The following is a 71,551-nucleotide window of genomic DNA, read 5'->3' as shown; positions in this document are numbered from 1 at the left end:
CTTTGCTTTACCATTTTATGCATGTTAGGTTGTTAGTTTAAGTTTATGTTCTGTTGTGTTCTATGTTTTCTAGATTAGGGTTTTAGGGTGTGTATGTGTATGCATGCTTCTAGCATGCACACGCATACTTGAAGTATGCATACACATACAATAGGGCTGCACACACAACCTTATGTATGCGCATGCATACTCATGCCTAGAAACTCTAATTCGACCATTTTCTACTTCTGTTTCTTTATTTCTCTTATGTAACATGCCTCTTTTTTTTTTCTGTCTTATGCTTATGAGTTTCTGCCTCCATGTTTTGTTTGGTGTTTGTTCTTTATATGTTAGATTAGGGTATCTTTCCAATTATTGCTTTGATATGCCATGAACATGCATATGATATGACCATGCATTGATGCATATGTGCTGTGTTGCAGTAAAGTAAGTGAGGTAAGTCATGCATTCATATGAACATGCATTTGTTTGAAATATGATCTGATCTTACTTTGATGAGCATGAATGATATTTGCAAATGCTTTGCCTTGGATATGATAACATTTTTGTTTGATTTTAACATGTCTATGTTTCTGCCTTGGATATGATAAATGTTTGTTTATTTGCTGCCATGGATATGATGTGATGAGATGCATGATAAATGTATGTTAGGGTTTGGGATGAAAATGCCATGTTGATTGCTAAATGTATGCTAGTGTGTGTGTGTGTGTGAGTCTAGAATGATGAATGTTGAATATGCCTTTAATGAGATTAAGACATAAGACACAATGGGTGGAAGCCGACTCACGAGTCGGGTGGGGTTGGGTGCCTAACATCTTCCCATCCCCATACCTAAACTCCAAAAACATGCTCTGGTAATAGATTAAACCTTCCACGAAGGGTGCTATATTTATGGTTCCTAGACCTAATCTAGGCGGTGACTCCATTTCTTTTCTCCATCTCAGTCCACTCGGTCAAGGCGTACTTTCCTCGAAACGACTTGATGCGCCCACAGTCCCGAGGATCTGGCCTTGAGGGTGCTAGGCTCCCCTAGCTTCTCCTATTAAACCGAGCTGATGTACTTCGACTACTTTTGACGGATGGGGTCCTATCTCTTACTTCTCTTCTAGGCTCTTGATTCACCCAGTCTAGCCTTTGCCTAGATCCCACCAACTCTATACCTTCACTTTGCTCCACCGTTTTGGATCTATCTCTAGAGGTCATCTTTCCATGATCTTGACTACATTTTTTTGGAATCCAAGGCAATCTTTCCCATATATGGCGCCAATTGTGTGGGCGTGAAATGATCCACTAAGGCCCAAAGGCTTGAAAATTGGGTCTTATGGACAAGTCCACAACAAATAATTGTTTAGAGATGGGAAAGGTAGACCAACTTATGGATTCCTAGCCATATAGTTTGAAATGGGATAAATGAATCTAACACATAAGGATTACGCAAAGGAATTCTGATATTAATGCCTCTTTAGTTGATTGAGGAAGGTGTTACAAAGCAAACAACCACACAAGTATAGGTAACTCTCTCTCTCTCTCTCTCTCTCTCTCTCTCTCTCTCTCCTGCTATTCTTTTGTTCTTTCCCATCTAATGGGATTCTCCCTTCTTTTATAGCAGTCTGTGCTCAATCTTGGCCCTCTAAATGTAGGGTGGTGGTTGTCCATCAGATACTTGTCCCATCCTTCCCCTAGTGGAAGTGCTGGGTAGGTTAGAGACTATCCAGGCACTATTCAGGCAACACTTCCTTCATTAATGCAACTATCTTGGTTGGTGTAGAACATTTAATGCAGAGGTGACAGACACTTCCCCAACACACTTAGGGCCCAAGGGCTTGAAGATTGGGCCTTATGGACAAGCCCACTACAAATAATTGTTTAGAGATTGGAAAGACAGGCTAGCTTGCGGATTCTTGGCCATATAGACTAAAATGGGGTAAGTAAATCCAACATAAAAGGATTACGCGAAGGAAGTCTGATATTAATGCCCCCTCGGTTGACCGAGGAAAGTGTTATAAAGCAAACAACCTCACAAGTATGGGTAATTCTCTCTCTCTCTCTCTCTCTCTCTCTCTCTCTCTCTCTCTCTCTCCTCCTATTCTTTTTTTCTCCCCTATCTAATGGGGTTATCCCATTCTTTTATAGCAGTCTGCACTCAATCCTGGCTCTCTAGCTGTAGGGTGGTAGTCATCTATCAGATACTTATCCCATCCTCCCCCTTAGTGGAAGTGTCGGGTAGGTTACAGGCTGTCCAAGCATTATACAGGCATCACTTCCATCATTAATGCAACTATCTTGATTGGTGCAGGGCATTTAATGTGGAGGTGATAGATGCTTCTCCAATACACCTCGCACTTTTTTCCATTATGGTCTTCTCGTGGCTGTCAACTTCGGCCTATGTCCCTTGGTATAGTGGTAGCTCATCTCACCTTCATCGGAATGCAAGGGTATCTCCCTTGTTTGGCCTAATACTTCGCCTATTAGGCCTATATGGTCCTTGGGCCTATCCTAATAGCGGTTTTGTTCTTGGCCCATCCCCTACAATTTATATATATATATATATATATATATAACCTATGTCGTCCGCTCCTGATGATAATTTTTTATTATCAGACCAAGACACTAATTGATTTTTTGTGTATGTGGGGATTGAACTCGAGATCTTTTATTTAACCATTAGAGATTTTACCAGTTGAGCGGGGATTGAACCCTAGATCTCTTATTCAACCATTAGAGATTTTACTAGTTGAACTAACTAAAACCTATAAAGAATAATATATATATATATATATATATCATTAATAAAAATGAAAGGATTCTGAACTCCAGAAGGGTTGTAAATGGGCTGGGTAGGGTTGACCCGACCCATTTTTACTTGGCCTATGGGCAAAATGGGCTGGGCATAGCGAACTGGTTAACAAGTTAATAGCCCGAGTTGGGCTGGGTCAAAAGAGAAAACCTCATCCTATGGGTAATGCCTATTTTATCTTTAGCAGGCTAGACTACTGGGTTGGGCCTAATGGGCTACCATGAGCTTATGTTACATCTTATTTTATTATTTTTTATAAGGAAAGAATCATTTTTTTTTTTTTTTAATAATGGAAGAATCAATCTTTTTTTAAGGTAAGAATTAAAGAATTTAAAACTTATTCCAAATTTTTTCATGGTGTTGACACCCCATTTTGCAATTCGCATTTAACCTCACATGGAGGATAAAAGGCTAATTTCACCTTGCAAATAGGCATCTTAACTGTGGCCACTATATCCTTCATTTCATTTCATCAAAATGATCTTGATGTTGTAACGATCAAATTGACTAGTTATAAGCCTTAATTGGACCATCAAATTGAAAGTTATCATCAAATCAAGTTTTAATGGCCGAGATGTACTATCACAAATTGAGTCCGACTATATCTGATTATGAATAATTAATTTCAATTGGTTATAATTACAATCAATTTGAGATTAATGATGTGTCATAATTTGATTGGCTAGGATTACATCTTATGGTAAGGTTGCCCGCACTTGATTAATTAAATAGTCAAACATTAATTATTCAATGAGTAATTTGTGTAATTATCTTTTTAATTAGGGTAAATTTAGAACTAATTAAGTCTAAAATGGAAGTGATTGGAGTCTTTTAATGTTAATTAGAAACAAATTTGGGGCCTATTAATGCTAATTGTGCTGAAATTATTTTTCAACAAATGACCTTTGCTCACCATTTCGTTGATATCTTTCAAAATATTTTGAATCTATGAGTGAGGTTAATTTTTCCAGAAACTAGACATATGTGGCTTCAATTTGAGCACAAGAACGAGACAATTTTGATTAGAATTGAGTAAGATATGATTTTTTGAATTTGTCTCTGCGGGCTGTTACAATAATTACGAGAAAACCGAATTTTACTTGCTCATCACTCTCACCAATCTCTACATTTAATGCACTAGCTTTCCCCAAAGTCTAAAATAAGGTCTAGGTTCATGATTCTTTTTAATCATTTGTCAACCCTCATTAAATGACTTTTCACTCATATTTTTTTACTACTACTATATAAACCCCTCTCTCCTCCATTCTAGAGCACACAAAGAAACACTTTCTCTTCTCCTCTCTTGAGTTCTAGTGAAGTTAAGTAGTCTTGTCATATCTTGGTTTTCCTGAGACTCAAGATATTGAGTGAGACTTACTTTCCCTCTCCTAGTTCTTCTTTTCTACTCCACCCTTAGGACTTCCACCAAGAGCCTCCTCCTCCACCGTGTGGATCTTGCATGCAAGTATAATCTCTATCCCTAACTCATTTTTCATGTTGCTATAATGTTAATTTATGATTAGAGCATGCTAGTGTTTATTTAAAATCCTTGAATATGTTTGAATGTTCTTAAATGTTCATATGTGTTCTTCATATGTTCTTAGTTGTTCATCACATGTTTATGCATAACACTAGATTTGATCTTAAATCCACATCAAAAATATGAAAAACACGTTTATTTTATAATTCTTTCAAATCCTTGAATCTAGGATATCACCATCCACACACATTCACTAGAATTTATTAATTTTAATCAAAATGCAATGCTTGATAAATTGAATTAGGGTTTATCAAATGCACACATTTTTTTTTGAGAGATAATTACAACATGCTGCTAACCCCGCAACTCAAACCCTTTCCCCCCTAGACCCCCAAGCACTTTGCACATGCACACATATTGAATTCAACATACAAATTAATTGATAATATATTAGATGATATGATATGAATTTTGGCCACCATAGTTTAGAAAACTGGTTTCACTAGGCAAGATGGGTGCCTAACACCTTCCCCATCTTGTAACATAGTCTCTGAGCTTAGATTAAGGGTTGATAGATCAATGCTTATCCATGTAATTTTCAATTTCTAGATTGTAACTAGGAAACAAAGCCATGTACTTTATCTTAGATTGTATCTAAGACCAAAGCCATGTAATTTCTTATGATTAATGTAAATTTATTTGCAAATCAATAAAATGATGAATTTTTCAATTTTAGTTTTTTTTTTTATTCTAATAATTAAATAAATGACGACTCCATTGTAAAACCCTTAATCTAAAGGGGAAAATATAATTAGTCGAATCTCCATTTTGAGAGGTAATAACATAACTCTACCAATTCATGTGGGTTTGGCCCAACAATAAAAAATAGGCCAGGGGCGCGGTCTCTCACACATGGTCAAATCTACTTAAGTTTTTTTTTTTAATTAAAGTTTTAAATGGTTTTTTTTTTTTAATTTTATCTTTTAATAAAAAAAATTTAAATAGTTAATTCAAAGTTGCTAGACTATTAGAAAAATATATATTTAGTAAAATAAGTTTAATACAATCACTTTAAATATCTTAGTAGTTAGGAGAGTTTTCTTAAGAAATTCTTCTATAATATCTCAAGATCAATTCCGCATTCTCTTTCAATATATTTTTGTTATGAATTCTGAGTTATAGGGCTGGGTAACGAGTTAGCCAGTGGGCTAGGCTATTGGACTAACCTATTAGGCGCTCATGGGAATAAAAACTAACCCATGGCCTAACTCACTGGGCTAGTGGGCTATCCATGGGCATTAATAACAAGGGTCCGATTAATGTGTGCCCTTAGGGCACACATTAAACTTTTTATTTTTGAAAACATTTTCTCGAGAATTGAAAAAGCTATCATTACTTTTTCAATTCTCGAGAAATTTTTTTTCAAAAATGGAAATTAATGTGTGCCCTAAGAGCACACATTAGTAAAATCCTAATAACAATGGGTTAAGCTGCCCATTAGCCCGGTGAGCCATTGGGCTATTGGGTTAGGGTGTGGGCAATGAATTATTTGGTGACCTTATGGTTTCTTATAAGGGGGAAAAAATCAGTATCTCTAATTTTATAAAAACATTTAAAAAATAAATAAAGAAGATTTTTATATAAAAATATTTACTTATATATTTCTAGAATGTCTTCTAAATATTATTTGGTTCAATGAGCTATTATTATGGTATAATAGTAATTAGAGGACAAATAAAGTGCATTAATAATTTATAAATTTTTCTATTTTTATGAAATACATTAAATACACTTTGAATTAATGAACTATCTAGGTTATAAAAGTAATTTTCGGAAACAAAGATGTATTATATCAGGCTTTATCCGTCACCTCATGAAATATACTTTTTCTAAAAAATTATTTATTTGTTTGAAATCATTGATGGTTAAAAAAAAAAAAGGTCTGAAGTGCATGAGTCATAATTTGTTTGAGGAGAGTAGTTAAGACTTACTTCTTCACATAAAACGACAAAAAATGTATGACAAACCTACCTAAGAATCACAGCTAATCTGCCTAAACTTTTACATTGTTTGGAGAGTAAATGATTAGTTTTATCTTTTGTGTATCTATTTTTTAAAATACATCTCTCAATTAACAAATTATCTATTTTCTTTATTCTATTTAAATATTTTTTTTAAATACTCTTAGTATGATGGTTATTTAATAAGTACAAGTGTTTGTAAGGTGTGGAAGACAAGAACTGAGTTTAAGTTTTTAAAAATAACATTCACACATATATACACTTAGATTAGAATAGAATTTCTACCTTGTATGTGTGTGTCTATATATATATATATATATATTATAGTCTCTCAATAGTTTTTTTTTTTTTTTTTGAAAATATATTCATTAATTTATAATAAATAAAAGATAATTACACGTTAACCCTTTTATTTATTTTATTATTTTAAAAAAAAAAAAAAAAAAAAAAAAAAAAAAAAAGAGGCCTCCGCAAGCACTAGTTTAGGAGGGGGAAGTGTTCGAGTCGTGGGAGAGAGAGAACGACAAAGTCCAAAGGCAGAGAGAGAAAGAACGAGAGAGAGATCGCCGCTCCACCGTCGCTCACAGTGCCAAGTGGATAAACGGCGTTCACAGTACCAAGCCGTGCCTTCCGCTCCACCGCCACTCTTCCTGATCCCCATGGGTCAGTGATCGGCTTCTGTCTTCTTCTTTTTTTTCCTTCCTTTTTGTTGTTCTGATATGATTAGTTTTAAAATCATGTTTTGAGTTTGTATTTTGATTGTAATTGAGTTTAGAGAGCAAAACGTTTTGTGGGTTTACGAGGATTTTGGGTTTGGAGAGGCTATTGGAAAGACAGAAACCCAAATGAACACTCCTCCACATAAACATAATCGAATGAATGAATCACCAATATCTCAGCCTAAATTCCCATCAGAGTCTCTCCCTGACCACATTATCCACGAAATCCTCACTTGGCTGCCTGTGAAATCCTTAATCCGATTTAGATGCGTTTCCAAATCTTGGTACTCTACCATCACCAGCCGCATTTTCATCAACATGCACCTCGACCGAGCAATATCACTATTCAATTATAACAGTAGCAATCATAATGGCTATCTTTTATACTCCCTAGTACCCATGGGTCCTCCCAATTGCAGAAAATTATTTACTGGTGTTCGCAATAGTGATGGCAAATTGACCCAAATTTCTAGCATTGAAATACCCTTTTGTCATTCTCGGATAGCGGGCTTCTGTAATGGCATGTTCTGCTTTGCTAGTTATCTGAGCAATTGTAAAGATTTAATATATTTGTGGAACCCGAGCATTAGGAAATTTAAGATGCTCGATGGTACTAGCATCTCTGACACACGTATTGCTCTTGGACTTGCATATCATTCTGAAAACAATGACTTCAAGATTTTGAGAATTGGAGAAAAATTGGAGCCGGCTGAGGCCGAAGTTTATACATTGAGTACAGATTCATGGAGAAGGGTTGTCATATCGGTGGAGGGACGTAATGGATCTATTGATGGTATTGATGATTCACCCTGTGTATTTTTTAATGGAGCTCTGCACTGTATAGCATATAATGCTCACAAATTCATTTTGTCATTTGATGTCAATGAGGAAAAATTTGGAGAGATAATGCTGCCACAGAATTACTTAGATGAACTTGATGGATATTTAGATGGATTTTCTCAAAATCTTACGGTGTTTAAGGGATCATTGGCATTGATTGTTTTCGGTAAGGCTCGTGTTCGAAATAGTAATAAGTGTCACATATGGGTGATGAAGGAGTATGGTGTCGTTAAGTCTTGGACTCAAAAGAGTTTAGCTGTGGGTTGGGTTGACAGCTTCTATGGCTGCACTGACGATGGTGAACTTCTCATTGAGAAGCGCAATGGGCTCCTTCTTTCATTTGATCCTGAGAGTCTGAAAAAGAATAGTCTTGGATTTCAATTTCCTACATGGGTAGGTTTCACAAGTAATTTTATGGAGAGTTTGGTTTTACTCGAATAGGAAGATTAGTAGGTTGGAGTTTCTAATGAGGTGCCTATCTCTATGAAATTCACATTGTCGTATCACAGTTGTTTGTATCATATGAAGCTGTTAGGAGGTGTGTTCGCTATGTAATTTGTGGTTAAATGAAGCTGTTATTGTGTTCAGTGACTTCAGTCTTCCTACCTTTTATTGTAGACATGAAAGTATTGCTTTGATGTGGGAGAGTAAATTATACTGAATAGAAAAAGCATGCCTTTTGAGTATTATGGTTATTATTTATCAACTACATTGTGGGGAGGGGGTTAGAAATGTTGTCCATATTCTAGAACATGGCAATATCATGATTCATGATGAAACATCAACTTAATTAATTACTGGGTTTGGAATCAATAACTATAAATTGTTGATACTTGGTTGGTATATTACGAAGTTGATACATGTATTCCTGCTTATTTCTAGTCATGCAAAATCGAAAAACCAAAATAATTTCCATTAAAAAAAAACCAAAATAATATTTACAGTTGTAACTTTATCGAAGGAAAACCATAATTCCCACAAACATCAGACTCAGCCATTACTTCCTTGGAGCAGATCCCAGTGTCTAATTTAAGCCAGCATTAAATAAATGCAAGTATTCTAGCTGAAGTTTAGCCAGAAGTTGGTTAGGACAAGAAATAGAATCACCAGGGCATCGTTGTAGCTGACTGTGCAAATATGAATACACAAAAAATAATCACAGGTAAAGAATACAATGTTCACTTCTCAGTTCTCAGTTCTCACCCTTCCTTTTTTTTTGAAACTGACCTCTCACCCTTCCAATTATATTAAAATTATACAAGTAGACCTCTATATTCCTGCTGTCAAATCCCATTTCGAATAATTCAAGCAGAAACTTTATTTGGATCAAGAACAGCACCAGATTCAGAAAAACTCAAGCACTGAGATATTATATTCCTTAACCCAATCTAGCATATATTCTGACTAGCCATTGCTACAACTCAATTTAAATCTAAAATACTATGGCAGAAGGTTTTAAAGTTACAGATAAATTGATACTCTTTGGGACAAGCCATATAACAATGATTGTGTAGTTAATTTAGTAATAGTTATGGAGAGCTATACCTTACAAATTAGCCTATTAAATAGTTTTGACTTCAATAGTTCAATATGAGCAAGACCCCAGGGATTGAATATGGTATTCCTGAAAGCTTTTGCCTAGCTTTTAGTTCCTTGTTATGGTCTGTCTACATGCATATACATGGAAATGGTTGTAATTTGTCAAGGGGAATAGAAAAGGAAAGGAACTGTGACTGTTAGATTTATTTATTTATTTTTTTGTCTACTATGTTCCTCTCTGGCTCACCAGCATTTTCATCATCTTTTTTTTTTTTTTCCCTCTCCAAATTAAGAACCTTAGGTGTACGGAAAAAAAATACGAAAAAATTCCTCTACTTTATTTCCAAATCCATATTACTTTTTCAATGGTTTCATGTGATACAATCCTTTATGGTTGCATCAAATAAACCCCATCCAACTTTAAAATCAAGTGGCTTCACCAGTATCTTCTGATTTTAGAGATGCAACAGGAAGTGCTCCTAAATTTCTGTTAGGACAGAAAATTGAAACTGCAAGGGCTAACGGTTCACATCAAGCTCTCTCTCTCACACACACACACAAACAACACACACATACATAAAGATTAATACAGGGACCTGAAATACTTTGATACCTGTCCTCCAGAAGTTCTTGGGCCAACAGAGATAGAAGCAATGTCTACATAACTTTGGGCAGTAATAAATACTATAGCACAGGCCTGATACACATCATTATAAGAACAATTAGCCCCGTTAAATTATGCTCACTAGCTACTATGGCCACTAATATGTATCAGTTGGTAAAATTTATTATCAAATCTCTATCACATTCCGGTAAGATGAAATTGGACTATACCTGATATTCAGAAAATTGAATGGTCATTGTCTTTAAAATTTTGTCTTCTGGTTAAAGTAACTTATGGGCTTCCTGAAATCCAGTGGGAAAAATATTCAATTCAAGAATCAAAATCACACCACTAAAGTCTTCTCTTGAACTGATAAATACCAGCACTTCACTATAGAAAATGGTGAAAGCGATCCAATGATGTGCTAAAAATCTGGGCAAAAACATTTGGAAAAAGTTCCCCTATCCTAGCTGAAGCCCACGCAATTCTCTGGGGTGTCCAGCTAGCTCGAGAGGAAGGTTGGAACCGTATTATCCTTGAGGGAGACGCCAAGAGCTGTTTTGATCCGCTAACCTCTGAAAACATCTCCCCAGCATGGACCATTAGCAATGTTATCAATGATGCGTTATGTCTTATAGCATTTATTTTCATTTTGTCGCTTTTGTTGGGTCAAAAGGGATTGCAATGCAGCTGCCCATGCAGCAGCAAAGCTTTCCCCTAGTTCTCTTGAGTTTTTCTATTTCAGTAAGGACAATTAGCCTCTATCTGTAAGGCAGAGTGCCCATCCTTTTCTGTTTTGAATGAAATTGCAGCTTATCAGAAAAAAAAAAAAAAAAATGCCAGTTGATGGCAAGATTGCATACAATATAGTACCATCCTCCGATGCAATATTTTTTGGGTACTTTTATATGGATTTCAAGGAAATTGAAAGTTCCTGTGAAAAGAAATGACCAAGCTAAACACAGAAATGGCTTTGAATATCAAATTAAAGGCATGTAGAAAAGTTCTAAAAAACAGTACCTCAGCCGATAAGTATAAATTTTCAACAGATTTCAATTCTTTCTTTATCTCATTCATTGGAATCTTCTCAATCTGCTTCCAGATAAATATGCACTGTTCACCCCGAGAAAACACTTTAATTTTATACCCAAAAAAAAAAAAATTTTGAATTGGGGTTTCTTCCAGCTACTTGCAAGATGGCATGGACTTGCACCTAAAAACTTACAAGATGAAATCCTAATTAAAGTGAAAATCCACTCAACTGATCCTGAAGCAAGTACTTGGTATATTACATGTAATGATTCAAATATTCTTCAGAAACTGAATTAGCACAGAGCATTAAGTGTGTGTGTGTATATATATATATATATATATATATATATTGAGAAAAAGAGCATTAAGTATTTAAATGCACATAAAGAATTTTATAAAGATCTCTTTTAGTTGATTGCACTTTATCATTATACCAAGAAATCAATTAGTTTTATTTAAAACTTCAAAAATTTAAATTAAAATAAACCAATTTCATTTCCCACAAATAAGAGGTTTTTAATAGAAACTAATTGGCTGTTATTAAAATTTTTTTTAAAAAAAATTTGGCCAAAAATAGACTTTTTCCCTTTATATAATAATGATAATAATACCATGATAAAACATAACAATATAAGAATTTTAATCCACTATAAACAATCAAAGGGAATTAGATTTGTCTCATTAAAAAAAAAAAGATTTATAAAAATGGGGAAATTAAATCAAAATAAAAAGATAAAAGTTTGTCCACTACATAGATCGCCAAGGATAATCTGACACTATGGTGTGGTTTGGATTCAGCGTTTACACGTTTTGTGCATTCACGTTAGCGCGTTTTCTCTCTCTCTCTCTCTTTTTTTTTTTTTTTTTTTTTTTTTTTTTAAGACTATAAATAGTAAAAAAGAGTGAACAGTAGCTGTAATATTTGACTTTTCAGCCACATTTCAACACACCAATGAGTCCCGTGCACTGTTTACAAGACCCACAAATTTCACTTTTCAGCAACTTTTTCATTAAAAATGGGACTCAATACTATTCACACATTTAAAAATTATTTTGTTATAGTGTTTTCAGTTTTTAGTTTTCAGCTGTATCCAAACGGACCCTATCAGATTCAAGTTCAAATCCAAAGTCGTCTAGGACTTTTTTCAACTCCAAACCGACTTGAAGCCAGTTTTCACATACCCTATCGAATACTTGTTTCCTTTCCTTTTTTTTTTTTTTTTTTTTTTTTTTTTTTTTAAGTCGACAACGAATATTATATATATATATATATATATATTTATATAAATATCATGTGGGGTTTTAGGGGCCAAAATGGGAAATTAATCCTGATTTTCAAATATTATAATTAGTAGGTCACGTTTTCAAATTATATTTTTTACTAGCATCTCGAGTCTAAGAGACTCAATTTAGGATCTATAAATCGAGTGTCAAAGACTCGATTTCCATGGTCTGATCATGTCTGATGTGGCCTTTCTTCCACGTGGCGACCATCTGAAAATCAAGTATTAGAGACTCAATTTATAAGTTCTGAAATTTTATAAAGCAATTTTTGGCTAGAGTAATTTACAAAGTCCTCTTGGCTTTGATCTTATGTGTTGCTTTTGCACTACTGCTTTCTACAAATGCTTGTTTATTGTTTAATCTCTTAAAATGGATGAATGGTGACTAAAGTACCACGCCACCACCGCACCACCGCGCGAGACCCAGGCCGCAGCGCGACCCAAGCAGCGCCAGACCCAGGTCGCAGTGCGACCTAGGCCGTAGCGCAACCCAAGCCTCTCTCACTGCAACCCATGTTTCTGTTTTTTTTTTCCTCTCTCTCTCTCATGAACACATATTTTCAGAGTAACTGAGGTTGCTGAAGTACTCGAAGAAGTCGATGGAATCATTGCTGTTGTGGTTGTGGCTGTTGTGGTTGTTGTGGTTGTGGTTGTTGTTGTTGTTGTCGAAAATAATATTTTCTTTGTTGTTAAGGTGAGAAGGTGTAAAAGCCAAAATCTTTTCTTTTTATTGTAAATGTAATATAGATGTAAATCAAGTCTTAGAGACTTGATTTACAGGTGGACGCCACGAATCGAGGTTCTTAACCTTGAGATGCTAGTAAAAAATATAGTTTGAAAACATGGTCTACTAATTATAATATTTGAAAATCAGGGTTAATTTCCCATTTTGGCCGGTTTTAGGTCCTCAACGATTACTTTGCAAGTTTCAGTCTCTCTCTAAAAAAAGAAGAAAAACAAAGAGGCATTTGGATCATGGCTGAAAGCAGTAAAAGAAGAAGAATTTCTACGACCAAAGGGAAACCAAAGTACTCATCATCTTCATGGTTAGACCTCCCTACCGAATTCTTGGAACTTATCCTCAAAAAGCTTTCCTTCGTTGACGTTATTCCCTTCAAAGCTGTTTGTTCTTCTTGGAGATCCGCAGCTGCACAATTACAATCACAATATCATTCCATTCAAATTACTCCATGGCTCATGCTTCCCAATGACCAAGAAGATGACTATACATCTCGCTGCTTCCTTAATCTCGCAGAAAACAAGGTTTACAAGTTCGAGAATGCATTTGAGTTTGAGAGACTTGGTAATGACCCTTGGTGTGTGGGCTCTTCCCACGGTTGGTTGGTGATTTTGGACGATGAAGCCAACCCACTTAGTCTTTAATCCCTTCTCTAGAGTTCAGATTGAACTCCCATAATCCCATTGTTTCCCAATGAATTCAATCCAATCATGATCCAATTTTTGCAGAAGAAACTCATCACCAAAGCTGTCTTGTTGGCAGACCCATCACGTTGCAAAAACTTTGTGGTGGTAGTGATCTATGGTTTTCTGTCAAGGCTTGCATTTGTTAAGCATGGAGACACAACATGGACCAACCTCAGCGATGCAGCTGATCAAGTCTACCGTGACATTATATGCTACAATAATCAGCTTTACGCATTGGATGACAATCTTTCAGTGAAAGTATGGGGTTTTCAAGGTCCCTCTCCCAATGAAATCATGACCATTCCACCTTTGACACTACTAAAAGATGTTGATAGTACTCGAAAGTCTTCTAGAGACATTTGTGTTTCAACGCAGATCTATCTGGTGAAGACCTCAAGTGAGCTCTTGTTCATCGAACGGTTCATTCGAAAATCTTTTAAGGAACTTAGTACCGAAGACGGCACACAGACTGTGGTTTGTTCATTTAGTACAAAGATGTTTTGTGTCTTCGAGTTAAATTTGAGAGAGCAAAGATGGGAAAAGGTGAAATCTTTGAACGATCAGGTTCTGTTCTTGGGTGGAAATCAGTCCATATCATTCTCCGGTCTTGATGTTTTCAATCGGTGCAAACCAAATTCCATTTATTTCACGGATGATAAATGGAATGATGAGTATGATACGGAGTTCTCGTATGGTGGCCACGATGTTGGATTGTTCAATTTAGATGATCAAATTATTACGCATTTTTATGATTCTGATTTGGAGAAGATCGATCCACCACCCTTTTGGATTACTCCAAATCCATGGTGAGAGACTAAGGGCAGCCTCGGTTTGATTTTTCTCTTTAGGCTTTGTGTATGGATGTATTTAGAGTTTCTGTCAGCGACGCAAGGTACAAATTGACCCAATGTGCAAAATCTGCTGTCAACAACCTGAGACCTCATGCCATGTGTTATGAGAATGCCCCTTCGCAATAGATGTCTGGTCAGTGGCGGGGAGGAGGATTCAAAAGCTCAAATGGTACATCAGACTTCTTTAGTTTGTTTAGGAGTATGGCATACAGGTTGAGCAAGCAAGATCATAAATCAGTAAAGTTCTTTTTTTGGATATAAGATCCAACAATATATAGTAGACAATAAAGAGTACTGGTTAACAATGGTGTGACTGAGAGGATGTAAAATTAGCAACTTGGCATGATTTGAATGTGTAGAAAGGAAGGGAGGGGAGTGGTGGGTATAACTTAGAGGATTAATGTATTAATTAAGGATGTGATTTTTCACAAGGTCATATGTCTCAATAATATATGCCCATGATCAATCAGTCATTCTTACTATTTTCCTGTGAATAAAATCTATGAGTAGAATTGCATCGAATATTGGGTGTGGTGTGGTGCAATGTACTTTAGTGATCTATATAATAATAATAATAACTAATAGCCGAAACGTTTGACTTTTTGTTGACCACTTCTCATTGCGCCATGTGGCTACATAAATTAATGTCACGTATACATTTAAAAACACGAACAGTTGTGACTTTTCATTTTTCAATAGGCGCCTTTTCGGTTCATAAGCACATTTTCATCCAATAGGCACCTTTTTGGCCAATAGGCACCTTTTCGTTAACCGTTTTAACTTTTTGTTAACCGCTCCTTATTACAACACATAGTTATATAAATCAATGTATATCTATATCTATATATAATATAAAAGCGAAACTTTTGACTTTTTGTTAACCACTCCTTAGTGCACCATGTGGTTACATAAATTTATGCCACATATACATTTAAAAACACTAAATAATTGTGCCTTTTCATTTTTTCCTGTTAAGGCTGCGTTTGGTTCAATATAAATCGAATTCCGAGTGTAAAATGAATGTAGGGGAAAATGAATTCCCGTAAGGAAATTAAAATCTGGGCGTTTGGGTGTACAATGGAAAATAGTTCGGAAAACGATTTCCAGTGTTTGGTAATATTCTGAAAATGCTATTTTCTTACAAATTTTTAACATTTTCTCAGTTTCTAAACAAATTTTATATCAGAAAATCCACCACCACTCACATACCAACACCCACAGAAAATCCACCACTATCCACACAAAACCCACCACCACACAACACAAAAACCACCAAAACACCACCCACACCACCACAATAACAACAAAAAAATAAGAGATCAAAGAGAGAAAGATTGAGAGATTGAGGGAAAGAGGGATCGGAGTTCAGTGGCGGCGACGACGATCTTCAACAGCAGCGACGAGATCAGTCTTGGGTGGGTTGAGAACGAGATCAGTCTTGAGTGGTGACAGCGAGAACGAGATGCAAGGCTCCGATCTAGATGGTGGTGACATTGGAGCATGGCTTGCTGTCGATTGTCAAGATCGGAGCTCAACCTGTACTCGTCAGTGCATGGCTGGCGATTGGAGAGGTGGGTCTTGGGTGTTTGTGGATCGGTGAAATCTATTTTACACTTCAGCCAGCCATATTTTACAATCAATGGAAATGATTTTCCATTTGACCAAATTTCATAAGCAACCAAACACACTGCAAGATGTAAAGTGATTTCCTGAAATGCTTTTCAGGCGAAACAAACACAGCGTAAGTTTCAAAAATTGCTAAATGTGCAGTTTCACTTACTATGAGAAGGTTTCTAGAGATTTCCACCAGCAGTGAGAACAAAGGAGGAGAGCAAGGGTTGATGTGTAAACATATGCAGAGGTTGGTCGGTGATGTCATGGCAATGAGAACAGAGGAGAAGACATTCAAGTTTTGTAAATTATGGGTTTTTTAGGTTTTAGATCTAAAAAATCGGTGGCCATTTGCGGAGGTACGAACGAAGTTGATTTGCTTTCAAATTGAACTACGGCAACACCAAATGCTAAGATTCATCCTACATTGCTATATCCCTTTGATTCCCTGAAGATTTAGTAAGCAAATCAATGTTGATCTCCACAGTAATAGAAGAAAAATAATGGACAATCCATTTATAAAATATTATGATGAGAATCTTTTAAAAAATTATAAGGACTCAATGTTTTAAATTTGGATATTTATCAAATATTAGTTATTAGATCTCTGAAAGAAAAAACAATTCTTTATTGCTTGATCCGACCCCTTGCCTGGCTTTTTAAATTTTTTTTTTTTTTTTAATTTGCAAATCTAGGCTTTCGATCAAAAAATTCAAGATTGGATCAAGAATTATGTACAAAAAAATATTCAAATACCCTCTGGTGTAGAGGGAATTGCATGCATAACTTTAAATCTGGGTTTTCTAAGTTTTAAAAATACTATAATGAATTAATAAAATCTTATGTGTCAATTCTATCCAAAAAAAAAAAAAATCTTATGTGTCAATGGCACCATTATTTTGATAATTTTGTTAGTGGAATAATAAAATGGCATAATCTGAACCATCTATTACAAAATAAAAGACCAAGATTTTAATAACTCTATGTAGTAGAGTACCCTAAAAACTTTATAAGATCTTAATCTAAATTTTTGTGTTTCTAAAAAAGATGAAAGATAAGAAATTACTAAATGAATATGAACCACTATTTATACCCAAATGATTATGACCCTTCAACAGGCATCTTTTCATTCAATAAACATTTTTTCAGTTAATAGGCACCTTTTTAATTCAATAGACACTTTTTTCGGTTAGACACATTTTCATTCAATAGGTACCTTTTTGGTTAATAGGCATCTTTTCGTTTAATATACATATTTTCAGTCAATAGGCACATTTTCATTTAATAAGCACATTTTCGGTCAACAGAAACATTTTCGTTCAATAGGCACATTTTCGGTCAATAGACATTTTTTCATTCAATACGCACATTTTCAGTTAATAGGCAACTTTTCGTTCAATAGGTACATTTCAGTTAATAGGCACCTTTAATATATAGCCAATATGAAGGGTTATAACATTTCAATAGACACTTTTTGGTATATCCAATTTGAATGGTGATAACCTTTCAATAGGCACCTTTTGATATATATATATTAAAACCTATCTTGTATATATACAACATATATATAAATATATATATATATATTTTAAACTTATCCAATAGTTATTCTCGTGCATCGCATGGGTTATCGACTGGTTATAAATAAAGACCACATAACTTCAAGTTTGTCTGAAACTAAGCTCTCTCTTGACAAACTTAACAAAAATATATAGTAGACAATAAAGAGTACTGGTTAGAGAGATTTGCAATTTTCTAAGCATTAGCATTAGGAAATGCTAATGCTATATCTAAGAGAAATTTAGCATTTTACACCTAAAAAACTATTGCATCAGGAAATTGTAAACAGCAGTATTGCAAATTTTTTTGCAATACTGCTACAGTACAATTCTAAACATAGAATTGTACTGTTCACAGAATTGTAAAAAATTAATAATATTATACTCCTCCTATTTCAACCGAAATTTCTCTCTTATCCCTCTCATTTTTTCTCTTCTCTTCTCACTCTTCCTTCTCTTTCTCCATCTGCTCTCTCCTCTCCGAAGCTTCATTGCCAAAATTTCTCACCCATCTCTGAAATTTCTCACCCATCTCACGCGGCCACTCCCTCATCTCTCATCGCACGGCCTGCCTCTCTCTCGTTGCACCAGTGTTGGGTTTTGGATTTTTGAGGTTGGAGGTTGGATTAGCGTGGATTGGTGAGCTGGGTTTGGATCATTGGGTTGGGATCGGTTGATCGGTGGGTTTGAAATGGTGGATCCGTTGATTGGTGGGTGGATCGTTTGGGTGGATCATCGGTAGCTCCGATGGTGGCTCTGATGACGATTTTTGGGTATTTCAACGGCCTGGGTGTGGGTTTGTTGATCGGTGGCTTGGGTGGTGGCTGTTGATGGTTTGATGGTTTGATCAATGGCTTGGGTGGTGGGTTTGTTGATCGGCAGCCTGGTTTGTGTGACTCTATTGATGGTTTGTGTTTGTGTGTGTGTGGCTTTGTTGTGGTTGGGTTGTGGCTGAAGTGGCTGGTTATTCTGGGTTTCCGATGGGTTTTTTTTTTTTTTTTTCCTTTTGTTGTGACGCTGGGTTTTTTTTTTTTTTTTTTTTTTTTTTTTTTTTTTTTTTTTTTTTTAGTATGGGTTTTTGTTCCGGTGGGATTTTGGTGAGCAGTGGGTAGTGGGCAGTGGTGGCTTGGGTTCGATGGGTCTGTGTGTGGCTTTGTGTGTTGAGCTGGTGCTAAAGGTTGAAGGAGAAAGAGAGGAAAAAAAAAACTGTTGGAAAGCCTAGGAAAACAAAAGTTTCAGTTAGAAAAAAATAGTAAAGAAAGATTAAAAAATAATATTTTAATAAAAATAGAAGTTTGGGATGTGGAAGTATTGTAAAATAGGATGGTATAAATGATAAAGTGGTTTTTAGAATTGTAAAATAGAATAGCATTGCAATTTCCCAATGCTAATGCTCAAATTTAGAGAGATATATCTTGTTCTTCTCTTTATTTCCTGCATAACAATTTGCAAAACAAGATAAATCCTAGACAATAGAAGCCTAGGATTTATCTTGTTCTTTTTTATTTCCTGATTATTTTTATTTTTCTACCTTGTCCTGCATCAAACCCCTGTGCAAGGCTATTCTCAGTTCATGTAATTTTTGCTCATAGTCCAACATATGGAAAAAGTATTTTAAGCCACTACTTAGGGTAGAAGCTAATTTCAGCCACCTGTGTAGGAGGGGCAGTAATGATGGTGTTAGAATGGGACATTGGAGTGTCATGTCAAGCATATCTATAATCATTTTTACTTGTTTGTTCAAACTTGAAATTCTTACAAGACATTATGATGGCATGCATAATATTGCATAACATAATTATTGAAGATGAACGTCATCTCAATGGAGCTGAAGGCTTGATTATGAGCAATTTGATGGAACTACCCATGACCTAGTGTCACATGATCATATGCCTGAATTTATGGAGTTCATTGATCTCATTAATTAGAAACAGAGGAACTCATTCTCAACTCCTATCAAACCTTGTAGAGCACTTGTGGCAACTACATAGCAAATCATAGGTCCTTGTAATAATGAATTCCTTATTTGCATGATATTATTTATGTTAAACTTCATTATTTATGTTAAATTTCATTTATTATTTATTGTTTGCACAATTTTGTGGGTTGAGGCAGTAGCAGCGTTGTGGTGGTTGGGATGGAGGGGGTTGTGGTGGTTGGGATGAAGAGAGGAGAGAAAAAATAAATATTTAAATGAAGACATTATGATGGCATGCATAATATTGCATAACATGATTATTGAAGATGAACGTCATCTCAATGGAGCTGAAGGCTTGATTATGAGCAATTTGATGGAACTACCCATGACCTAGTGTCGCATGATCATACGCCTGAATTTATGGAGTTATTGATCTCATTAATTAGAAACAGAGGAACTCATTCTCAACTTCTATCAAACCTTGTAGAGCACTTGTGACAACTACATAGCGAATCATAGGCCCTTGTAATAATGAATTCCTTATTTGCATGATATAATTTATGTTAAACTTCATTATTTATGTTAAATTTCATTTATTATTTATTATTTGCACAATTTTGTGGGTTGAGGCAATAGCAGCGTTGTGGTGGTTGGGATGAAGAGAGGAGAGAAAAAATAAATATTTAAATGAAGTAAGAAATAGAGTACTGAGTCTTTTTTTATTTTTTGGAGAAATAAATAGAGTACTGAGTCTAATGTGTATGCATACAAAACATGGATAGCTAAACTAGTAAAAGTAGAGTTTTTTGGGTTAGTTTAGCTTAAGAGTGTGCAAAAAACCGGTAAACTAAAAAATGGGTTGAAACCACTGAAACCGAGTCCAATTTTTTGGTTCGGTTTCGGTGTCCCATGCAAAAGTGCGTGTGTTCACACTTTTAATTCAGGTTCGACCCATGGTAAATGCATTTTTTCTTTTTTTTTAACTCTCCTTATTAACACAAAACTACGTCGTTTTGGGTTTGTTTTATTACCCTATGTTTTATCTCTTCTCTCCGCACTACCTTCCACTTCTCCATTTTGCCATTCTCCCCAGAACTTTCTTCTTCTTCTTCTCTCAGAAACAAAGTTGCACACAAGCGGTGCCACAACCTTATTCTTCTGCATTTCTTTTAGTCTCTCAGAAACAAACTTCAAGAATCCCAAAAACGTTTAACCCAAAAAAAACACAATCTTCTTGATGCTGTTTGGGTGCTGAGAAAGTGTGGGAAAGCAAAGGGAAATAGGTTTTTTTTTTTCTTATTTTGGTATGTTCTCTGAATATATTCATGATTTTGTGTGTGTGTGTGTGTGTTTGCTTAGTGTTTGGGAGCTGAGCTGCTACCTATTGTTGTAGGTGGTAGCTTAGTCTAAGGAGGAGGCTGATGTGAATTCTCTAAGAATTTTACCTCGGTCGTTTTGTTAATTAATGTTTTGATAAAAGTATTTCAATGGAGATTATTATTTCAGAACTAGTTGTTCTAATATGGTATCCATTTATGCTTTAGGGCGAAGCACTTCGTTACCTTTGCTGTAATTGTGTAGAAATCCCTTCTTTGATAAAAATAAGGTTTCTTGGGTAGATTTATGATGGCAGAAATATTAATAAGATTTGTCTAGTTGTTCCAATGGGTTGATTTAAATTATGATATTATGTAAACATTTTGTGCTTTGGACTTAAATTGAAACCCGCATATCAATTAAAATTAATGCCATTTTGAGAAACTGCTATCTGTGTTTGAAATTTGGTTAATTGTGGAGCCTGGCGTATGTTCAACACTGGGTACCGTCTACCCCTGCCCACCAGGTTATAAATAGATGGGTATACATATAAATACACATAAATTAAGTAGAGTTATTACATGGTAAATTTAAGCCACTTAAAAAAAAAAAAAAAAAAAAAAAGGGTTCCTTTTGGTCTTTTTTCCCACTCTTGTTTTGAAGTATAATAGTTTTGATTAATTCATTGGAAGTTCAGATTAGAGGCCTTTGGTTTCTAAGAAATAGTTTTTCTAATTTAGAGGTTTTAGTACTGGGTCAAAATTAGAAAAATTCCAATATTGAATCCACAGTTATGTTTATATTACTTGGACCCTTTTGTTCTAGATATAGTGTCAAAGAGTTTGTTATTGAGAGTTTCAATTACTTCTAGAAGAGATGGTAATGTCTGTTTTCTGATAAAGTGTCAATTCTTAGCACTTCCATGTCCTTGTGTATAATTTTAGTACAACTGATCATTGATGAAAAATGGTTACTTTCTTTTATTTCTGCTTGAATTTCATATTTTCTTTTGTTATTGGAATGCTTCTACCAATAATATATCTGCATAATGGATACATTCAGTTGTTATTTGGTTATTTTGTGTGCAATATTGGCCAAAACATATGCTAAATTCTTCTGTTATTTGTTCACTTTCAGGGATTACAGACCTGGTAATTGTCAATGTTTGAGGGTTGAACTCTGATGAATTAGGATTTGAAACAGGGAAGAGCAGGGAGGTTTCTGTCAGTTCTTTTTCCCTTTTGGCACTCTTATTATTCTGGGCTTGTATCACAAATTACAATGTCGGTGACAGCAGGTGTTAGTGATACTATAATTGCCATTAGGGATAAGCTTAGGGGAAAAATTGGGCAAACAAAAGTTAAAAGGTATTGGCCTGGTAGAGCACCTGAATGGGCTGATGATGCCCATGAAGATGGAGATGTTCAGATGGATAGAGTGGTCGCTCTGGAACAAGCGTTCCCGAGTCAGGAAGACTCAAATATTGTTAGGAAGGATGATGCTAGGCTGCGTCGCTTGGCTCAGAGTAGGATAGATAATCGTGAGGAAGTGAGAGCTGATCACCGGCGCATTCGACAAGCTGAGATTGTTTCAACAATTGAAGAGGAAGCTAGAAGGCAGGAAAAGTTAGATATGGAGGAAGATGATGCAGATGCTTTAGAGGAAAGGAGAAGAAGAATTAGGGAGAAGTTGCTTCAGGAGCAGGAAGAGGCTGCATTTCTGGAAGAAGAGGAGGAGGAGGTAGAGGAGGAGGAGGAGGAGGAAGAGGAATCTGAATATGAGACCAACTCGGAGGAAGAACATGTGGGTATTGCAATGGTTAAGCCTGTCTTTGTTCCCAAGTCAGAGAGGGATACCATTGCTGAGCGGGAACGTCTTGAGGCTGAGGAACGGGCCCTTGAGGAATCAAAGAAGAAGAGATTGGAGGAGAGGAAGATGCAGACCAAGCAGATTGTGGTTGAGGAGATCCGAAAGGATGAAGAGATTCATAAGAATTTGGAAATGGAGGCAAATATTGCTGATGTAGATACTGATGATGAAATTAATGAGGCAGAGGAGTATGAAGCTTGGAAGGTGAGGGAGATTGCTAGGATCAAGAGGGATAGGGAGGACCGTGAGTCAATGTTGAAGGAGAAGGAAGAGATTGAGAGGGTGAGAAACATGACGGAGGAAGAGAGGAGGGAGTGGGAGAGGAAGAATCCAAAACCTGCTCCACCACCAAAGCAGAAATGGAGGTTCATGCAGAAATATTACCACAAGGGTGTATTCTTCCAGTCAAATGCTGATGACACTGCTGCAACTGCTGGATCAGATAATATTTACACTCGGGATTTCTCTGCCCCAACTGGAGAAGATAAGATGGACAAGACAATATTGCCTAAGGTCATGCAGGTCAAGCACTTTGGTCGTAGTGGAAGGACAAAATGGACTCATCTTGTCAATGAGGATACAACCGACTGGGACAACCCGTAAGTTGGATCCTTTGATTATTCTTCTTTCATTAGTAATTGTTATATCATATATACATTCACTTTTGATAGTGATCTGCTTCTCTACTGATTCTTGTTAGTCTTTGCTACATCAGTTCTATATTTTGATGATGTGTATGTGAAGTAAAAAATAAAAACTTTATGCTACTTTTGGTTACTTGAATATTCTTTACCCATGTCTATTCTTGATCTCAATTCTCAAATATTTGTTTGTTGAGCAGGTGGACATACAATGATCCTCTACGCACAAAATACAATGCAAAAATGGCTGGAATGAATGCACCTATAGCGAAACCTAAAGGAAGCAAGAAATTGAAGGATTGGGAGTCTCGTTGATTTTAGAGCACGTATAGAAAGTATTCCTGTAGCCTTTTTATCAATCATCTTATTGGAGAATTGAATATGTAGGCTTGATAGCCTCCTTTTGTACTAATTTTAGAAGCAGGCTAAGGCGGTTATTATGAATTCAAAGCAACTAAGGCAGGTGAAGATAGCTTGAGTTTTGTGGACAGAAATGCACCTTAGAATATTTCAACATGAGATTACGATTTGGTGACCTCAGAAATACACAGGGAGGGGAATAGACGTGTTTGATCATTTTGACTTGCATTGTTTCAGTTTGTAGGAAAGCCACTTCATTTGAAATTGAGATAAGTTATTTTGATTAAAATTTTATTTTTTGAATTTAAGAGTGCACTGATTGTCTTGTCATTTAAAGTTTTAAATGATGGCAGTAGGAATATCTAAATCATGAAATGGTTCTATTTAAATGGAGATGATCATTTTTTGAAAGAAAACCACTGCCCACTAAGGAGTTTCTCCTTCTAATCATGATGGATAAGTGGAAAAACCAACTGTTAAGGTTCCGGTTAATTAACCAATTGATTAATCATATTTCTTTTAAGTTGTATATAACTGTTGTGCCTTTTCTAGTTCTCAGTTTATGCATCATTATTGATTGCTGTTACTGGGTCTAACTGGTTTCATTTTATTTCTCTTTTCATATTTCAGGAAAATGAGATCGAATTACCAAAATGTTGTGAGGCCGCAGTCTGGTCAATAGGATAGCTTTGTCAATCAGCTAAGAAGGTTGTGATTACCCAATGCCAATAGCAAGGTCGTACATGTATCTTCCATCAGATATATTCAGAGTATAATTTAGATGTTATCAGGCCAGGAGCATTCAAGAGAAATTAGGCATTGAGCCTGCTAGAAAAAAATAATCGGTTTAATTATCACTTTGGTGCTCAATCTTTACCCTATGTTTTAAAATGGTTTTTAACCTTTTTAAATGTCTCATTTGAGTCCTTAACCTTTTATTTTTGTGTCAATATAGTTCCTTTAACTTTTAGTTGTGCTTTCTCAAAAAAATAAAAATAAATAAATAATGTCGTGGATGGAAAATTTTGAAATAGCAAATGGAGATATTAAAATATTACCAATCCTGACTCAGGACAGTAAGGCTTCCCAGTGGCGGCTCCAAAAAAATTTTCTAGAGGGGTCAATAAGAAGATGTATCTTGGGTAAAAGATATATCTTGCGGTTTACGTGATTTCCTTATTCAAATTTGTACATAGTACTAGTAAGAGAATAAAGATAAACTATAAGTTCTTTAGGCAATGAACATATTAATTATTGCTTCTAAGATTAAATATTAGAAATCATCTATTATTTCTAAATACAATAAACATGTTAAGTATTGTTGTTAAGTGAATTTTACTTATCAAAGCTTAGAATGTTTTTATTTATCAGTTTTTGTCTATACTCTTACAATTATTTTATTTAACAATTCAACTTCACTTGATAACAATTGGTCTTTGTAATTGTATTAAGAAAATTTTTGTTGTGTTAACATTTGCTTCTATCTTCACCCAATCTATCTCCTATCCCACACCCCTGGTCTAATTTTTTTTTTCTTTTTTTTTTAAGAATCACCATCTATCTAATTATTTGATTCTCTTTTAGTGTTAACATTTGTTACCCACTAACTAATTGACTCACGCCCCCAGTCCCAACTCAAACTCAAGAAATAACAAATTAAAAGTACATTCAAAATCAGCTACTCTGGTCATATATTTGGTCAAAAGTATAAATTAATTGAGAATTGTTATGTCTACAACATTTTCACAATAAATCTTAGGTACTAAGTTGTTACTGATTCTAATTTGAAACCACCACTGAAATTACTTTTTTACCCAATAGTAATAGTCAGTAACAATTTGCTACTTAAAATTTTTTGTAAAAGTGTTGGGAAAATATTATGAATATAGAATTTCTCAAATTAATTATAACGTTATTTACAAAAATAGTTTGTTAATAGGGTCATCCTCAAGTTTATATTAGTTGAGTCTAAAAAAAATTAGAGACAGGGTGTTCAAAATTTTATTTTAGGAAATCAAAAGTCACTCAAAAAAAAAAATGGCCGTCTTAGGGGGTTCATTTGAACCCCCTGAACTAAAGGTGGCACCGCCCCTAGCTTCCCCACTTAGAATAGCCTTGTAAGTCATTGTTTGGAATTGGCAGCAAACAAAAACACAAAAATTTTATTAATAAGGCTAAATTGTAAAGTACACCCTTAAAGTTTGATGATGTTTGGATTTTATACTTTGAAATTTTAGAATTTAGATTTTACCTTCTAAAGTTTTATTCAGTTTGCATTAATAGCTCTTCCATCCACATTTTCCGTTAAGTATTGCATAAACTTGTCACACGTGTTTAGTTTGCAATAAAATGATATTACATCATTTTTGTAGCCTAAAAAAATTAAATAATTAAAAAATGATGTGGCATCATTTTATGGGATAAACTAAACACACGTGACAAGTTTATGTAGCACTTGATGGAGGGGCTATTGATGCAAATAGGATAGAACCTCAGGGAGTAAAATTCAAACACTTCTAATAAGGGTTCAATTTGTCAACTAAGACATTGGCATGTAACCCATTTTGAGGATCAAAGATTAAGTGTTAGACTCTTCATAATACCTAGGTGATTGGGATTGTCCAATCATTCAATGATTAGAAGTGACTCGGTCACTAAAGAAGATAACACATTTTTCCTTTTGGCTATTTTCATATTATTTTGGGTAGCATGTTTAAGAAAAAAGTGTAATGATTATGAATCTCATTTTATTGGTTATGTTTAGGAACATTATTTAATGCATTTTTTTCCCCTAACAACAAAAGGTTGAGGGGGATTCAAATCCAAGTTCTCTTTCCCGGGAGAATTGAGCAACACTACAGATTACAAAACTCTTAACAATAAATTATCATTTTAGAAAATCCAAGAACAAAAGTGACCCAAACTATATTTTATTAATGTTGTGTAAGTTAAGAAAATGAGTTATCGAGTTTTAAACAAGCTAAAGTCCAGCTAAGAAAGTTATTAATCTTGTGTTTTTGACTTTTCAAAATAGAATATAGGACTATCAAAATGAAACGGAGGGAGTATGAGCAATTGTGTACCTAAAATATCAAAGTGGGGAAAACTTGTTATATTTTGGAATTTTCTACAAACGATCTAAAATGTGTAAAACCAATAATAAATTAGGGTTTTATTGGTCTTAGACTGAACTAAATGTAGTTATGTACAACTAATCTTAGAAGTAAGAAGTAATACTAACACGAAAAGTTTGGTTACTGAGTCTAGTTTCTTTGAATTTTTCCTTATTAGGATTTCTAACAACATTTCCCACATAAGTCGGGACTCAGGAGAGTCTGGAATGCTATCTTCACTTTGGCATTATCATCTTACTCCCTACACAAAGTAAACAAAAGTTAGACCACTATAGTTAGTTCTAATTAGATCAATTTATATAGTCTATTGCATTAGAATAAGGAACTTAAGTTCAAATCCAATATTTGCGTTCTAGTTAACTCAACTAGTAAAATATGTGATGGTTAAATAAGAGATATAGAGTTCAATCTCCGCCTGTACCAAAAACCGACTAGTGTCTTGATTAGATGATAAAAGAGCTATCATCAAGAGCGAACGTCATAGGTTAAAACTTTATCAAAAAAAGAAAAGAAAAAAATTCAAATCCTACCTACACTAAAAACTAATTGGTATCTTGACATGATGATAAAAAAAAAAATTATCATGGAGCAAATGTTATAGATTCAAATCTATCTTCTATTTTTTTATTATTAAAAAATAAATTTAATTACTAAAAAATAAATGTTAACACACTGCATAAATTGCAATCTGCCTAAAAGGTTCACTTACCATAAATTACTTCAAGAGCAAAGTTCACAGAAAAATGGAAAAACAACTGAATCCTTTCTGTTAATGGTGAAAAATGTGGAACAAATAATTGTTGATATCATCTAAGATTCTGAAGTACATACCAACATTTGTTGTATCATTTCTCAAGAGATGCAATCAAGATACTCATTTCAAATACATTGAACTCACAACTATATATAGCCTAGCTTTCCTCCTCAGCATTGTAGTACACTAATACTCATATAACAGGAGTCCTATCCAACTTGATAAACAAAATCCGATTGTTATATATTAAGTGCAAACATAGAAACACACTACTTTTCCTTTTTACACAGGAAACCATAAATTGAGGAGCACATACCACATAGAACTGCGCCTCATAAATTTTGTTGGATTCTATAATACTGGAATATTTTTCAATGGTAGGCAGGCATAGCAAATAATGTCGGATTATGGACTAATCTTTGCATCAGGTGGGCATGCCGGAGTGGTTATCGGGCATGACTAGAAATCATGTGGGCTCTGCCCGCGCAGGTTCGAATCCTGCTGCTCACGTTTGGTTTTTTATCCAATTTATATTTTTGCTGCAAATGACTCTGAAATTTCCACTGACCAATAATTGTAAACACTTACAAAAATTAATAAGTTGAGTTAATAAAAATTTCTAGCTGTAAAAATTCTTATCTATATTTTTAGCATAAAAACTTAATTTTTCTATATTACATAACCACTTTTCAAAAAAATACATATCAAATTATCTATTTTACACTACATTTTATTAAAATATTATTTCTTTATCAACTTTTTACTACTCTCCCAAATTATCTCTCTATATATATGAGTAAAGAAAGTATTAAAAAACAAATTTGTATATGAACATAACCATGTATATTTGCAAAATTACTGAAACAATAAGTGAATTTTGCACAATAATAAATAAGTTGATGTGAATGATTTTTGTGGTTGGCTGTGCGAAATTTAACTCTTATGCCATTTTATATAAACTAATATGAATGCTCTTAATGGCTATGCTAAAAAAAAATTCATAAAACCACCAATGTAGGAAGTTATGATTGGTGCAACATAAAAATGAAATACAAAAAATGGAACAGATGATTTGTATTCTTAAAAAAGATATCCTTGAATTGAGATTTGGTATAATAACTAGGACTATTGTACCATACAATACCACTTACAGTGGATGAGATTAAAAGCACTTTTATTCTAGGCCTTTGAATTAAAAAAAGTTTTTAATCACAATCTGGATATCCTCCATATAATATTACTCCTTGATAACATTTCTAATGTTTCAGAAACTGGTCCAATCCACTCATGCGTGCAGCCAAAGCCACCATTACTATTCGTTCCTAATTCCATTCATATATACAAAGGATATTGTCTTCGAATGCTTTTGAGTTCACATGTGACTTTGAGCTGAAGCACGCGCCATCAAGAAAATGTGAAGTTTGAAGAATTAAACCATCAGTTCATAATCCTATATTTCTTACAAAAGAATAAGAAAGGGAACCACAACCCATTAGGTTGTTCTAAATGTATAGAAGAGACAATACACGTCGCCAGAGAAGCTATCATGAATTAATTATTAGCAGAGGCTAAATGTAAGAACATTCTCAGAATTTTGGATCAAAATCAAACTAATCTTACTCTTCTATGTAAAATTAGAAGCTCTTGAACTTCGACTAAGGCCAAATTGATCCTTCTATTACCATTCCAATATTAGATGGCCAGATAGAAAATACTATCACATGCCATGCACGTTATGCTTTTAAATAGAATATCACCCTATATATATAGTAAACTGCAACAAAAATTCGTTTTCTTTTTTTCTCTCTCCGTATTCTCGCCATCTTCCTCTCTCTCCAACAACCATGCAAGGACTACCACCTTACCGCCAGCCTCCCAAACAACCACCTCCAAATTCTTCTTTATCATTTAAAATAAAATAAATAAATAAAGCTTTTCTATTCTAACTCCTACTTCTCTCTCTCACCCAACATACATACACAATATATCGAGTACTGCAAATCCTAGATCACGGAAAAGAGACCTGATGGTGGTCTGATCTTACCGTACTCGAGGGCAAGGGCAACCTCTACATCAAAACCAAAAGGGTCAACAAGGGCTGCTATGAAAACCTACTGAAAATTTCATTAAAAATAACATTTATTATTATTTATGATAAGGGTATTTTTAGACCTACAAAGCTGACGACATGGCAAGACTTACAAATACATTTCGGTGGGTAGATGGATGCAGAGGAAACGAACCTCAGTTAAGTGAACTTCAATATGGACAGACCCAACAAAGGGGACGGACCCCCGGCGAACAAACCCAATAGAGGGAGACGTACGGTACTCACGTGGCTCCCACATGACTGGAAGTGCTCATCAAGAAACCTGATATGGAAAAGCCTTGCACCCTACACCCAACCATAATTGAGGGTTATAGAGTACAAAATTTAGGCTGACAAATCCATTTAAATGGAACTAATGGTACGATACTAGTAGACGGATATTCTCTCTACATGGACGGATTTGAGTTACAAGGAAAAGAGGTGGACGGGTCTCAAGACCACGTGGCACCCACGTGGCTTAAGTGGTCTCCAAGAAATTCTAAAAGGAAATAACTTGTACTCCACAGCTAACCCTAATCAAGGACAGACCTACAAGGAAAGGATTTCCGTAAGATACGCAAATTAAAAAGGATCCTATAAGGAAAAGACTTCTAAGCTAAGGAACAGATGTCAATCCTATGCTACTATAAAAGTCTCAAAACCCTCACATACCAAGGTACACACAATTTCTCTAAAACTCATACTCTCTAGCATTGTTAGAGCTCTCTTCTGACTTAACCTTCGGAGAGTCTTTGGCCAGTACCCTACTGGTGCCCTTTGATGGGTTCTTCTCTTTTGTTCTTTAAGTATACCCATTGACACATGTGTGGACAATCAACTCACTGACGATTTTTTGTACATCATCAATTTACAATGCATAAAAAAAACTTATGGAACATAAATTGAATTTGTTCCCAATATACTAAGTGCAGATTTTTTGCAGATTTTATTTTGAAGTTAGATCAAGATCTTGATCTAACTTCAAAATAAAATCTGCAAAATAGGAATTTAATATTTAAAAAAAATGTTATATCCGAGTTCCAAAAAAAAAAAAAAAAGTGCCCTAAACTTATTGTTTAATACGTGTCTATTGTAGCAACATGTTACAATACCTATCGATAAAAGCACAAACCCCTTAATCCCATACTATCAACTGATCTGAGAAATTTCATTAAAATCCGTATTTCATAACCCATAGATCCCCATTTTCCATTAGCAAGTACTACACAATGTCTGACTGTCTCTAATGATCCCTAAGATTTTTTTTTTTCCCATTTAGACCAAATATTAGCAAAACTAAAATCCATAAAAAATAAAAATAAAAATAAAAATAAAAAAAATCTAATATATGCAGAAACATCATTTCCAAACACATATGTTTAGAATCAAAACATACAACGGTAAAACAATATTTCTATCAAATTATCAAATATATATATATATATATATATATATATATGCGTCCAACATAAATAAGACAATTCTGAAACAAATTGTAATTTATTCTAATCCAAAACTACTATATCTCAAAATCTAGAACACCAAAAATTGAAATTGTTATAACAATGGTGTATAAGAATAACCAATGAACAATATTCTGGATGGTTATTATTATTATTATTATAAACTTAACAGTATTTAAATATAATATAAAACCTAGAAACAATATTTTGAAACCAAAATGTCATTGTGTAATGTCCAACGCTGGAAAACAACTTCAAAAACAAAATCAACTAAACAGTTTGATGTGTGTGTATATATATTACAATCTATAATATAAGCTAAGAAATAGCACACGAAATAAACTCTAAAACCAATATGAATAAAACCCACGTCAAAGGAAACCATTACGATCGTTTAAGAATATGACTCACCAAAGTCATAAAAAAACACAGGACTCTTCATAAAAAAGAAGGCATCTTTACAGCTTTTGCATAAGTTAATTAGTACCAAGACACATACACGCAGACTATTAAAGAAAGAATATACACAAACATACAGGCTATGAAAGTAAAAAAATACAAAAAAAAAAAATATATATATATATATATATATATACAAAAACAGACGATTATAGAAAAAATATGAATAAACTATGAAGAGAAATATAAAAGAAAGATGATTTATCCTCAAAAGAATAATCTATGACTATATAATACAAAAAAAAAAATATATATATATATATATATACAAAAACAGACGATTATAGAAAAAATATGAATAAACTATGAAGAGAAATATAAAAGAAAGATGATTTATCCTCAAAAGAATAATCTATGACTATATATTGTTGTTGAAATCTTCTAAACAGATTCATATAATGCAAAGAAGGAACCCAAAATTTCAAATGTTAAAACTTTTGAAAGGGCAACAAAATTTAAAGATTCAGAAGATTCAAAGTTGAAATCTGTGAGTTGTCACTACAAAAAAATCATCCAGTCCTAGCGTTTTTTTCCCGGCATTTTTACAAACCGCCGTAATAGATAAGCTTCTACCAACGCTTTTTGAAAACGCTAATATAGGAAATCCTATTATGGCGGCTCAAAACCAGCGCTTTAGAGGCCTATAGCGGCATTTTTCAAAAACGCTGGTATAGGAAGCCCAAAAGCACTGGGATAGTGGCTGGCAGTGTGGTTCAAGCAGGGATTTTGGGGTTTTAAGAGAAACAAGTGGTAAAATTTGGTTTAAAAAAATCAAATAAATAAATTGTGAAGCCATAAAATTAAGACGTGTTTCTCCCTACTTTCTAGCCGCCTTCATCTAAGATGCTTTGGAACATAGTAGAACCCTCAGAAAATCTTGAAGAGAAAGAAGCTGTAGGGAGAAATCAGCACCATCCATTAAATTTAAACAAATAAATAAATAAATAAAAACAGTTTGCCAAAACACAAATAGATTTATATAGGAGAGTAAGTCAGCTATACATCCTTTATTGTTAAGGAGTTTACATTGCATGATTTCACAAAAACTACAACGAAGAATAGAGCGAGATAGGGGCGGAGTTGTGTTGAAGGGTGGGGTGGCCATGGCCCCCCAAAATTTTGAAATTTTTTTAAATATATATATAATTATTTTAATGTTTTTAAAATTTAGACTATAAAAATAAGAGTTGGTCCTCCCAAATATTTGAATTAGTCCAATGATACCTTTAAAAAAAATAATTGGTCTAATAGTAATAAAGATATAACTTTATTTTTCACAATTTTATTTTTTATTGTAAAATGTGCTCTTATATTTGTTAAATATTTGATAAAGTTTGGTATCAAACATGTTTGAATATATCTTTTTTAACCCGTTATGTGGCGATATACAAGTTATTGACTCATTAAAAAAATCTTGTTATTAAAACTATACATGAAATGTGTCTTTAGTTGCTACATAATAGGTTAAAGCAAGATAGCTTCAAATATGTTTGGAGACTAATTTATTCCTCCAAGTTTTGAATCATTCATATTTTTGAAAATTTCATTAGTTCAATTGAAAGATTTTTTTACTTACTTTAGTATAAAATTTGATAATTTGTATTTAAAATGAAATTTTCTAAGAGTTTCACCATGAAAATGGAAAAAATGAATTTGATTTTATGAAGGATCACCATCAAACATAATTTTGATTGAAAATACTAAGTTCTATTTTTTTTTTTTCTTGGTGTGTCTATATATGTGTGTGTGTGTGTGTGTGTGTAATAAAAAAAAACATGTGTGTGTGTGTGTGTGTATATATATATATATATATGTATGTGGGGATTGTCTTGATAAATATATTACTGCCGCAACTTGAACCCCCCAAACAAAAATTCTTGATTTTGCCCCTGGAGTGAGGCATTGGGTTAAGAATACAAAACAAAAAAATATAAAACGCCAAATTACATGTACTTTTTATGAACATACTTCTAGTCGTTTAGGGTTTGTCACTGAAGAAGATAGGGGATTTTTTTTCAAAATAACATTAAAACTCAAACAATTTTGTGAGTTAGCACGTTTTTAAAACTATTTGAACAAACTAACATCTCGAGTTTAAAGGAGTCGATTTTGATGTGCTAAATCGAGTATGATGAACTCAAGAAGTTCTATGCATGGAAATCGAGCATTATATACTCAAGTTCCATGAATAGGTCAGACGAAGCCGAAGAAACCCACTACGCAAAGAAAACTACACGAAGAACTACACAAAGAAGGCAAAACCAAAGAAGAAAACCTAGAAACCCAAACTAAACAAAGAAGAAACACAAACTAGAGGTTCTAGGAGGCGGTGACGGCAATGGCGACAAAGCTCCAGTCGAAGGTTTTCCTCTAATTCGTTGTTTTTCTTGTCTAGGTCTTTGGATTTGATGATGCTTCGTTGTTTTTCTTGTTCTTTGGTCTGATGATGTTCGTGCCTCACAGGGAAATCAAGTCTCAAAGACTCAATTTCCATGGAACTCGACCTCTTTCCACTCGATTTAGCACAACAAAATCGAGTTCTATGCAATCGAGATGTTAGTTTGCTAAATTTTTTTGAAAATGTGTTAACTAACGAAATTGTTTGAGATTCAGAGTTATTTTGAAAAAAAAAAATCCAAGAAGATAGTGGAATAGAGGCAAAGCTTCACATTTAGCCATTTAGGGATTGTGGAGAAAGATTTTAATTATGAGTTAAAAAAGATCCAGTGTTTACAATCGGTGTTTTCTCTTAAAAATTTTAAATAAATAAAAAAAGAATAATCAGTTGTAATTGTGAAGAAATAAAGTCTTAAATTAATAATGATGTGGAAAATTGTGAAACTTCCAAAACTTAGGTGGCAAGTTCTTGTGAGATTAACAAAAAGTCAAGCTTCAATTTTATAATATACTAATATTATACATGTGCGATGCACGACTTTATCAAGAATCATGTGTAAATTACTGGAAAAAAATAATTATATTAACTAAAATTAAATAGATAATAAAAATAAATTAATCTTTTACTCGTTTTTAAAATAAGTAACTTTTTACTTTAAGTTATATAATGAATGTATATTGTGTAAGATTAAATTTTTATAAATAAAAAAATCATATATAAGTCCAAAATTAATTAAATGGAATATGGTAGATAATTATGCAACTAATATAAAAGGAGATGCCTGAAAAATATAAAGGGAGTTTGCAAATTAAAACTCAAGTGTATATTTAAATGGAAAACCCTAAATTCAATAATTGAAAGCATATTTAAGTGGTAACATCAATGTAATAGTTAAGAATTATGAACAACCCAAATTACTAAACATTAAAAAATAAAAGTAGATAAACTTACGTAAAAATTGAATTTTTGTCTTTGAAAATGAGGGAGAAGGCACCGAATTTCACCCTATCAAAACAAGATGTGTAAATATAAACTTCAAGAAATTTTTTTGAGAAAAAATTTTGATCGAGTGCTTCGAAACCTCAAGGAAACTCCCTAAAAAAAATGAATAAATAAAAAAAAAAATAACCAAAAAAATTGTGAATTTATTTTTTGAAGCCAAGAGAGACTAAATTTGAGAGAAAAACAAATAACAAATAACCCTAAAAAATGATAGAAACTTGGAGGTTCAAAATATTAATGAAAAAGATCATGAATTTGGCCTTATTAGTTATAGTAACTTGAAAATCTAAAGATGAGAATCATGGTATAATAAAACTATTATCCATAATTATTCCTATATTTATCCAACAAATAAAATTTCAACCAGGGTAAACTTCAACCCAAAAAAAAAAAAGAGTTGATAAGAAGTTGTTTCTATTTAAAACAATAATTTTAAATTGTGAAGAAGTTGTTATAAGCAAAAAAAAAAAAGGAATTTATTTTAAATCAAATACCATAAAAATCAAGTTGTTAACGTTAATTACAATTTTTTTCCTAATATATGGTAAAAATCAAGTTGCTGACGTTAATTATAATTTTTTTCCTAATATACAGTAAAGATCAAGTTGTTAATGTTATTAGCTTCTTCTTTTTTTTATTTTTTCTATCCAAAAATTTGATATTTATCCAAAAATAAATAAATTAAAACTATATATTTGAAAAAAAAGTAGATAACAAATTTATTATTAATTCCTCTCTGTGTGTATATCCTCCCAATGAAAGTTTTTTTTTTTTCTTAATTCATGAGATTAGATTGTAATCAAATTAAGATTTTTATCAACTTAAAAATTATTGCAAATGGATTAGATGAAGAATTTGGATTGTAATCAAATTAAGATTTTTATCAATTTAAAAATTATAGGAGAAAAAAAATTATATACATATTTTAAAATCTAAAAAAAAAAAAATTGTAATTTGGTAAAGCCACTTAGCACAACCATGGCTTCTAAACTCAACTTTTATTATATTAGTATACTATATGATATAAATATATATATATATATAAGCAGCATCAATGCACAACACATAATAGCATTTTCCGACCAACAAGCTAACATGATGATATGACTAATTTAGGAATTTATCCAAGTTCAAGGGGTCCCTTCTTAGAATATCACCATATTTTTCTCCCAAAAAAAAAAAAAAGAATATCACTGTATTTTGTTACCATATACATTCTTAGACCCATGTTTCCACCATCCTCACTCAGTTTATGCTCCGTTTGGATGTTTAAAAAAGAAAGAAGAGTAGAGTAAAGGGAGGAAGAGTAATTCAATTACCTTATTTGGAAGTTTTTTAAAGAATGAGGGGGGATGGGTTTGGAGGGGTTTCAACTACCTCTAACCCCTCATTTTTTAATTCCCCCAGATTTGAGAGATTTGGAGGGAGAGTAGAGTAGATAAATTATTGACCAAATGAATTCTCTAATTTACCCTTTTTTAAATTAACAAAATTACAAACTGATTATATAAATAATCTTTGTTTGTTTCCTGAGAAAATTTAAGGTAAATGAAAAAAAAAAAATGAATCTCACTATTTAGATGCCACCGAGTCGTGGGTCGTCGATGACGTCGTCACCAAGTCCACGTTGCTTGCAGCGATTGATCTCAAGTCGGTGGCTGTGCACAAGATTGGCCATTTGCTTGGGCTCGAACATTCATCAGTGGCGGTGGCTTTGGATCAATACACGTTGGAAGCGATCGTCGTCTTGATTTTCACGCTCGTCGTTGCGATTTATAGCTTTGTCGCCACGAAGAAAAAGGTCGCTGGAGAGGCGTAAACCAAGGCGGTGAACTACATCACCGCCATCGCTAACAGAGAATGTAGATCCACTAATGCCAACGTTATCATCGCCGGTGCTAGCGTAGCCGGCTTCGCTCTCGCTCACTCTCTCGTCAAGGTCTGTCAAATTCTCTATCATTTCTTTCTCTTCTTTCTTTCTTGGCAACTAAATAGTGCACTAAGCATTTCGTTTTCTTTTTCTTTTTTTGAATTACAAAAAAACTACTAAAGTTTATGGATTTGCTTCAACTTTGGCTTGCTATGTGCATTTTGTTCAAGAAATTAACATGTTAATTATTGAATTTCTGCTACAGTAGGCCAATTTGGTTGTTGATTTTTCGTAATATGTTAGTACTTTTAATAAAAAATAAAATCATAATTTGCAATTTCTCTTGTATTTTTTTGTATTTTTTTTTAATTAGCAATTTTTTTTTTTGGTATGATCTGTAATAATAGAATTTTTAGATACGCATTTGTATGTATAAACTGCACTAGTTGTTGAAAATTGTGGTTTCGTGTTTATATTCTAAGATTTGGATAAATGATAATCAGATTCAAGACTTTACAAAACTGATAAATTAATCATAGATCAATGTTACAAATTCTTTTTCAAATAGAGATAAATTTGTCTATTTAAATCATTTTCTCTCCTCTCCATCCTAATTTTAAAAACATCCAAACAAGAGGAATGACTAATCACTCTCTTCTCCCTTACTAATTTTAAAAACATCCAAACAAGATAGAGGATAATCATTCCCCTTTACTCTCCTCCCTTCTACTCTCCTCTCTCTCTAAACTTCCAAACAGGTCATTAATGTCTTCAGGCTTAGGGATTCATAGATGACTAATTCTAACCAAGGGAGATAGACTCGACCGGAACTTCACTCCTACTTAAAATTTTCAAAAACTCTAGTAGAAAGAAATATTTTATCTTTGCACTCCCACATTTATAAGAGATAATTTTCCTGAAATAGCCACCAAAAAAATACCTTAAACTAGGTAGTATCAACCACCAACCAAAAACAACACCAAAAGCCACCAAAACACTACAAATATCATCAAATATCTGCAACTCATGATGCAAATGTTCAAACCAAAATTTCTCTTTTTATGGACAACTACCTCAGCTTGTCCAATAATTAACCCATTTGCATGTGTTTGAAGCAATTAAAGGTCTTGAAGCAATTGAAGGTCCATGTAATGTAACCCATTCAGCAAAACTGGCTTAATGTCTGAATCATTCTAATCTAATTTATATTATTAGATGGACATGCTGGCTTAATGCAACCCAAAAAAAAAATCCAGCTGATCAGCAACATTAGCCAAAAGTACCAAATCCATTACAACTCGAGTGTATTAAAACAGACCAGCAACCTAGCCTACCAAGGTTAAACCAAAGTGTGATCAAATACAACAATTAGCATTTCAAATAACATAGATACTACAGATCCCAAACTCAAGGTCAAGGATGTTAGATAGCCAAATAAGGTCAAATCCATCACCTAACAATAAAAAATTTCAAAGAAATTAAATCATTTACTGGTCCTAGCAGATTCTCAAAATTTCTAAAAGTACCAGAATCCTGCTTAAAGTCAGATATGTAGGTTTTCTGGATATCATTGTTGTAACCAACTCATACCTTCATCAAAACAGCATGAATCCCAAACCAAACACCTACAGCAAATCCATACTAAGTCCCACAAAGCAAATCTGCCTCTGAATTGGAGCAACAATCACTAAAATTCAATCATGACCAAGAACACCTAATGGAAAATTCCAAATACCACAGAAAATAAGACAGGTAATTTTCTTGGGAACCTTACAAAGAAGAACCCAACGCGGATTATACTCGTATGCAAGACAGTTTCTCAGATGGAAAATACCTGAGACAGTCCCCACCCATGTTGGATGGGTAGAACTTTAAGTAGAAAAAACTTGCACTAACTCAAAGACAAACCAAATAAGCAGAGAGTCCTCTTCAGCTCAACAGCATATTTACGCACAGACTAATGCTCACGTTATCTCCAAGCAAAATACAACAACCTATTCTAATTAAGTTAAGAATTCCATTTGTGTTTTATTTTATAAAAAACATGTTAAATTAAATAAAAGATATTGAGAGAGAAAGTAAAAGCAGGAGACCTGTTTGGATAGAGGGGGAGTAGAGTAGAGTTGGCGCTAATTTCCAGTCAACTCTACTCTACTCCCCCGCAATCCAAATACATCCACAACAGGGCTACATCTTTCACTCCTTTAAATTAATAATAAATTATAATGGAATCCACATTTATATATAATGGGGTTTTGACTTGCATATTGATTTCTTCATTCTTCAATCACACAAGTTATCTAGCAATCATATTCCCTTCAATTTTCTAAGCAACCAAACAGAGGAAATTTTCTCTGGAATTTACAGAAACCCTATAAAAAAAAAAAAAAAAAAGTACAACTATAACAAGACACCACCAAAACATAAAAATCACCACAATTCAAGAACATGGCAAAAATATTTAAAGATTCAACAAGGTCGAAACTAGATATCTACAGATATTCATATATTGAATTAAAGCGGCAGACACATAGTTTCATCACAGAGAAATAAAAAGATTTTAAAACAAAGCCTAGAAAAGAAGAAACATTCATAAATCATGATGATAAAGATGAAGATGAAGATGAAGACGAAGAGGGGTTCAATTGATGTCAGAGTCATCGAAGTCGTCTTCGAATGCGTTGTAGAAATCGGCATCGGCGAGCTTGCTGTCCATGGAGATGACGCCCTCACCGAAGATCTCGAGTGGATCAACGTCGTCCACGTCCATGGCCATAGTCGAAGGCTGGTCGTCCATGTCCGCGAAGAAGTCCATCGGCATTGCTCTCATCTCCTTCTAGGGCTTTGCTAATTCGGTTTTCTGATAAAATATCTCTCGCTTCTGTAGGTTCTAGAGGAATTATTGCAAAGCTTTATATAATGAGGGTGAGTTCACTCAAATTTCTTTTTCTTTTTCTTTTTTTTAAAAGGCGTATTGTTTGACGGCGTGTCGTTTTATTTAAAAGTTTAGTACACCAGTCTCACTCAAAAAAAAAATTCCATACGTTCTTACAAGGTTACAATCCTACCCAAGTGACCCAACCTTTATCACAAAAAGTTTCGTACTCCACCTTCTATTTAAAAAAAAAAAAAAAAAAATGCCACACGTTAAAAAATAATAATAAAACTCACGTAGAAATCAATTTCAACTTCTTAAAAAAAAAAAATTTTTTTAAATGGTAAATTACAACTTACTCATTTATGGTTTGGCCAAAATTTAAATTATCTATCTGTAGTTTGAAATTTGATACTTTAGCCCCTTGAGGCTAACTTAATTAGAATTCTGTAATCCACATCTGTTAAAAAATTGCTAAATATGTAATTTTGCTCTACTTTTATGTCTCTATTCTCCAAAAACATAAAAATACAAGATCAAATAAGATAAAAAAGAATCCAGCAGAATACTTGTATCGTGAGATTTCAAACCATAGGTAGGCAACTTGAATTTTGGTCAAATTTCAGATGTGTAAAGTGTCAAATTTCAAACCATAAATAGGTAGCTTAAATTTTGGCCAAACTATAGGTAGATAAGTTGTAATTTGTGTTGTGAATAATACACAAAATAATAAAGGAAGAATAAGGATAACACAAAAGACAAACAGAAATAGATAACTTGGAGGCACAAAATTGTTATCTTTAGACAATATTTGCCCCCACACTCTTGTTACTAAATGATTATCGCAAATTTATCCTCATGATACAACCAAGTTGTTGGGTTCTACAGATAGCAATTCTGGAAAATAACCACAAGATTTCTTGTGTTTTTCTCTAACTTACTATTTTGTGGAGTCAGTTGTTTTTCAAGTGAACATAAATCTCTATTTATACCCATAGGGTTATATTTCATCAAAAGGCACGTATGGAGAGTCAAAATGTTTCATAAAACCATTCACAAAGCTTGATACCTCTTCAAACATTCAGAACAGTTACAAGAAAATTCTATAGAAAATTTAGTTTTATAAGTTTCGATCGGTCGAGAGTTCCTTTCGTTCGATTGAATGCTCTTTTCAATCAATCAAATAGTGATCAAATCATCCAAAGACTCCAAGATTATTTTCTTACTATTTCAATCGATCGAGCCAAAGCTTCAACTGGTTGAAAATACTAAATTTTAAATTTTCACTTAGAAAATTCCAAAACTTGAATTTTTACTTTATGAAACAATACTCTCTAAACTTGAACATCGTTATTACAACCTATCCATATATATACCTATATATACAACAATTTGCCCCAAAGAAAACTTCCATTTTCATTTCTTCCTCTCTTTCCCTTCTCAACATTGTGGAATGCGTAAGGAAAAATTCTAATAACATCCCTCAAACTGCAAACTTACAATATTCTTTCAGTTCTTCCGCACTCTCTGTATCATATATTGAATTTTTTTTCAATGGTCAAGCATTTTCTGTAAAATTTGGTAAGCTTTTGAACAAAATTATATACTACTTTCTCAATTGAATTATCTTGTGTATTGTACCTTTTCAACTACGCATGAATTATATGAAATGTGTTATAGAAAATTTGATTATGAATAAAAAATTATGACTCTAAAGAGTCTAAACAAAAAAAAAAAAAAAGTCTCATCGCACGCACAAAGCGAGTGTGATGAGGCTAGTAATTAATAGTTTTTTTTTTTTTTACTGTACTTTTTTTTAAATGTTATTTTCAACTCAAAAACTTATTTTGATGAACCTTAAAGTAATTGGTTTTAGTCCATAAATAATTTAAAGTGATCAATTTTAGTTCTAATGAAATAATGACATATCATTATTTCATTGGAAATAAAATTTTGTTGTGTAGTGTCATCCAATTTTGTAATGAAAACTGTAATGTAGCTAAGGTTGACATTCCACCGAGAAAAGGAAAACAAGAACACATCAAAAGCACCAATAATATGTAGAAAAATATGATTGAAACCTAGGAAAATAAAGTTTGGTAAATTCAATAATTAAACACCAATATTGTTAAGCATCCACTACCAATCCAATTTAGTACACAATTGAGAAAGTAAACACATAAACTAGAATTGGAAGATTTAGAAATGAGCTTTATTAATAAAACTCTCTTTGGTTGATTATATTCATCAATTGTTCCAACAATTTAGTCTAGAAAATAATAACTTTTCTAGAAAAACTCAAGAACATCACATACCCTAGAGGCAATACTATGGCTAAAGTAATATCTAACAAAATTACCACATTTTACTAGAGAGATTATTAAATCATATTCTAACAATAAGAAGATTCAAGAATATACTTATGAATTAATTAGAAATTAAATACCAATCTAGCAAAACAATTATGAAAAAGAGAACAATTTATTACAATTATCAAAACGTGAAAAACATGCTTGGATTGAATAGTGGACAACTCACAACATTGGAGATTCACCCCTAACCCTAGCTTAGGTTCTTAAACTTTAATAGAGAATAAAAAAATCTCACAACTTGATGAAAAATAAGGTTTTCCAGCAGCCCAAAAATGTGGCTTCCCTTGTATCACTTTAATATTTATAATATTCAAAACCCTAAAATACATGCTTCCCAAAAAGGAAAATATAAAATGTCAATTCCTGTTTTTCAACAGCAAGTCAACTTCCAGGTCAGTCTTGGCCTTGAATACGGCAGATTCTAAAGTTTTGGTAAACTAAAAAGTTTTAGATCTTTAAGTCCAATTTTCGTGGCCACAAGAATCAAGTCAATCAGATATCAGAGTAAAAAGATATGGCCAAAATACCAAAATTGGTATGAATATTTCCATGCCAGGATTTTTTCCATCTGTGGCTCAAAACAAATTTCTCTCTTTTCTTTTATGTTTCCACACATCTTTTACTCATTAAATTCTTTAAAAGCCACTTCTCAATTGATCTTCACCCTTGGATTCTCTTGGCTTCATGTCTGCATACTTAGCTCATTGGTTTTAATCTCCTACAAAAGAAAAATACACATAAGGAGTATATTTTAGAGAAACTTGCAAACTCTCATATTTACGTGTAAGTATGGAAATAAACACAAAATAGATGTTATAATGCCTTTCAAAACTAAGATAATATTGTACATTTAAGCTATTATCAGTATGCAAGGACGGAGCTATGCTTGGACCTATGAGAAAAAGCAAAACATAATATGTATAAAGCTTGGTTTTGAATTTGGGTCCTAAAAAATTTAAACTTGGGCCCCAAATAACTAACTTAAAACCAAAAAATAGCTCAAATAACAACACAAAATCACACTATTGCTCAGGTGGTAACAACAACAACAAAATATAGAGACCAATACGATGATTGAGGAAATTACAAATATAAATCCTCCTGGTATGTACTATTACAATGTATTTGATCTCCCTTTCTCATCTTTTTTTTAGCAAATTTGGGATTTTGAAGATTCTATCACACACACACACACACACATCATTTTTTTTTTTCCCAATACTTCCATACTTTCACAAAAAGTACACTTTTCTTATTCAAATTTTCATTAAAGTTTGATTCTTTTTACAAGTTTTTGTCTGGGTTCTAAATGATTTATGAAATTTATCTCAAAGCATTAGCATAGGATAATTGCAGCTTAAGGGTCTGTTTGGGATCTACTTATTTTGCTGAAATTGAAAATTTTTTAATGAAAGTACTGTAGATAAAGGTAAAAGTTAGCTGAAATAATATAATGGAACCAATGAATAGTATCAAAAAGTACAGTGGGACCCATGAATGGTAAAATAAGTTGGCAAAAATAATCTTTACCAAACGGATTTTTGCAAATTTGGGATTTTGAAGATTCTATCACACACACACATACATCCATTTTTTCTTCAATACTTCCATGCTTTCGCAAAAAGTACACTTTCTTTATTCAAATCATCAATATATATAAAAGCAGAGACCTCTTGCGGGGGAGCATGAGGTTCTGCCACATGTGGCACTCTGATTTTGCATTTGGCCTAATCATTAACTTTCTTCCTACTCTTCCTACTATACTTCAAAGCATAGTGTTCGTTTGGATAGCACTTAAAAGTGCTGCATCTGCATTTTTTCTCTCTTTTTTTTTTTTTTTCCTTTTCAGCCGCAACTGTTGACCCGGTCTTCTATGAATCGTGTACTTGTGCACTGTTCACGGGTCCCACAAACTCCACTTTTTATCAACTTTTTCATTAAAAATAGGTCTCACAACACTATTCACACATTTAAAAATTATTTTGCTACAGTGTTTTCAGTTTTCAGTTTTAGTAAAATAAATTTTATCCAAACAGACCCATAGGCTGGCGTTTTAAACTTCATTAAAGGCAAGAAGCTTAAGATGACAAATTAGAGCAAATTACAAGCCCAAGTGTAACTCTATTGATTGTCCCCACGTTTAGATGATGGTAATTGATTGTTCCCACGTTTAGCTCATTTCAAAACTAAGATTTATAATCTCAATGTATTGATTGGCTAAGTCAATCAATTCTGAAGATTAAAAGATATCAACGTTTTTAGTCTTTTAGACTTCAGTATTGGACTCTTCCACTACTAATTTATTTATTTTTTCTGAAATCAAAGAGTTTCTCCCATTGTATCATGTTATAAAAACTTGTTATAGTCCTATAGCTCACTGGACAAAGAAAAGTGAACCGGTGTATTTTTTTTTTTAAGAATAACCCAAATGCCATTATATTTATATACCTCTGATTTTATTCTCTCACTTTGCCTTTGCTTCTTCCATCGATACCAATCTGCTTTGAAGCTTACATCTTCCTCTGATAGCTGTGTATCAGATTCAAACTTCATTCCTTCTTTGCTAAACTCAAGGTATTTTTTGCCTTCTATTTTCCTCACTCCATTTTATTATTTAAATAGTTATGTTGTCTACTTGAATATCAAATGGGTATTTGCACGCAAACTGTTTGTTAAAATGCCTAAGTGTTTTGCTCTTTTTTTTTTCTTCTTTTTTTAGAATTTGATTTTGATAACATTCCTCCTATTTCATTTGGCCAGCCCCTAATAGAAATGAATAATAGGATGAAATTACCCTTTAACTTTTGTGATTTTACTTTACTGATATATAAATCTCCACATGGAACAAAGTCTCACTGAGGAAGAAGCTAAGTTGGTTCTAAGTAGTAATGGAAGCCATGAAAGTAGAATGCATGGATTTTTTTAAAGCTCTTTGATTTTTTTTTTTTTTTTTTTTTTTTTTTGTCGATGTTATGGACTTAATGTCGAAATTATTTTGTATAGGTACTATTGTTTTAGTTGAGGGCACAATTTGATGTGTTTTGATGTTTGTGTTTGCTGTTCAGGGTTTTTTTTCAAAATAACACTGATTTTCAAACAATTTCGTTAGTTAACACGTTTTCAAAACTATATAGGAAACTAACATCTCTAGTGTAACAAACTCAATTTTGGAATGCTAAAATCGAGTCCACCAGACTCGTTTTCTGGCAAATTGAAATCGAGCCTTACATACTCGATTTTTGTACTCACAACAAAAACAAAAACAACGAAGAGAAAAACCAAAAAATCTTCTTCTCAAACAATCAAACACAACAACCCATTTCCAAAACTCTTCTTCTCCAACAATCAAACACAACAACCAAAGAAAAACAACGAAATCAACAAACCCAAGACCTACCTAAGGTTTTGCTTAGATCAGATCGGACAGGTTTTGCTGGAGTTGCTGGGATCGGATCGAAACTATGAGGACACCAAAGCTCACCTAGGTTTTGCTCGGATTGGATCAGACCTAGGTTTTGCTGGAGTTGAGTTTTGCCCGAGTTTGTTGAAGGTAAGAATTCCTTTGAAATTTCAACGAAATCGAATCCAATAAGATCGAGTTCTATGTTGAAATCGAGTTCATTGTACTCGATTTAGACACCGAAATCGAGTTTATTGCACTCAAGATGTTAGTTTCCTAAATTGTTTTGAAAACATGCAAACTAACAAAATTGTTTGAAAATCAGTGTTATTTTGAAAAAAAAAAAAATCTTGTTGTTCACTAGTAGAGGGATATTGCTCCATTGGATGTGAATAGTGATGTTGGGGTCTCAGACAAAGATTGTGAGGTACATGACTTTGATATCAAGGTTTTTGATTTTTATGTATCACTAACCAGGCTGACTGCATTGTTTGGCCAAGATGCAGGGACGGAGTTCATTCAGTAAAATCCAGATATCAATTACTTTATGAGCTGGACACTCAGAACAGAGCATTAGGGTCGGATATGACAAGCAAGAGAGTTTTTTGGAGGCGCCTTTGGAAGATGAAGGTACCGAATAAGATTAAAATTTTTCTATGGCGTGCGTGCTCCAAAGCTTTGCCCACAAGATGCAATTTACTTCGGAGGAAAGTGCTGGAAGATCCGACATGCCCACACTGTGGTACTGAAAATGAAAATACGTTGCACGCGTTATGGGAGTGCACTCAGCTACGCATGGTATGGGAAAAGGTTTTTGGATGGATTTTAAAAGACCACCCAAGTATATCGCAGGTCACAGACCTGGTGGCTCTAGTTGGCAAGCATGCAAATCAATTGGTGTTGTTTGCTACAATAGCTTGGTTCATTTGGGGCCGAAGGAACAAGGTGAGGTGTAATGAACCAAGTATACCACTGGGTAAATTTCTGGAGAGTGCCGCTTCACTGCTGAGGGATTTTCAATGCCATTCCCGATCTGGTATGAAGGCGTCGATGTAGCGAAGCATCAAATGGAAACCACCAGAAGGAGCGGTAGTGAAGGCAAATTTTGACGATGCTTTGTTTGTTGAATCAGACCAAGCAGGAATAGGGGTGGTTGTCCGAAATAATAGGGGGCAGCTCATGGTGGCTTTAGCAAAAAATATACCCAAACCAACATCCTCAAAGATATTGGAAGTTCTGGCAGCACGCAGAGCAATTCAGTTCGTGCTTGAGCTGGGGTTTGCGCATTCCATTTTTGAAGGAGACGCAGAAACGGTTGTTAAAGCACTTGCTGATGGAAATTGCTCAATCCCTAGTATCAGTCACATTGTAAAAAACATTGAGTCTATTAGTGGTTTGTTACGAACCAAATCCTTCTCTCATGTTAGGAGGCAAGGAAACACCGTGGTCCATGCCTTAGCGCAGAGAGCGAGGCTTTCTTTTCCTGTTTTAATTTGGATGGAGGATGTTCCACCAAATATTTATCGTTTTGTATCTACTGATTTTCCTATATCTTAATAAAATGTTAACGAGTTTGGATTCTCAAAAAAAAAAAAAGTTTCTGATTTCCTTTTATATCAAGTTGTGATAGTTAGTTTCTTTGAAAGCACACAACGTTAGTTTTGTTTGTAGAAAAAATTTAAGCAAGAGGAGTGCCATATGCAATTAGTATTTTCCTAAGTCAAACAAAAAAAATTTCTATTTTGTTTAGTGACATTTAGTGCTGCCCCCATTTTAACTAAAAGTGAGTTGTTACTTCCTTTTTTTGTTTTATTGAAGTTATTTGTAATTTGTGGAGCTAAAGATATATGTTACGTTACAAATGCCGCCTAAACCCAATTTTTTTGCAATGGTTGATGGTGCCCCTATTTAACTTCAAGTGAGTTTTGTTTTATTGAAGTCATCTACAATTTGTGGAGTCGTGGATAAATGTTATGTTAAATGAAAAATTCTATTGATGCAACATGAAACTAATTAGCAAATGTCATTGGTATAATTCTAATTGAAATTTTAACAGCAATTATTTTTTTAGTAGATAAAAATATGTTCATGTTATTACTTTAACATATGTTCCATATTCTACATAACATTCTTATATAATAGCTTATAACATTATCCGCGCATCGCACGGGCCCTCCACTAGTTTTCATTAAAGTTTGATTCTTTTTGTTGGTTTCTGTCTGGGTTCTAAATGATTTATGAAATTTATCTCAAAACATTAGCATAGGATAATTACAGTTTATTTTACTATTTAGCTTATTTTTGCCAACTTATTTTACTATTCAGATTATTTTTGCCAACTTATTTTACTATTCAACTTATTTTTGTTACTATTCATGAGTCCCACTAAACTTTTTAGTACTATTCATGGGTCTCACTATACTATTTCAACTAACTTTTATATTTATCTATAGTATTTTCAGCAAAAAGTTTTCAATGTCAGCAAAATAAGCAGATCTCAAACGGACCCTAAGTGTTTAATGAAATTTCTCATAGAAGCTTGGGATAAAAAATTTAAAAAATAAAATAAAAAACGTACATGGATATGAGTGTATCTTGCCTCTTCTCACTCAAAATCTTAGCTCTACCCTTAGCATCCCAACCTTTCACTATAGTACCATTCCATCCTCCAAGTTTGTGACATGTCATTTTTTTTTTAATTTGTACTTTTTTTTAAGTGACAAGTTCAAAAAAAAGTTTTGTTTGTATTTTGGCCACATCATCTACAAATAAAAATAAAAAAAGAAAAAGTTAACAGATGGCATAAATGTATAGTTTATGAAATATTTTTAGAAACTTTTTATGGGAAAAAAAAATAAAAAGATAAACAACTAAATTTTTTTATAACTTTTTATATTTCTCGTTAAAATAGTATTAAAACTTCCTTAAAATAGTATATTAATAAATGTCCTAAAAAGTATTATTTAGCCAGACTTTTAAAATAGAATTCATTAATTTAAGAGAAATACTATATCCACAATACTTTTAAAACAAATCCAATGTAATGTGTTGTTACTTATTGTTGCTTTTGATAGACAAAAAAGTAATTTTAGTAATGAATTCAAATTAAAAATAAAAACAACCTAATAACTAAAATTTATTGTGAAAATATTATGGAAATGTTTTGAAAATAACATTTATCTAAATATTCATATTATTTATTTCCGGAAACCCAAACTCTTTGATACGAACTCCAAAACCTCCAAAGATGATGGAAATCAAAGTTGAATGGAGGAGAAGGAAGTAAGACGTGGCGAAATGGAGACCAAACTCCTCATCCTCACACAGCCACCCTGCTTCATCTCTACTCCTCATCGTCATCGACAACCTCATCCACCCAAATCCTCTTTTCCTCATCACCTTTCCTCTCCTTTTCGCCGCTCCTGCACCTCTGTCTACTACCGTCGCTGGGACTCCAACGTCGAAACTCAAGTTGAAGAAGAAGAGGATGAAGATGAAGACGAAGGCTCTGAATTTGGCTTCGGAGGTAGGTGGAATAAGAAGAAGAAGAAGAAAAGGCGTTGGTGGTCTGATGACTCTTCTTACTCACCGGAGACGGAGGAAGGTCCTGGTGGAATATTCGAGGAAGTCATTGATAGTTTCTGGATTTTTAAGGTATATTCAATTCAACCCATTTTTTATTGTTACTTCTTACACTAGCTTGAGGAGATGGGCTTCTTTGGATTTTGATATTTGAGCAAAATTAAGCTTTACCTTCTCTAGCTGATTTTGTTGTCTTAAAAAAAATGAGTGGGTCGATTTTTGTTTGTTATTTACTTTTCTATAATTTTGGTAGATGGCTTTGGATTCATTATGTATTGATTCTCTATATGCATTAATATTGAATACCTCTTTGAGTTGCAAAACATGTAAGTCTAGTAAGTCTTTTAAGGGAAGAACGTTGGGACAATGATTAAGAACATTCTGGGACAAACTTTGGGTTACTGAAATGAGCTAAAAATTTTTAAAATGACTATGCTTGTTATGTATGTCTGTTTATGGCCATATATTTGATCACTGCAATTATTGTTGAGGGCACTAGCAATGCAAGGCAATAATGAGTCCCCCCTTATTTGAAATGATGTTCTAACTTTTTTGCCCAATTTCTCGAACTTCTCGTTTTTAATTTATATTATTTATGCAAGTTATTCTCCTCGAGGGAATTATGTGATATCATTGCTTTTCGGTATAGAAGCATTTTGATATAATGAACTCTCTAACAAAGATTTATGATGAAACACTTCATTTACATAATTTTTAGTCCCAGGTCAGATATGCACCCTGCAATAATCTTTTCTAAGAAATGAATTTTTCACTCGAACAAAATCTGTGTTGGTTCATTCATAATTCAGGATTGACTTTGTCTAAGGTCTAAAACATTTCAATATGTTTGCTTTTTGGTCAGTGCAGGTGTTTACATCCTATGGCTGGGCACTTCCAGCAATTATTGCATCCTGGCTGCTAGCTACAGGCCCAAAAGCTTTTCTTATGGCATTGGCACTCCCCCTTGGACAGTCAGCTCTTTCTTTCGCATTTGATAAGTTGTGGGGAAAGACACAAAGCAAGACAAAACGCAGGTCCAGGATGAGGAGGAAACCAGCTGCCAGCACTGCAAGTAGTGTTGAAATGGGGGCAGAAGAACAAGGTGAAAGCCAGGAAACCAGAAAGGGAAAGGTGGGATACCAATCGTGGATAGTTGGCAATGATGGGTCAGCTTCTAATGGTGGTGGAGATGCACCAAAGTTCGGTGGTTGGGATGATCTAGATAGATCTCGATCTGCATGGAGAGCATCTCGAAAAACTGGTGGGTCACGAAAGACACCGACAGATAACGGAAAGTTGAGCCGCAAGGTTAGAAAAAGTGACACACCTCTGCTCTTGAGATTGTTGATTGCTGTTTTCCCATTTTTGGGTTCTTGGACCAAGATATTATACTGATGACCACCAAGCAAGCTCGAATTTAGAGCATGAATTTGATTGGTTTTGCCTGCAAGGACTGAGACTGAATCACTGTATTTAAGGGGCAATGGGTTCTTATTCTTACTTGATCATCTTTCCTTCAAGTTGAATCAGTTAAGCCAAATTGGAGGGGGGAAAAAAATCATGGGAGCAATCTGCGTATATAAACATCCTAGTGATGGTTATTTGATGACATGCTCGGGTCAATTCCTTTGTTCCTCAGAATACATGGTGCAGAACACAAAGAAAAGGCGATATTGATCAAGGTTTTTCATATATTGCTATAGAACCGATATATTTATCCTACTCCGAAGACCTTTTTGTCTTTTTTTCCCCCTTGGCAGCATGACTTATACTTTTTGTGGCATTTTTTGAATTTAATTTATAATCTTATCTTTCGAATATGGAAGTAAGATTGAGAGATAAGTGGAAAAGGCCCTCCAAAACCCATCCAGACTAACCCTGTCCAATCGAATTTCAACTAAAAAAAAGGCTGGTTCTGCTGAGTTCATCCAGTTTGAAAATTCTCCTGCATACGTGATTGGAAATTTCCTATAACAAAGATTCCATTTACTATGAATCAACAATGCCTCCCTGTTGGAACTCATTTCTTTTAGGGAAGGTACTCTTAAACAGGACAAATGGACAATGTATGCACCATTATCAATTGCTTGATGCATTCTCGAGGCCACTGGGAAATTGTCATTTACGCTGCCCTTGGACTGCACTTTGCCATGGCGAGAAAATTTCTCCATGACAAGGGGTTTCATTTTTTTTGGTCCCTCTGACTATCATGAATCAAATATTGCCTTAAAAAAATTAAAATAAATAAATAAATAAAATAAACAACTCTTTACAGCTTAATCAGGCTGTTGTTGCTGTGCTAAATTTACACTTGATAATTGAATGAAGTTCCTAAATAATTCTAAAACTACATTTCATAAAGAATTCTGCAGTTCTCTTAAAAGCATTGCTAACACCACAATAGTCTGTCATCTTGCAAATAGCTGGACTCTATTCATATAGCAAGTAGATGCAGGGTCCTGGAGGCAGCTACAAAAACCCTCCTCATCCTTGGGAAATGTTGTGGGTAGAGGATGGTCAGGAATTACACCAACCTGTTTCGGGAGTCAAGGTGAAGGAAGTAGGATTAGGAACAATAGATGTGTGAGAGAGAGAGAGAATCACTAACTGACCTTATCAATATCTGTGTGAGCAGGTGTCTCATATCGAGCAACTGTAACAGCCAAGCCAGAGCCATCCGATAGCTCAAAAACTGACTGAATCTTGCTGCAATTGGGATGGGTAGCTCATGTCAGGAATAAATGATTTAATGATTGTGCTTTAAGTAAAAGTCATTACCCTTTCCCATATGTGGGTTCTCCAAACAGCACAGCACGTTTATTGTCTTTCAAGGCACCAGCTAAAATTTCACTTGCACTAGCAGTTCCTTTGTTAACCTAATGGAAATTCAGTAAAGGATATTGTCATCAATTTTTCACCATAAGAACAATTATGATCTTAGAAGATAAAGTTCCACCACCACACATGCATATGATAACAATGGAAAAATGGAAATTAGGACCAGAAAAAATCCTATAATTTGATTAAACAAACATGGAAATATAGAGGAAGTTTTGTAGTTACTTTGGATAGCAACTGTCAGAAAGGTTCCATCTTTATAAGACAATATATTAGAAATTAGAAATAGCAAGAAAGAAAAGAAACAAGAACAATTAGTTCAAGACTAAACATTGAGAGAGAAGATACTGAGAATGAACAACCTAAATACACAATTGTCAGCATAATGATTCTGTAATTCCATAAATCTATAGCGCAGACATTTGCAAATATGTCTCTCAAATATTACGGATGATCATGACAAAGTTGTATTATAGAATATACAAAAGTATACCAGCACAGCAAGGGGTTCTGAAGCAGCTATTGCATTGCTCCCATCTGTGTCATAGATATCTCGAACACCACGACCATCACAAATATACACAATGATACCTTTGTCCAACCTGAATGGAAGTAGACAAATGAGAACTTGTGCTGCATACATTGGATCACATAAAATGAAATACCAGCTTAGTTTATTAAAGACTACGAACAAGATAGCAACAGGTGCTCCTAAAGATATAATTGCAGTACAGTAATGCCCCAATGTGTGAACTTTAAAGAAAAATAATCACTTCCCAAATCTTTTAAACAAGTAAAGCATACCACTAATTAGTAACTAGAAAGGTATCTAGTAGACTCAAGGAGAAAAAGAATTAATTATGAAAAAAGAAGTATTTAACCAAGTAAAAATATAAAATTGCATCATAAAAATCATGGAAATTTTACCTGTTGGATGATTTTACACAAGCCAGGGCAGCAGAAAGTGCACGAAACATCCAATTTGTTTGGGCACATACATTACAACTCAAATGTTTCAAATCAATACATGCGTGTTTGTCTAAATGAGAAACGCATGCAATTATCAGGAAGCACTAGTTAATGGTGGAGCCAAACTTTTCATCATTCTTTTCCTCCATCAGCAAAATAATACCAATTGACCGGTATAAGGGCACCAGAATAGGCAAACTGAATGCATGCAATATAAATGTAAATTGTTTACCATTGTAGCTTACCAAATCTTCGCAATCTCAATTCCTTCTGGGAAAAGACCACCACTGCACCAAATTTAAGCTTTAAGAAAGCCTTTCAAAGGGCGAAGTAAAGAATGGAGTGAATTGAAAGATAATCACCTATTATCTCGAAGGTCCAACACAAAGGCATTAACACTGTTACTCCTTAATGTATCAATTGCTTCCTTGACAGCACCTAGAAGGGATAAAAGCTTTCAAGATAAATTGCAGAAATTTATATTTGAAATATAAAATGAATACAAGTATCAAATAAGGTAATGAAGAATAACTATAAGGAATTTTGACCATTTCAGTTACGCTTAACTACATAAGATAAAAATATTACTGTCTCATTTGCCTTACCTATCAAAAAATAAATGTCTTATTCTTAACAAATATACAAGACAAAGGTTGACCGTTTCAGTACAACACAAGAAATTAAGAAACTAAGCTCTTATGCATGAATATAAATAAAAAAAAATATATATATATATATATATATGAGAGCATGAAGATATACTTGTTCCAACTTATCAGATTAAAATCTGATTGGAGAGGAAATTTGGATAACAAGTAGTTCTACTTACCAGATGCATTTTGGTTGAACGAAGTTAATTTGATATAACCAATCCTACGGGAACCCCTCCCTGAACCAGGCACTTGGCATAGTCGTGACTTAACTGGATTTAGTGAAACTTTCTCTCGCCTGGAAGGCAGTAGTTGGTGAATTAATAAATTTTTAAGTAAAATAAAAAATGCACAAAGAAAAGTGTTGATTTTTTTCCAGCTCAAATGAGAACTAAGCTCACCACCACAGCTGTAGCTCAGGCAGCCAAGGGTTGGGGAGGTTTTTGTCAAACCTTTGTAATTTAATAATGATACAAATATTCATATCAAAGTGACTAAGCTTAATGCAATAAAGCATAAATATACTTGCTCAAAACTATCCTGGGATATCCAAAGTTAATTTCCCATCATTTTTTTATTTTTTGGTAATTACACAAGAATTCGGTGGGTCTTGAATCCTCCAGGCCTCCACCTTCCTCTTACAAGGAGAGGAGGTGTCATTTGAACCACAGCTCATTGGCAATTTCACTGCTAGCAAAATTGGAATAAAGTTTCCCTCAGTCATTTTTAAATTCATGCACTCTGGGGAGAGAGAAAGAGAGAGAGAGAGAGCTCACATCAAAGCTACATGCTTTATTTCGGGTCCACTACGAATGGTCAATTCCACTGAACTTCCTTCAGGTCCCCTGCAATTTAATTAAAAAGTTTAAGCAAACTAGAGAAGAAATGAAAGGGTGAAAACCAGGCTGAAAATAAAAATGTGCTGCTAAAAGATTTCTATTAAATCAGATGTAAAGTATAATCATCATGAAACTGTTCACTTAAAACAAGCTCAGGTCAGTTGCCAGATCAATAATCACTTAGTTGTGAAGTGGCTACATCATACACTTACACATGGTAGCTGTCCTCTAGCCTTGGGCTTTTCGCTTGTGTGTAGTGAGAATCATTCCATTTTGGAATTGATTATATGGTTATATTATCAAACCTAGGCTAAGGTACAAGTGATAGCCCAATGGTAATGACATCCTTTGTGGTGTCCAATGTTTGTGATTCGAACCCCACTTCCACCCTCCCCCACTATTTACCTATCCAAAAAAAAACCTAGGCTCTAAGATCTGATCCAACAGGTGTTACCATTAACACTCAGAATATCCTTCTATGTTTTAGCTGTCCCAATTTTATAGTAGCATAACCTTTAATAATACACTTCCCTTTTCTTTTACCACTTCTAAATGAGTAAAAAAACCCATACTAAATATCCTCAGAATATCCTTCTCTACAGTTGCTCCCTTTTTCCAAATCTCCAATGCCATTTCCCTGAGAGGGCTCAATTAAAGGTGCTTCATATTCAGATACCTAACATGCCCTCTTTCTCCAAAGAGTACGTTATACCTCAATTGACTAAATGAAACTTAGTTGAATCACTCATTCCTCCCCTCAAAAAAGTCTCTTTGGAGATTTTCCAACCTATTGGAGATATGAATGGGCATTGTAAACAAAGAAGTAGAGGAGGGAGCGAAGATAATATACTCTTAATTAGAGTTATTCTTCCTCCCTTGAATAAGTACAACTTTTTTCATCCCACAAGCCTTCTCTCTGCCTTTTCAATCATCGTATTCTAAACATTCCGAGCCTTAGAGGAAGAGCCTAGTGTAAGTCCCATGTAATTCATAGGCAATGAACCCAACTAACAACCCAAATTGATGTAAGATTCAAAACCCAGTTTCTCCACTTTCAAAATACAACCCAGGATCAACTCGTCTCAATTTTCTTGAGCTGCCAAAAAACTTGTTATAATGCCATTGATTATAATGAAAAATGAACAGTTAATATATAGAATTAGATCCAGTTCTTCACTTATCTCCAAACCCAAACCTTAAAAATGGGAAAGTAAACACTCCCAATTCACATGGTCATACGACTTTTCAATATCTAACTTGCAAATAATTCCATGTACACCACTCCATATACGGCTATCCAACCGTTCATTAGCCATAAGCACATAATCAAAAATTTGCCTACCTCCAACATAGGCATTTTGGGAGGATGATACAAGGTCTCCAACCACTTTCTTTAAATGGTTAGCAAGTACCTCCACAAGTGATTTATACACACTCCCAACCAAACTAATAGGACGAAAATCCCTTATATTCCATGGTCTTCTTAGGAATCAAATATGTGTGTATATATATATAATTGGAATTAAAGCAATAAATGAGACTTTTAATGACTTCTTAATTTTGCAGTAGTTATAGAACTTCTCAAATGCTTGTAAAATATACCCCTCTATAGTGTCTCAACAATGTTTGAAAAACATCAATGTAAATCCATCCAGCCAACTTCTCCCCATCCATATCATGACTTCTTAAATTTGCAGTAGTTGTAGAACTCCTCAAATTCGTGTAAAATATTCCCCTCTACAGTGTCCCAACAACATTTGGAAAACACCATTGTGAATCTGTCCAGCCCTAGTGCCTAATCACCATCCATACCATGTAAAGGCCCAAAATTTCTTCTTTTTCAAATGGCCTCTCCAACCATCTGCTAATATTCTCATCAATAGTGAACATCAATAATCTTTCCACACGGGGTCTCCAGAATTCTGGCTCAAAATTTAGGTCTTTATAGAAATGTACAGCTGCATCCTTCACTTCTCTCTCTTCTAAGTGTAGCACACCATCCACACACACATCATCCACTTCAAGCTTACTAATAAAATTTACTCTTCTATGAGAGTTCCTCAAGATGCGTTAGTATGCTTAACACGGAGCTAAACTCTGACCACCCCGGTCTTGCCTTCTGGTATGCAAATTACCAGGAATCGTCTCAAAAGGAAAGCATACTTCAAAATCAAGAAAAGGTTAATGATTCAAATTCATTACAAACTGAAGGAACTTAATTCTTTACAGATTCAATAAAGGCTACAATACATGCATTATTTTCTATGCAAAAAGTGGGAATTGGATAATCTGTTCTGTAATTATAGGCTTATTATGATATGAGATGTGGCATAAACTCGACAATGTTAAGAGGGATTCATATCATTTGGAAAATACTCCTAGTGCTAAAACTCAGGCACCTTATGGACATTTATCAATATCGCCATCAAAGACACCATGGCATAAAGTTGGGCTACTTTGAATTGCTTCCTGGTACATTCAATTTGCAAACTACATCAAGGAGAACTAACTAAACAGTAAAGCACGCGCACACGCACACACACACACACACAAAAAAAAAGCCCATCCAAGATTCTGCATATTCTTTTCTCTTTTTGTGCATGTAAGTGTGTGATAACCGAAGAATGGGACTTCAGCAATAAGTTACAATGCAACAACATTATTGCATTTACTATATCAGAAAAATAGCAGATATTTGACAGGTTAAGAGGTTGGCAATGTAAGAAACTCACTGCAACCGCTCTGCTGCGTCATATATGCCCATCATTTCTGTACTTGTATCATCAATTGCCAGAATAACATCACCAGACAAAATTCCAGCCCTGTTTGCAGGACCTCCTGGAGCAGCTGAAATAACAACAAGTCCTGCAGGTGATCCATCAAATTGTGTGGGATAGCCAATTGACAGGCCTACACCTGTAAGAGCACCTTGAGTCCCAGACTGCCTTCAAAGAATATATTAACAGATTTTAGGGATAATTTTTATATGCATCTAAAACCCACTTAAGTAGACAGTATCGAAATTTTGTATAGCATAGCTAGTAATTTAAGGCACAAAATATATAAAATACAGAAATGAAAAAAAAAAGTATTATAAATTTGGCATAAAACACATAAATAAAGAGGACATAAACAGAAAAGACAAAACGAACACGTACATATGTTAGATTACTTCTTTCACTATATTCCAATTTAGTAACATACTTGTGTAGTTATGTTATCTTAGTATAATTTCATCAGATATTGTCAGAACTAACTAATTGAGGATATTAATTAAAAAATAATTTAATCCATTAAGTATACATTTCTTCAATATATAGGAGTTTCTGTTTGCAAGCCAAAGATGCAGTATACCAAGATGGCATGAATCATACGCGCAAACTCTTGAACTTTTCAGGCTCTAGAAACCGAGTAAAAGGATCATCCAATGTGGCAAGCATCTTCCTTATTGCCGTATCTGAATGCAAATACACCACTAGGATTTAGCAAGGAAGTACATAGGGAAGAAAGAAGTACTAATTTTAACTAATAAGTAATTGCAATGAAATGATAGAACAGGTTTAAAGTTACTCGTATTGAATTACAAAAAATCAAATGCAGCATATCACAAAACCATCTATGTATCGAAACAAGGTAAATTCCCAATCATATTTCTTCTAGAAAATTCATTCTCTCTCCAACACATTTAACACAATCACATACTGCAACAAGTAGAATTAGCAATGGAATTTGAATTCACATTGCCCTAAAGTTGAGGTAGAAGAAACAATAGCCTATTCAAAGACATGGTGGGATCTCCAGAAAACAGTCTATTCAATCAATCTTTAAAATTCCTAAATGAAGAGTTTCTGCAGCTAAGCTTTCCAAGAAATTAACTGTCCTAACATTTTTAGAAATCAAAGGAGGCATGACATGCAGAAGTTTATTGTACACGTTCAGCACATTGATTTATCGTAATCTGAAAAACCATTAAAGAGGTGGTAAATCAATGGCATCTAGGCATATCACATATTCAACCTCCATAACAAAGAGATGGTGAGTGAATCATTGGTTCAAATCCAAACAAGATGCTCATTATGTTTAATCATAAAAGTACATCAGGCAAATGGGCATAAGACTATGCAATAAAAATATGATTTATCCCATCTGGAACCACTGCTGAATCCTTTCCACACATTCAGTATATAACTCCAGGTTACCACATAAATACTAGACTATTATTTGGGCATATTAACCCTTTCTCACTGGTAACACAGAAAACCACCATAATTAAATTATTACAAATAATGCAAGCCATACATGTCTGTTCTCGTGTGTTCATTGGTTCATTGCGCAGTGCATTTTCTCTGTACCGAAACCAACTCTGTCCATTAAAAGTTTTGTCAACATATGCACGATCAATTGTTCTCCATGCCTCTAAGAAGAGGAGATTCTCTTCGGTGAGGGCCCCTGAACAATGACTATAAGTATTACAATGAAAAATAAAGTAAAAAATATCTAATTCTTCAATATTTGGAATTTCCCAGAAAATTATTATAAGAGATTAAACTTACAGGATGGACTCTTACTAACAGAAACAGAAAGTGACATGACCAGCATCACTCCAACGAGTAAATGGACAGAAAGAACAGAGACTTGCCACCTAATTTTTTCATAACAGTCTATCACTTTTTGAAGAGTGCCCGAGTATCTCCTCAATTTGAAGCGTCCATAACTTATTGAAAAAAAGCCACACTTTGAAGATAAATTCATATGAAGCCTTGATATGGATTGAAGCAAGAAATAATGTTTAGAAGTTCCATCAGTATTACTACAATTCCTTGGCTTGTTTCTGGCATTTGTCCTTTTACACAGTAAGCGACTCCTTAATTGAGCTTCTACAATCCTAATGGGGTAAGGTTTCCATGGCAGCACCTGGAAAGAGTCCAACTGAAATTGTAAAATAGCCCCTTGACTACAATTCAAAATGCTCACATGCAGACATTCATACAGCACTATTTTTCAGGATACACTGAATTTCCGAGACCTTTCACCAAAGTACAGTATAAGGAAATTGGAAGTTGAGACTGCCAGAATGGATTTATTTAATAGGAACAAAAAGCATACAGTGCCATACATTAAAATTGTAGTAATGATCCAGTTACAAGTAATCTTTCTTGCAACATGGCTCACCGTGAGTACAAAATTGAAGTTGTAAACCGGGTCTAGTAATAAGGCCAAAATTTTTGTTTCATACGCCACACCCAACCCCCCCCCCCCCAAAAAAAAAAAAAAAAACCAGTTAAGCTTATGCGTACAAGTCCTCATTTTCTTCAAAATCCACATATTAAGAAGGAAACAGTTTCAATTAAAAGCAGTAAGCTCAAGATAACATAAAAGAAATCCAAGAAGCCAGACTCCCCACCAAGCAAATCCGCGGAATTTATTCTTTTGTTGATAATTCATTAGTTACAACAACAGGGGTGGGGGGATTTGAGCAATTGTGAGAGCAGGATATGCCACAGACCTACAAGGCCCTTGGCCAAATCTGCTGAATTGGAATCAGATTACATTGCATTCACCACATTTCTCCGCAACCAATTCAAAAATATAAAGATAAAAAAACTTTATCAGGTTGTTGATTCATTCAAGCTTTTAAGTCTCATAGGTTCATTCCAAAACCAAGCTTAAATTAATCAAATTGGACGAAATCCAAGCAAGCAGCAAACAACTTCATCTAAGCCAAGCTTGAAATTCGCATAACTAAGCCAACAAACAAAACCCAATCACGTCATTTTTTTTCCAACATTAACTCCACAAAAGCCACAGCAACAAAATAAAACATAAGAAATCAGTAAAACCATATTTCATTTTCTTAGAAACAAAAGGAAAGGCAATACTATGAAATTGGATTTGATTGAAATGAGTACCTGTGGAGTGGCTGCCTTGGCGGTGAAGTTAGGGTTCTTGTAGGTATAAGAGATAGCGAAATGAGGAGATAACAAAGTAGTAGAAGAGCTTGCGAGAACCTCCATCCACAGCCACTGGCCTCGGAGAGCAGAGAAGAGCAGAGCTCTTTGGGTTCTCCCTTATCGTTGGCGTTTTGGACTTTGGACTTTGGACACCCAAACTGGGCCAGAGTCCAAGCCCTTAATTTCATATATCTGTTCTGTATTGCTGTTGATTAAATGAAACTTTGGGCCTTTAAGCATCCCTTTTCCCAGTTCCCAAACTTCCAATCAATCGCTATTTGATTCATTTATGATTTTCTACTAAACCAAAACTTCATTTTGAATTACCAAGACGCAAGACTCTTATAACTCAATTAGAAGTTTTTATATTTTCAATAAAGACGTCCATAGTTCAAACCTCTCTACCCTACTGTAATTACAAATTATAACTTTTACCAAAAAAAAAAAAAAAGTATTTTGAATTAATTTAACTCATGGTGTCTAGGTGCCATTCAATGCACTTAGGATTGTTAAAAAGACTCGGCAAGCCCAAACCACCTGTCATAGTCAAAGGATAATGACAGTTTCAATCGTGCTATCAATCGAGCATCGGGTTTGGTTTTTGGAAGAAGATAAAATAGATGATTAATCGGGTGTCAAGCAGAAGAAAATTTTACCAATCAAACTCAACCCTATTGACTAATAAGTACACATGACTTTTACACACCATTATACCCCCCAATTCTTTGAAATCTAAAATCCTAATCTCATTTCTTAAGCTTCTTGCTCGATTTTCGATTCTCTCACTCAATCAATCACTATCATCCATATCCCTTAACGCCATTCTAATGCCTCCTCAACACCACCGTTTAGTATTGCTCTCTCTCTCTCTCTCTCTCTCATTGTAAATATTGCACTTTGCATCTTGAGAAAATTCAATTTTCAACACAAGCAACTAAAAGGAAAAAAAAAAATGTTCATTTCGCATAATACAAAAACTCCAACTTTGATCTTGAGTAGAAATTTAAATTATAATTGGTCATCATTGAAACTGTCAGACCGTGTGCCTTATCAATCCATCCAACGACCAATTGGTAAAGGATGAAGGGGCACAAATCTTTTATAGCATTCGATCGCAGGCCAAACCCATTGGTATTGGAGCGAATTATGAAATCCCTCACAGAAACCAATGGAAAAATACTTGTTTTCCAAAATAAAAAATAAATGTTCAAAAGCTCAACTTATAATTGATAAATTTCGGTTCTAAATTGAATTGGAATGACTTGGGTTAATCCTTCCTAGTTTGATTGGTCCTAAATGTGCTATTAAAAGCCAATCTAGTACTATGGTTTTAGTGATTTGAATCCTTTTTGCTCCACTTGGTATAACAATTGAATTTATATATATATTCAAGAAAAGACAATTTTATGGATAATTTAAATGACTTTAATTTCATTTAGGATCAATCACATCATATTTAGAGTCTAATCAGCTAAGGGAAACAAGATTTGAATTATCCTTCAAAAAATATAAAAGGGTATATGTTATATGTAGGGTCACGATTCGTGGCGGACCGTAACAGTGTCGGGTTCGCACGTAAAACGGCCCTAACAATATCATTTGTAGAGCGTGGGTTTGAAAGGCTAGGCCTTGATCGATAGGCGATGGGTTTTTCATGGCGTTCATACAAGGTTAAACGATCGTCACCCCTAGAGTACTTCTCCTGGAGGTGGGCTGGGAGGCTCTCGTTTTTGGCCATTTTTTCCCAGCCCCTTCCCAAAGTTACTTAGTTTTCCTTTTATACTCACCTATGTTCATTATCCTTCATCCACGTGTAGGGTCAATCTTTACATGGCTGATACTTATCCCATCAGTCCATCCCCCAAAGTCGTTGGGGGTGGTTGTAAGAGCCAAAGAATGCGGCCCTGTCGGGTTCAGAACATTAAATGACAATAACAGCAGCTTTTCCTGGATATTTTAGATCTTTCTTCCATGCTCCAGTCCTATACCGTTTTTACCCTTCCCTTTGGGGGTACTGTGGGTCTGCCGAGGACTGAACTACCCTCGGCGGTACCCAAAGGCTATTTCGTTGAACTTGGGCCATAACCCTCCTCGGCTTGGGCCTTTGGACTCTCCCGGGGTAGATGGACCTGGCCCATAAATCATTTGCGCCCCACATTATATATAAGAAATTATAGAATAGGGTGTTGTTTGGCACTCTGTATACCGAACTAGGACATAGCATGCCGATTGGCACTTTGTCTCCTTATTAACCACAATTATGATTTTTTTAATTATTTCCTCTCCCAGTTAAACTATAAATAATTATTTTAATATCTTATGAACTTATTTACAAATTTAAATAATTAAAGCTTAGAGATATATATATATATATATATAAGTTTATTTTATACACACACATATACCCAAACTGAGCCACATATTTACAAGTTTTTTTCGCAAACACATTATTATGTTTAAACTTACTCGTTTAAAAGTCATACCTAAACTTGGGTTTAAACTTAGATTGTTTGCTAAATAAATGATTATGATCATGATTTTTTATTCATAAACAACTTGATTTAGCCCTTTTAATAGTTGAGCCTAAACATAATCTTGAACTTGACATATTTGTTAAATAAATGAACATACAAACCTCCTTTCAATTCAAACTTGAATGGTTCATAAATACCTCAATTAATTTAGAGTCGTATGGAAAATGGACATTAAATAATTCTATTCCAAATATTTAGATTAGATCTGTAAATGTACTCAAATTATAATAGGTGTCCTAGATCATTGGATAATAAAACATTGTGGTCCTACTATAATAATCACTTTTCTATGCTTTTATTAGACAAGTGGAGTGTCACTCACTTTTCTTAATCCCACAAAAGCAAAAGGGTATTTTAGAAAAATTAATGCAACCTTAACAAATAAAAAGGTACACTAATGTCTATTATCAAATTCCAAATATAAATATTTTATGCTAAAAAAAATTCATATTAATGGATACTTTTAAGGCATTTGTTACTTAACATTTTTAGAAAAGTTTTAGGTTATGTTTGGATTCGGCTAAAAAAGCCAGCGCGTCTGCGTTTGACGTTTTTCTTTTGTTTTTTTCTTTTTTTTGGGCACGCGTTTAGGAGACAAATTCACTGTGGCGGCTACTGTTCAGTGCATGAACAGTAGCCATAATATTTGACTTTTCAACCCTTTTTAGCACATTAGTGGGTCCATGCACCCACAAATCTCATTGTTTACGGTACTATTCACACATTTAAAAATTATTTTACTACATTATTTTTCAATTTTAAATTATATTTAAACGGACCCTTAATACCACTTTCATAGAAAATATAAAAATTTGTTAAATAAGTTAATTACTATTTTTCAAAAATATCCATTAAACTAATACCCTAAAGTGTCCGTTAACTTAAAAAAAAATAAAATAAAAAAAAAATAAAATAAAAAAAAAGAGAGAATTTTTTTCCCTCAATAAATGATGAGATTTGTAAGGTGGGCAACCGTACAGATCATAAAGCAACTTTTGATTTTAGACTTGCGACAGTCTTTGGCTGAAGTCAACAAAGCCGCCTTTAAAGTCATCTTTTTAAATGATATTGATGCTTACCAAAATCTTCCAAGCATTGCTTTTACCATAGAGGTTAGTCTTTTACGTTTGAATACTTTGATTGACCATTCTTCATTCAACAACCAACATGGGTCCTTTTTCTTTATGTGAAATGTAATTTCGTTTTCTTGTAATGTGGATGCAAATTTCTCGGTTTCAGTCTTGGTCTATCACTACTTTTTTTTCGTCGATGTTTCTCTCTTTTTTATTAATTTATGATGGGCTTAAATGTAGGACATTGTTGTTTTTGGGTCACGGAGTTACAGAAATAAGCGGCAGTACACGTTGCTTAATGCTTATTACACACAAACATTTTTTTTTTTTTTTTTTGGCACTAAAATCGTGAATTCATAAACGGTGTAAAATAAACATCACTCATTCTTTTATTCGAAGGTCAATGTCAATAGTGGAATCAAGTGTATTGATCCTCTTTTCTCAAAAAAAAAAAAAAGTGTATTGATCCTCCCTACTATTCGATACTCCATATTACCAATAAAAGTAGCCCAAATATCATGTTTTACTTCTCCTTTTTTTTTTTTTTTTTTTCCTTTTTTCTTCTAAAGACTAAAGGTAGTGGAAGGAGGAAAATCATTTTGTACTTCTGAAATATCATAAATGCGTACTTTCTCCTCTCACATAAATAGTAAATCTCACTAATTAAATTTATGGTGGAACTCACCATTCATGTGAGAGGGGATATTACGCATTTATAGTACTCCGGAAGTATCTAATAATCTATTCCAAATGCATGTTAAGTAGATGACCAACAAGTTTTACTAAAAATGAGCAAGTTGACCATATGCAATTAATTATTCGGCAAAGAAAAGAAAAACAAAGACGTCAATATTACAATGAACTTGCATCAGCATATTCATTTTTCTGAATAGATAATTAATTGCAACAAATTAATCTCAAGTCTCTTTTCTCATCATTATTAATGTTAATGTGTATTAGGGTATGTGGGTTTTAAGCCCACCTTGTTTACTTGTATATCACACTTACTTGTATTGCACACTCTGTCTCCTATATAAAAGGCACTCATGTATATTTTATTACTTGAGAAATATAATACACTTATTCAGTATTTCTAACATGGTATCAGAGCCACTGCTCTGACTTTTTCTTAGCAGTCTTGTCTTTATTGGTGTTACTCCATTCTCAACATCACTTTCGCCATCACAGCAACCGTCGCAGCCTTGAACCTCCAACATCTTTCAACCGTCGTCCTTGGGTTTCGAACCTACAGCTGCCACAGTTGAGGAGTTTCACATCGCAAAGACCACTGCCCTTTGCATCATTGCCACAAATATTGCTCCAATTAATTTTCTGCAGGTACCACTAAGATCATCTTGCGCCGATATACAAACTCATGGAAGGAGACTGCACGCACCCCCATGCGCCGCTCAAAGTTTCTGAGCAGTAGCCCATGCGCCCTACGCGCCACTGCACTTCTGGGTTGTACATCTGGGTTCCGAACCTATAGCTACCACAGTTGAGGAGTTTCACACCGCAAAGACCACTGCCCTTTGCATCATTGCCGCGAATATTGCTACAATTGATTTTCTGCAGGTACCACTAAGATCATCTTGTGCCGATGTCACTTGCCTACGTCAGTCGATGACGTCATCATTTGACTTCTGGAGATTTGACCGTTGACTTTCAGTAGGGTTGACCGTCGACTTTTTCCTAGAGTTGAATTTTTGCAATCCTGGTGCTCCTTACCCAGTTTTTCACATAGATTTCATTTTTGCAGTCTATTTTTGCATATTTTTCTTCTAAATGAAGAATAAAGACAAGTCTTCTTCCTTTTGCAACAATCGTCGCCGACAATCCAACAAAAGTTTTTGCAATTTTTGCAAACGATTTAGCCATAATATTGAGACTTGCTATCAACGCAACAAATCAGTTGTTTCCATTTCTACTGCTACAGTTGCTAACACTGAGAGTGTCCAACCCATGGCTCGTCTCTGCACAGTCTTAATCTTTTGGATCCACTTTCACCATTTCTAGAGATGACCTTATAAATATCATCACTAATGTCATTCGTATGGTTGGTAATGCATCTTATTCCTCTTCTCTCTCAGCTTTATCTGGTATGTCTCCTACCTCTTGGCTTATGAATTTTGCTTGTTGTAATCACATGGCACCTCACTCATCCTTATTTTCTAAACGTAAACCTATACCACACCCTTTTAATATTCGCACAAAAAATGGTTCCACAATGTCTGGTTATAATATAGGTTTCATTTCGACCTCCAACCTCTCAGTTCCTAGGGTCTTTAATGTTCTTAACCTTTCTTACAAATTTATTTTCTGTGGGACAATTAGCTGAGTTGGGTTATCGCATTATCTTTGATTATTCTGGGTGTATTGTGCAGGATCTAAGGATGGGACAAGAGCTTGGAACCGGTCCTAGAGTTAGGTGTATGTTTCCCGTAGACAACCTTCGTCTTCCACTTATTACTCTTGTTTCTGTTGTTGTAGCTGCTGCAGTTTCTTCTATTCCTTCCCTTACACTTTGGCATGCTCGACTTGATCACGCATCTTCCTCTCGAGTACAACAATTGGCTTCTAGAGGTTTGTTAAGTTCAATATCTCTAGAAAATTTTGATTGTGTCTCATATCAGTTAGGAAAACAACCAGCTTTGTCGTTCAATTCTAGTGAATCAATATCCACTGATATCTTTGACCTTATTCATTCTGATGTTTTGGAGCCTTCCTCTATCTCGATATTTTGTTGTTTTTGTTGATGATTACTCTCGCTATAGTTGGATTTTTCATATGAAACATCATTCTGAATTATTGCAAGTATATTCTAATTTTGTAAAAATTGTTGAAACTCAATTTTCCAAACATATCAAAAAATTTCGATCTGATAATGCTCTTGAGTACACTCAATATGCTTTCCAAATTGTTTTGCATTCTTATGGCATTATTCATCAACTAACTTGTCTAGGTACCTCTCAACAAAATGGTAAAGCTAAATGAAAATTTCGTCATATTCTTGACACTTTTCGTGCTCTCTTCTCTCTGCCAAAGTTCCTATTCCTTTTTGGGCAAAGCTACTCTTCATGTTATTCATGTTATTAATCGCGTTTCAAGTCCTGTTATCCAAAATCAAACTCCATATGAGCACTTTTTGGGTTACCTCCAGACTATCACCACCTTTGCTTATTCGGTTATGCTTGTTTCGTTCTTCTTCAGCCACATGAGCATAACAAACTTAAGCCTCAGTCAAGACTTTGTTGTTTTCTTGACTATGACAAAACTCAAAAGGGGTATCGATGTTATGATCCTATCTCTCATCGTCTTCGTGTCTCCCGCAATATTGTCTTTTGGGAACATCGCTCATTTGTTGAGCTCTCTCACTTCCGTGCCTCCTTATCTTCCTCTTCTGTCTTAGATCTTTTTCCAGATGAAGCACATATTCCTTCTGTAGCTACTCCTAATCCTCCTATAGTTGTTCCTGATTCTTATGTAGACTTCTCTGTCTAACCACCAGATATCCTTGATCCCTTTCTTAGTTCACCATTTAATGAACAGGTGAAAGATGAACAGGTCGAAGACGAGCTACCCAACCCTGAGCTTGGGTCCCCTACTCTTGCTTCGCCTGAAAATCTTGCACAAGACATTCTGTCTAGTCACTCAACTTGGATAAGATCCATTCTTGCACATTTACTTGACAATCATTGTTACACTGCCCTTACTACACTGCATGAGCCTCATACCTATCATGAGGCTTTCACTGACCCTTTATGGCAGATTGCAATGACAGATAAACTTGATGCATTATCTAGAAATCATACTTGGGATTTGGTGACTCTCCACCCTGGGAAATCTGTGGTTGGTTGTAAGTGGATCTATAAGATTAAGACTCGCTTTGATGGGTCCATTGAGCGCTACAAAACTCATCTTGTTGCAAAAGGCTTTACACAGGAGTATGAAATTGATTGTGAAGAAACCTTTGCTCCAGTTGCTCATATCTCATCTGTTCGTGCCCTTTTAGCTGTTGCTGCTGCTACTGCCAGTAAATGGGACATTTTTCAAATGGATGTCAAAAATGCATTCCTTAATAAGGATTTAAGTGAAGAAGTTTATATGCAACCTCCTCTTGGTCTTTCTGTTGAATCAAATAAGGTTTGTCACTTTCGACGTGCACTTTATGGCCTAAAACAAGCTCCATGAACTTGGTTTGCCAAATTCAGCTCTACCATCTCTCGCTTGGGTTACTTGACTAGTCATTATGATTCTGCTTTATTTCTTCGTCACACTGACAAAGGCACTATTTTATTTCTCATGTATGTGGATGATATGATCATAATTAGTGATAACCTCAGTGGCATTCAAGAACTCAAAGATTTTCTCAGTTAAGCCAAGTATGCCTCTAAACTTTTGTCTCGAATTGGACTCACTGATAGCAGGACTGTTGACACTCCAGTTGAGTTTAATGCGCATTTTACTCTCTCAGGAGGGAAACCATTGTCTAATCCCTCTCTTTACAGACGCTTGGTTGGCAACCTAGTTTATCTCACTGTCACTCGTCTAAACATTTCCTATGCTGCTCACAAGGTAAGCCAATATCTGTATACATCACAATCAACTCACTATACTATTGTTTTGCGCATTTTTTGATACCTAAAGGGCACTTTCTTCCATGATCTTTTCTATTCTGCTCAGTCTTCTCTTGTTCTCTGTGTATTTTTTTATGCTAATTAGACAGGAGATCTCACTGATCACAGGTCCACCACTGGTTATTACTTTCTTCTTGGTTCTTCTTTGATTTTTTGGCGAAGCAAGAAACAAACTCATGTAGCCCGCTCCAATATTGAAGCAGAATATCGTGCCTTTGCTGATACCACATCTAAATTCCTTTGGCTACGATGGCTTTTCAAAGACTTAGGTGTGTCCACATCCTCTGCTACTCCTCTTTATTGTGACAACCAGAGTGTCATTCATATTGCTCACAATGATGTCTTCCATGAACAGAGTAAACACATCGAGATCAATTGTCATTTTATCCGTTATCATCTTGTCCATAGTGCTCTCAAGTTGATCTCAGTCTCCTCTAAAGATCAACTTGCAAATATCTTTACCAAATCACATCCTAAGGGACATCTTCGTACTTTGGTTGACAACCTCAAGTTGATCTCACATCCACCTTGAGTTTGAGGGAGGTTGTTAAAGTGTATTAGGGTATGTGGGCTTCAGGCCTACCTAGTTTACTTATATAGCATACTTGTACTGCACACTCTACATCCTATATAAAAGCACTTATGTATATTCTTTTACTTGAGAAATACAATATACTTATTCAGTATTTTTAACAATTAAGAAGCACACCATTTTTTTTTCTCATTTTGATGCCTTAACCTCAATCTTTTTTGAATAATAAATTTCTTGCTACAACAGAGGAATAATTAAATTGCACCAACTTTTTTTTCTCAGCACATAAAATCTCAAGTGTGAAATGTGAATGGAAGAGAGGAAATGAGAAGAGATGGTTCCTTAACTATTAGAACAAAAATTCTGTTAAGCATATAATTTGTTTTATAATATTTTTTAACTATAAATAAATAATCACTTTCACATAAGCTCAATACATCACTTATTATCTATTAATTCTAATTTATCATCTCAACAAATTGTTAAAAAAAAAAAAAAAATTTGATAAAAGTTGTTATTAGAATTTAGAATTACTGATTAGAATAGGAACCTAAACGGCTATAAGTGGGTTGCCCTATTATATGAAGTAGTGACAACCAACCTTTTCCTATGACTTTCTTTTTTTTTTTTTGGCCGTACTAATAAGTCATAGGAAAACAAGAGAATAGGTTATAAAGTTTTACCAAAAAAAAGAGAAAAGAATAGGTTATAAAGTAAACAACGCCCACTGAAAAGTAATACCCGCACTTTCAGGTCTAGACAGGTACCGTTACCCAGTGGGTTTTGGCTATCCCTAAATAAATCATAGGAAAACCAGAAAAGAGGTTAGAAACATGGGTAAAACTTGGATCCAATGGCTAGTACCCAAGTCAAGTCCTATGAACATCACCCGCTTAAGCCTCTCAAATTTAAGCCAAAGAATCAATCAGATTGATCCTATTTTCTCATTGGATTGAGTCCAACGTGTCAAAAATAGCTGTCATGGCATTTAAATGCAAGGCGAGTTGAGTTAAGTCGAATGGTATCTCCTTATATCTTTAGTTCATGGATGAATGCAAAAGCCTTGGTTCAAGTTCGGGGAAAAGTGATGGGATATTTATGTAGCAATATTTCAGACCAGCTCAAAAAAAATTTTAAATTAAATTAAATTAAATAAACTGGCAAGAGATGAGGTTGACCTCAAATCATGTTCCAATGGAAACTGTAAGAACAAGATTTGCTTCACAGCCCAAATGGATGGTCAATGGCCCAATAAGTCTAAAACAATAAATTTGTTAGAGAGTAGGTTGAAAACTAAACTCAATGAGTTAGGTAGATAATGATCACAATAGGTTAGTTATTATTGGAAAGAATGAAACAAACAGTTTTGAACAAGAAAAGTTCTCCTTGATCAAGTTTGAGGAAGGTCTATTCTTATATATCTCTCTTAAACTTATACAAAAATTGCAGTTCTTGGGTACACAATGATTTCTCTCTAGTTTTTCTGATACTCCCTTCCTTTCTTTCATCTCAGCCCTCTACGTGTAGATTAGATTGCTAGTCTTGATACTTGTCCCATCAGTACCTTCCTGAAATCTTTGTGGGTAGCTGTAAGGCTAAAAATTACTGTTTAAGTATCACTTCCACATTAATGCAACCAGGAGGTTAGATGCAGAGCATTCAATGAGGTGGTAGCAGCTTTCTTCTTAGATGTTTCTCAATTCTCTATTGACTCATCTCTTTTTGATTCTTATCCTTCCAAAATTGATTACCTGCTGTCCAGTACTTGATAGGTGGTTGGCCTCCAGGCCTCCACCCTGCTGGTCGAGGAGGTATTGTTCCTTAGGCAACGTCTCCTACTCATCATGACCTGATCTCTTCCTCGACTCAATATCTATATCTGCCTTCACCTGTACTAGTCTGTCCTCGGGTTATTTGACGTCTTCGAGCGTGGCCCACGGCCCAATACCTATATCTGGGCCCTTCATCCCTACAAAAACAATGGCAAGTTGTGAAACAAGATGAATAAGATGAACAAGGCATAACATATTAGGGATAGAAGGTGCCATTCCATACGGGAAAATACTAAAGGTAGTACAAGTCTTAAGTTTTTATTTTAAATCCTATTTAAATTTTATCTTAAAATCTTACTTGTAATTTTTTATTTATTTAAAGTTGATGTGGCATGATGCCACGGCAATTTGTAAGGGTCTTTGTAATAAAACTTCTAGTACCTCTACTAAGGGTAATAGATAACTTTAAGCAAAAGTTATTTTTTTAAAATA

The 71,551-nt window shown here is 34.3% G+C and overlaps 6 protein-coding genes and 1 non-coding gene across 9 annotated transcripts; 5 read left to right on the top strand and 2 right to left on the bottom strand.

Moving 5' to 3' along the window:
* Positions 1-7,416: 7,416 nt before the first annotated feature.
* Positions 7,417-8,298, top strand: LOC115949980 (F-box protein At3g07870-like). The gene has a single exon (XM_031067236.1). The coding sequence runs from the start codon at positions 7,417-7,419 to the stop codon at positions 8,296-8,298; it is 882 nt and encodes a 293-aa protein (XP_030923096.1).
* A 4,992-nt stretch (positions 8,299-13,290) lies between these two features.
* Positions 13,291-14,550, top strand: LOC115949979 (putative F-box protein At5g55150). Its single transcript, XM_031067235.1, has 2 exons — positions 13,291-13,659; positions 13,783-14,550. Exons 1-2 carry the CDS (start codon positions 13,291-13,293, stop codon positions 14,548-14,550), a joined length of 1,137 nt encoding a protein of 378 aa, XP_030923095.1.
* A 6,171-nt stretch (positions 14,551-20,721) lies between these two features.
* Positions 20,722-24,836, top strand: LOC115995107 (microfibrillar-associated protein 1-like). Of its 3 annotated transcripts, none has more exons than XM_031119540.1 (3): positions 20,722-20,962; positions 22,134-23,464; positions 23,707-24,836. In XM_031119540.1, exons 2-3 carry the CDS (start codon positions 22,278-22,280, stop codon positions 23,819-23,821), a joined length of 1,302 nt encoding a protein of 433 aa, XP_030975400.1. In that variant the 5' UTR covers positions 20,722-20,962; positions 22,134-22,277; the 3' UTR covers positions 23,822-24,836. The 3 variants fall into 3 exon arrangements, with proteins under 3 accessions (XP_030975400.1, XP_030975399.1, XP_030975402.1); XM_031119539.1 differs by having other exon boundaries at positions 20,722-20,983; XM_031119542.1 differs by having other exon boundaries at positions 20,722-20,983; positions 23,699-23,781.
* A 3,346-nt stretch (positions 24,837-28,182) lies between these two features.
* On the top strand, positions 28,183-28,264 carry TRNAS-AGA. The gene has a single exon. It is a non-coding gene; the product is annotated as a tRNA-Ser (tRNA).
* Positions 28,265-39,459: 11,195 nt separating this feature from the next.
* Positions 39,460-39,947, bottom strand: LOC115995353 (small acidic protein 1). Its single transcript, XM_031119877.1, has one exon. It carries the CDS (start codon positions 39,863-39,865, stop codon positions 39,677-39,679), a length of 189 nt encoding a protein of 62 aa, XP_030975737.1. The 5' UTR covers positions 39,866-39,947; the 3' UTR covers positions 39,460-39,676.
* An 8,943-nt stretch (positions 39,948-48,890) lies between these two features.
* Positions 48,891-51,171, top strand: LOC115994197. Its single transcript, XM_031118251.1, has 2 exons — positions 48,891-49,336; positions 50,132-51,171. The coding sequence occupies exons 1-2, from the start codon at positions 48,950-48,952 to the stop codon at positions 50,657-50,659; spliced, it is 915 nt and encodes a 304-aa protein (XP_030974111.1). The 5' UTR covers positions 48,891-48,949; the 3' UTR covers positions 50,660-51,171.
* Positions 51,172-51,485: 314 nt separating this feature from the next.
* LOC115994196 (carboxyl-terminal-processing peptidase 2, chloroplastic) lies at positions 51,486-60,678 on the bottom strand. Its single transcript, XM_031118250.1, has 13 exons — positions 60,470-60,678; positions 59,114-59,474; positions 58,860-59,009; positions 57,935-58,017; positions 57,293-57,501; positions 54,498-54,566; positions 53,901-54,019; positions 53,434-53,509; positions 53,317-53,358; positions 52,596-52,704; positions 52,043-52,140; positions 51,877-51,970; positions 51,486-51,798 (listed from the first exon to the last, which is right to left on the bottom strand). Exons 1-13 carry the CDS (start codon positions 60,572-60,574, stop codon positions 51,673-51,675), a joined length of 1,641 nt encoding a protein of 546 aa, XP_030974110.1. The 5' UTR covers positions 60,575-60,678; the 3' UTR covers positions 51,486-51,672.
* Between the last annotated feature and the right edge of the window lie 10,873 nt (positions 60,679-71,551).

This window comes from Quercus lobata, chromosome 6 (assembly GCF_001633185.2).
Source record: "Quercus lobata isolate SW786 chromosome 6, ValleyOak3.0 Primary Assembly, whole genome shotgun sequence".
Classification (NCBI taxonomy): domain Eukaryota; kingdom Viridiplantae; phylum Streptophyta; class Magnoliopsida; order Fagales; family Fagaceae; genus Quercus; species Quercus lobata.
Note: the sequence above shows the minus strand (reverse complement) of the source record. Positions and strands in the feature narration are given on the sequence as shown.

Excerpts from the sequence above, each read along its gene's own strand:
- LOC115949980 (XM_031067236.1), top strand. The coding sequence starts at position 7,417 with ATGGGTCCTCCCAATTGCAGAAAATTATTTACTGGTGTTCGCAATAGT.
- LOC115949979 (XM_031067235.1), top strand. The coding sequence starts at position 13,291 with ATGGCTGAAAGCAGTAAAAGAAGAAGAATTTCTACGACCAAAGGGAAA. Across the intron at positions 13,660-13,782 it reads GCTCTTCCCACGGTTGGTTG|AAGAAACTCATCACCAAAGC; the intron begins GTGATTTTGGAC and ends CAATTTTTGCAG.
- LOC115995107 (XM_031119540.1), top strand. The coding sequence starts at position 22,278 with ATGTCGGTGACAGCAGGTGTTAGTGATACTATAATTGCCATTAGGGAT. Across the intron at positions 23,465-23,706 it reads ACAACCGACTGGGACAACCC|GTGGACATACAATGATCCTC; the intron begins GTAAGTTGGATC and ends TTTGTTGAGCAG.
- LOC115995353 (XM_031119877.1), bottom strand. The coding sequence starts at position 39,865 with ATGAGAGCAATGCCGATGGACTTCTTCGCGGACATGGACGACCAGCCT.
- LOC115994197 (XM_031118251.1), top strand. The coding sequence starts at position 48,950 with ATGGAGGAGAAGGAAGTAAGACGTGGCGAAATGGAGACCAAACTCCTC. Across the intron at positions 49,337-50,131 it reads ATAGTTTCTGGATTTTTAAG|GTGTTTACATCCTATGGCTG; the intron begins GTATATTCAATT and ends TGGTCAGTGCAG.
- LOC115994196 (XM_031118250.1), bottom strand. The coding sequence starts at position 60,574 with ATGGAGGTTCTCGCAAGCTCTTCTACTACTTTGTTATCTCCTCATTTC. Across the intron at positions 54,567-57,292 it reads GACGCAGCAGAGCGGTTGCA|GGGACCTGAAGGAAGTTCAG; the intron begins GTGAGTTTCTTA and ends ATTAAATTGCAG. Across the intron at positions 51,971-52,042 it reads GAACCCACATATGGGAAAGG|CAAGATTCAGTCAGTTTTTG; the intron begins GTAATGACTTTT and ends TCCCAATTGCAG.